At 48.7% G+C, this 60948-nt stretch overlaps 1 protein-coding gene across 1 annotated transcript; it reads right to left on the bottom strand.

Annotated features, from left to right (window-relative positions):
• Window positions 1–1042: 1042 nt before the first annotated feature.
• TMPRSS2 (transmembrane serine protease 2) lies at window positions 1043–41389 on the bottom strand. Its single transcript, XM_055279750.2, has 14 exons — window positions 41274–41389; window positions 31440–31510; window positions 27671–27893; window positions 22832–22918; window positions 21702–21821; window positions 13771–13897; window positions 12465–12575; window positions 9866–9909; window positions 8283–8454; window positions 6845–7020; window positions 5669–5764; window positions 3431–3573; window positions 2766–2918; window positions 1043–1183 (listed from the first exon to the last, which is right to left on the bottom strand). The coding sequence occupies exons 1-14, from the start codon at window positions 41326–41328 to the stop codon at window positions 1172–1174; spliced, it is 1590 nt and encodes a 529-aa protein (XP_055135725.1). The 5' UTR covers window positions 41329–41389; the 3' UTR covers window positions 1043–1171.
• Window positions 41390–60948: the final 19559 nt, after the last annotated feature.

The following is a 60948-nucleotide window of genomic DNA, read 5'->3' as shown; positions in this document are numbered from 1 at the left end:
GTTGGCAACCCACAGCATTGGAAGGGACCACAGAGAGTCCAAAACAAAACACATCTTTCTCTTCTTCACCACCACCATGGGCACTTTCCTTCAGCATGTTCATTTATAGAACGTTAAGTCAGGAGCCAGTCATTTTGTCAAAGCAGCTCAAATAGGCCACCACTCTTACTTGGCAAAAATGATACAGTTTCAAAGAGTTAAATGAAGGTGGACTACTTAGAGACTTCAAAAGCTAAGATTCCAGGAGCACTGAGGTAGCAATGTGTAGAAACATAACATGGAAACAGTGTACCTTAAACTGAGCATCCTTGATTTCCCCCACGGACCTCAATTTCCAGTGACTAGCAGGCCTGAAGAGGCCAACATGGTGCCAGACTTGGCGCCCTGCCAGGGCCAAGGGGCATGTGCAATCTCCAGGGTGCTGGGAGCAGGGTCGGGGAGGATGAGGAGGAAGGCTGAGTCTCCCTCCCAGGAGCCCCACTCGATGTGCAGGTGGAGACCTGCACCAGGAGTGCTCAGGGCAAGTTCCTTTGCAATTGCTTCCCTCGCACCAAGGGCACTGTCTACATTCTCACCCCATAAGAACAAAAATGTTTCTGTTCCCCTTACAAGTGACTACCACGTCACCACCCATGAAGGGCTGGCCCCTTTATTTCTGGCCACCATCCAGGGCTGCTAAGGCTCTAAGAACCAATCAGCAAAAACCCCTTGTGGAGAGCTAGGCTGGGGACATTACCAAGTGGCCCCAGAAGGCAGCCACTGCAGGTGCCACCTGCCTGTCTCCCTTCCATGTCTCTCCTTTTTCGTCTCAAGCCGTCCAGCAGCTGAGAGGCGACAGCTCCGTGCTCATCCAAAATTGGCCCCTGGAAAGGACTCAGAAGGAAGATCTCAATGGGTCAGCCTCCACCCCTCTCCTCCACACTTGACCGCCAGTGTCCATAACCAGCCGGCCATCACCCCTTGTGGACAAGGGGTTAGGGAGAGCAGGCTGGGCAGGGGAGCCACTGCAGCCCGCACAGAATGGCAGAGAGTGCCAAAGCCAGACAAGTTCACTGTTTAATAAAAATGAAGTGACCTCTGAATCATCTCTAAGAGTAAATCACGCACGGGGAAGCAAAACCAGCCCCTTTGTTTTCTTGTAGAATGACATCAAGGACAAAGACCATGCGGATTAGCCGTTTGCCTGTTCAAATAGGAAAAAAAAAAAAAGTGTGTTATTTTCTTAAGACAAACAAAGGTGGAAAATAGTTTTTTCCTCTAGGTTCGCATGAAGCACTTAGAAACCAAATAAGCAAGCTTAATAGCACAAAGGGATCATTTTTCTCTCCAACGTGTTGGTCAGAGTCAGGCTGAGCATGGCGGGGCAGGATATCCAGGAGGAGCGGGCAGCGGATGTGGAGGCCGGTGCGAGGGGCATCTCTTCAGCAGAGTCTGGGCCTCCCCCGGCTGCTCTCCTGCCACGCAGCCCTTCCCTCCCCGCACAGCCACGCGGACCCACCTGCAGCCGCCAAACACATCCGGCTCATTTGCTAGCTCCATCCTGGCGCGAGTCCACCCCTCAGCCTGGCTGACCGTCCCAGCCCTGCCAGCTTCCCTCCTGCCCTGCCTCCCCCTGGGGTCATCTGTTTCCAGCACTGGGCCTTGTGCCAGGCGAGGTCCAGCTGGGCCCCATGGTCATGGGAAGGCCCTGAGTCCCGCATGTCATTTGAAGGTGATACAGGTCGGGCCTTAGCGGGAAATGCCCCCTGGTTCTGCTGCTCCTTCAACAGACTGGGCATCTGGGAGACTCGAGAGAAGACAGAATAGAGTGCTTTCTTCCGCTAGCAGCCCAGCCCCAGAAAGCACAGAAATCTGAGAAAACTATAGGTCTGAGGTCCTGGAGATGAGAAGATCTGGTTCTCACCCCCTATCCGGTCAACGCCCAAAGCCAGGGCTCTGCTAAGCAGAGACGTCCATGAGGCTCACAGGGAACCCCTGAGACCTTCCCTCGTGCTTGAGTCTGGGGCATCAGAGGACCCCGGCTGCTCCTGCACTTCCTAACCCTGCGGGCTGCCCAGGGGCCACTCAATAGCCCCAGAAAAGGATGGGCACAGTCAGCTCTTCCCTCTGCTCTCTATAAGTCAAAAGTTTCATGTGAGGCCGGGCACCGTGGTTCACGCTTGTAATCCCAGCACTTTGGGAGGCTGAGGTGGGTGGATGCCCTGAGGTCAGGGCTTTGAGACCAGCCTGGCCAACATGGAGAAACCCCATCTCTACTAAAAATACAAAAAGTAGCCGGGCGCGGTGGCGCATGCCTGTAATCCCAGCTACTTGGGAGGCTGAGGCAGGAGAATCGCTTGAACCCGGGAGGCAAATGTTGCAGTGGGCCGAGATCGTGCCACTGCACTCCAGCCTGGGCGACAGAGTGAGACTCCATCTCAAAAAAGAAGAAAAAAAGGTTTGATGTGAAGTGGCCTGGGTGGAACAACTGAGTCAGCTGAGCCAGAACTAAGTGTGGTCAGCAGAGCACCAAGGAATTTCACACAAGCCGAGCCCCAGCGCTTTTCATCCAAGCACCAGGGGAAATATGCAAGTGAAGCCAGTGAGAGGCAATGGGCAATGGGTGGACACCAGGTGGATGGGGCTGTGGCTGGAGGAAGCAGGGTTTGCTTCATGTTGACCAGTGGTCAGCAGTGAGCTTCCAGCAGCAGAACCACGCTTAACAGATGTCTGGCTTTGGCTCGAGGAATCAGAGAACACGGTCAGAAGGAGGACAGGATAGTTACCCTCATTTGGCGATAAATCCAGTCCGTGAATACCGTCACATTCCCGTACACTCCTGGTCTGTAAGCTTTGGCACAGCCAGAACCCCAGCTTGTATCCCCGATCAGCCACCAGACATTGTCTTTCGAAGTGACCAGAGGCCCTCCACTGTCACCCTGTGGGACACAGCAAGGTACAGAGAGCAGAAAATCAAGTCACAATCTGCCAAACACCACTGACCGGGCCTAGAGGAGGTGGCGGCAGGGGGGTTGGGTGTCGCAGTGTGAGTTACAAGTGACTGTGTGGGCTTCGAATCTCCACCATCAAGGGGTGATGGTAACAGAGATGCAACCCCCAAAGAGACAGCCCCCATCCTGAATTTAATCTGTTCAAGCTAACAGTTACTAAATAAATTGCCATTCATAATTTAAAATAGTCTAAATACTTGTTTCTGTTCCACTGGCACTTTTACCAAATATCAGTTTTTCAGAGGCCGTGTGTGATTTGTTGATTGTACTTCTGCCACCAGAAGCATTCGCACTGTTTGTGACCATCACTTCCCATGACTGCCCCGAGCCGGCTCCGTGTCACTGAGGAGGCTCTGCTGACCCCAAGAATGCCCTCTCTCTCACGGGGGGTTCAGTAGGATCTGGTAAGGGCCAAAGGTAGAATAAAAGTGTTGAATTACCTGGCAAGAATCGACGGTCCCCTGCAGGAAGCCGGCACAGATCATGGCTGGTGTGATCAGATTGTCATAGACATATCTGCTGTTGCATCTCTGCGTCTCAATGAGACGCACCATGGCAGCGTTCAGCACGTCTGAGGTCTTCCCTAAGGACAGGGAGACTTGTTGAGCTCCCAGTGTTGCCAGCAGCTCTCGCAGAGAGAGCACGCTTCGCTCCCTGAGACCTCCACACACACTACACAGATGGTCACAGCCCTGTTCTCCAGCCCTGCCCCAGTCAGCTCATCCCAGCACCAAGCCCTCTACTTGGGAAACCTGGATTCTCCTTATAACTGGCAGTGCCTGTGCTGAATGCAGCTCTGGAGTTCAGCTTCAGGGAAAGAGCTTCCCAGCTCTGAAACTATAGGGCTCTATCAGTGCCATGGAATCCCTGTCTTATTCACCCAGTGGCTTGGTTCTGCTGAACCAATTTCCCACTCCTCACTGAACCCTACCCAGGACACACAGGCTCCTGTTTCCCTTCTGGCATAAACGCACGCTTCTGGAGCACACACGACCCTCCTAGGCCTCCCGTTTCTCGGCTCCCCTGCACATTAGAGCTTCTCAAGACAGGGCCTGCACTTGCTGTCTCTGCATTTGCCACTCTCGCTTTGCTGCCTCCCCTCGGGTATCTTCTGGGCACTGTGGGCTTAATGTGCAAAACCAGAACCCTCCATCACACCTTCTCCCACCCCAAATTCTCACCAACCAATATTTCCTGGCTTGAAAAATGGGACCACCTGCCACCCTGGGGCTTCAGTCACAGAGTGGAAAGCCATCGTCCCTGACTTCTCACTCCCTCTCCCACAGACATGCAACCCATCAGTAAGTCTGGTGGCTCTAGCCCAAATGTACCCTCATCTCTCCACATCCACGCCCGCACTCTGCTGTGAGCTGCCTTCCCGTCTCAGGGAACCACAGCAATGGACTCGTCACCATCATCCTCGTCTCCATCCATTCATCCCCACTCCCCACACAGCTGCCAGGTCATGGCACTCCCCGGCTCATGATCTCCCTACCTCGAGCAGATGAGAAGCTGATGTCTTCATCATAATCCACAAGGACCTATGCAATCTGGTCCCAGCCCACCTCCCTGGCTCCTTGACCGCATCTTAAGATATATGCGCTAGCCTTTTTGAGGTGTACACATTTCTGCCATTTGAGTCTCAGCTCAAATACCACCTCTTCCGAGAAGCCTTTCCTGGCCACCCTGTCAAAGTAGCTGGGACCTTGCAATCCCCACCCTCAGATATTTGGAATCAGTTGTTTGTCTCCCATCTGTCTGACCACACCTGCCCCACCCCCACCACCCAAATCCGCAAGAGAGGTAAAGCTCCTGACAGCAGAGACGTTTGTCTTACTCTGTTCACTTCTGCATTCCCGGCACTCAAGTAGCACCCAGCCTGATATAGGTGCAGGTGCGCACAAGTATTTGTTGATATTCCCTTCATCTTGGATTCCATGAGGTCTTTTGCCCAGCCTGTGGCTCCACTGTAGTAAGTTTCTGCTGATGAGGAGCCAGGATGCCCCCCACTACCTTCCCTGACGCTCCCCACAAATCACCCAACCTTTGTACTTTTCCCCTTGTTTGAAAGGATTTGTTGTCTGTATGGCCCAGATGCTTTTGAGAAGGATGTAAACAATATGTAAAATGAACCTTTCTGCCTGCCACTAAGCACTTCCAACCCTCCATAAAAATGAAGCAGCCAGGCTCCCTTCATTTGAAAGACTGTCAGAGAGAAATGCAGATTGCAACTGAAGGGGGAGGAGAGAGCCTCTCTCTGCGGTTATCAGGGCAGAGGACAGGCTTAGATGTGGCCACCACTGGTCCAGGACGCCCATCCTCACCAAGCCCCCTGTCACTCAGCCATGCAGGCCTTGGTGGGATCTCCAGGGCAGCTTTAAACTCACAATGAGTGCAACACAGGAGATCCTGCACCTCTAAACTCGTGTGGCCCAGATACTTCAAAAGCCATTCCACATGCTGCTCTGTGTGATCATAATAAGAACACGGTGTATTAGGTAGGCTGGGCAGGCTTTCCCCACTTAGCAGATGGAGAAACTGAGGCACAAGGACTGGGGGAATCAACCAAAGTCATCCAATCATTGAGTAGTAGAACTGGATTAAAACTTGGACCTCCCACTTCCGAACCCAATGCTCCATCTGTGGGCCCTGCAGTCCTGCGTGCCAAGGAGCCTCACCTTTCTCCTCGGTGGCCCCCCACCCGGAAATCCAGCAGTGCTGTTCTGGCTCCAGCATCAGGCCTGGGTTGGGCAGACACACTGGTTTCACAAAGTCTGTTTCAAGAAGAGAAAACACAGTAAGCCAGGCTGTTATCACCCAAGGTCTCGGGCTACATCTCCACCTGGCCTTCCCACATGCAGGCCACTGGGCCTGGCACCCCGGCCACCCTGCCCAGAGGACCCTGCATCCCAACAAGTCCCACATTCTCACTTTCTCCCCCTGCCAGACCCCTCCTTCTGGCAGGCAAGAAGTTATGCTACTTATAAGTAGAATTATTTGCTAGCTCTGCTTATAAAAGGAATTATTTGCTGGCTCTGCTTCTAAAATTACATATCTCCAGGTGACCAAGATGGGAAAGACACACAGGAGGCAATAGCCAAAAAGCCGATGGAATCAATGGAGTCAGCTTTCGCCCCAGAGGCACCACGCCGTTGCTCATGCGTTCACTCTTCTGTACGTGAACCATTTCCCAATGTGAATACAGACATGTTGTAGGGAGGGCTGAGGTTTTGCTTCTTCTGTATCCACATGGGGCTAGAACATTCCAGACCCTTGGATGGACCAGAGTGGGACCAAATAAGAGGCTAAGTGAAAGCATGTTTGTCCTGAATTAAGTAACTTGGTTTTAGAATGCATCTTTAAAAATCAAGGATCTTTACACATTTTAGGCCAGTAGTTCTCAACTGGAAGTGACTTTGCCTCAAAGGGGATGTTTGGCAATGTCGGCAAACAGACAACATTGGTTGTCACAGCTTGGTAGCTACTGGCCTCCAGTGGGTAGAGGCTGGGGACACTGCTAAACATCCTACAAGACACAAGAGAGCCCTACAACAGAGAACCACTCCAGATGTCAAGAGTGCTGCAGTGGGAAAGCCCTGTTCTAGCCTTTTCCATCCCTGGCTTGAATCACCACCACTCAGTACAGTACAGAACAGACGTGGCGGCTGCTGCCTCCCCCAAAATGCGGCAGGTGCTCTTAGCCTCTGTGAGCCTCTCCCATTGGCCACCCGCTGCACACCACCCTCGCTCAACGCAAATTCCTCCCTTCCATTTGGCATAGCACAAGTGTCATTTCCAATCAACATCTCCTTAAGATTCTGCCAACTTGCTTGCCAAGCCTGAGCCACGCGTACCATTGAAAGTCAGAGGCGTCTGCAGCTTCATCAGCGCAATGTCATTGTTCTTGGTCTTGGAGTCATAATTTGGATGAGAAATCACTTTTTCTACTTGGTGTGCGCTTTCATAGAACATGAAAGATTGTCTCAAAATCCCCGCAAACGCCGTCCAATGCCATGGATTGTTAAGAGGTCTGGGAAAGAAGAAAGACTCAGTATCTAAGAGTCGTAAACACAGAGCTCTTCTCAGTGGATGAACTTCCAACATCAGAAGCTGGAGGCAAGACACCCAGAGGCGGGATGGTTCACCAGAAACCACACAGGGAGATCGTGGAAGAGGGGCTCGGCCTCCCCTTCTCCCTCACACTCCCCCCACCCCGACTCCCTGCCTCAGCACCCCACATCGTCCCTCTTTCTGGCTCTTGCATCACCTTCAAGGAATCTGCAGCACCCACAACGGGCCGACATCCCTCCCTGGGGTTTCAAGGCCATTTCTAGCAGGACTGGCCGTTATTTTCCTTTGTACGCCAAAGCATTTCCTGGCACATGGTAGGTGCTTAATAAATAGATACTGATGAACAGACTTGAAGTCCAATATCAATCAAACCATTTCCTTTATCCAAGAGTTTCCCTCTTAAGAGAATCCCAGCTCCTAGTGGGCCCAGAGCACCCAGGGCAGTGAAGAGGGGGAGAGAAGGGAGCACACTTGGGTAACAGCCCTTGCTTCCTTGACCTTCATAACAGCCCGAGAGGAGAAGGGCATGCCCATCTTATAGTTGTACATGCCATGGATCAGAGACGTTGAGTGAATCGTCTAAGGCCACGCAGCCAGAGAGGGCTGGGCCAAGAGTCAGACCCAGCTCAGCCTCTCTCTAAGGCAGAAAAATACATCTGCCAAGTGAGGCCTCCTCCAAAGCAGCATGTGATCAAAAGCACTATGTGTTTAAGGAAAAGGGGAGGGGGTGCTAGCTTCCATAAATGCTAACACTGTCACAGCTAGCCTCACCCCTACCTAACCCTCTGGATGAGCAATGCTGTGGCCAAGAACACTTAACCCCAGGGACCTTCCAGCAGGGCAGTCTGAAGTCTGTCTGAGTGTGCCCTCTCCTGGGACTAGCATCCCAGAGACAGGGTACCTTAGGGGGCAGGGACTTTGCTCAAGGGCAGGACAGAGCTCAGAGGACAGTGACTGGAAGGAACGCTGGTCATGGTGACATCGTGGAGAATGTTCCACCTGCACCCTGTGCCCCTCGTGCAGGCGACACTCAGTGCATACAGCCATATGCTGCCTGGCATGAGCGCACTTGGTGCCTCACAACCCTAGGAAGCAGGTGCAATACTCTCCCCATTTAAACACAAGGATGCCGGGGCTGCAAGGGTTGTGACCTGCTCAAGGTCACAGGGTGGCTGTAGGCCAGCCCGGAGCCCCCACCCGGCCCGCGCCGCCCCGGCATACTTCTCCACGCAGTGGGCGGCTGTCACGATCCACTCGGGGGTGATGATGGAGCCTCCACACACATGGACGTTCTGGACATGCAGGCTGACCTGCCAGGGCCAGGCCCCCAGGCGCGCGCTCCCGCCGCCCACGATCCTGCTCTGGCGGCTTGAGTTCAAGTTGACCCCGCAGGCTGAGGACAACAAACAGGAGGCCAGTGGGGTGAGACCAGCAGAAGCTGCCCAGCCACCCAGCGCCCTCCCCTCCCAAGGGTCTCCCAGGCTGCAAGGACAGGGCAGGGGCACCACTGCTGGGGATGGACTCAGGGGGCTCCTGGGGGTCTCGGGGAAGGGAGGACGCCCCTCCAGCCCACCCAGACCCAGGAAGCACCACTTCCCTGAACACTCCTGTGATCCCATGGGGTCTCCCAGGACCCAGGTGGGGGTGTTCTTGACAACGAGGCCCTGGGGACTCCTTGAGTCTTGGAGGAACTGACACCACTCAGGGACCCCAGATTCTCACACAAAGAAAAGGAAGATGGGAGGGGCAGGGCTGGAAGTGAGTGAGGGGGTGAGGAGATGAGGAGGTGAGTGAGAGGGTAAAGGGGTGAGTGAGTGAGGGGGTGAGTGAATGGGTGAATGAGAGGTTGAGGGGGTGAGTAGGGGGTGAGTGAGGGGGTGAGGGGGTGAGTATGGGGTGAGTAGGGGGTGGGTGAGGGGGTGAGTAGGGGGTGAGTGAGGGGGTGAGGGGGTGAGTAGGGGGTGAGTGAGGGGGTGAGGGGTGAGTGAGGCCTGCTGCCTTCCCTGCTTCCTGTGTGTGAGCGTCTTCTCCACCAGGAGGTGAGTGCATGGGCAGAGGGCAGGATGGGTGCCACGCGCCCTTGGGGCTGTGCTGGACCCCCACTCAGGACCTAAAGAAGACCTGAGCCAGCCCTGCCGGGATGTGACCATGTCAGCGCCTTCCACCTCTTCAAATGAAAAGCTGAGCTCAGGACCAGGGCCCCACGATAGCACTGGGCCATCCCGGAGGAGAGGGACAGTGGCTTCCACATTTGCAAACAGTTTGGAAATTGTAAGCACTCCAAACACAGAGATGGGGACACCCAAGTCTAAGCCACCGTCCAAACTTCAGGAGAGAAGAGGCAAGAGCGCTGTTGTTCTCCAGGCTTGTCCCTCCTCCCGGGTCCCACTGGCTGATGAGTGCCTGGTGACCACACCGTGGTGCTGGACCACAGCCCTGCAGATGCTCCAAGTCCACGTTAGGTGGCTGCCAGGGCTCACTAACGCCACCCCCCTTTGCTTTCTGGAGAAAGAGACCTGCCGGACCTCCAGCTCCTGGGTGGCATAAAGCATAGGGCTTTGTCAGCTTCCTGAGCCTGCCTGATCTCAGGGGGTGTCCCTTGGACCTAAGGCTGAAGGTGTCTACAGACCACGGAAATCGAAACCAGGACTCCTTGGAAAGAGCGAGAGGCCACTGGGCACATCCCAACCCGTGACCCCACCTTCTTCCTTCCCACGCCCCCAGAGACACAGGGAGTAATGTTCTGAAAGCAGAGAGCTTTTCCTAGCTAGAAGTATCAAAAGGGGGACTCCAGATGAACTTACCTATACAGCGTAAAGAAACCACTGCTTTTGAAGAACAGGCATCACTACAAAAAGAACAGGGGAAATTCTGGTCACGACAGTGAGGAGTCACCTGCCTCTCACACGCTTAGAAATCAGTCGTTTCTTCCGATGTTCCCTCTCCTGTCTTCTGAGACATAGAAGGGTCTGCTACTTACAACTCCAGTAAGGTAAGTAAATCCATATAGGGACAGTGGCAAAGACCAGACACTGAGCCAAGGCACGCGGCTCACATCCCCATGGTGTGACCTTGGGCAAGTTACCTAACCTCTCTTAAAACTGTACCAGCTCCTAGGGTGGTTGTGAGGGTAGGCATACAATAACGCTAGCTTTTCTTTTTCCTCTTGGAATTTAAAATCATCTTCTAATTTTGTAAGGAAGCCGTTTGGAAACCTCTGGGCTCCTATGACTGCTTTACATCTGTAGTGTTGAAAGCAATATAACCAATAATTTCCCTAGGATTAGAAGAAACGTAAGAGTTACTCATTTGGGAGTCAAACATCCCAGGTTATGGATGAAGAGAAAGTAATTGACGCATTTTGTCCTGCAGTGAATCTCCCAGGCTATGCTGAGAAGGAAAGACGCAGCCCCTGGCATGCAGAGCTGGCCCGCCCTGACAGCTGGGCCATGTGCTCTGCAGAACCTGAATCATTTCACTGAATATCAATATTGGACTAGGCCCCTCCATGCCCGAGATGGGGCAAGACACAAGGAGCCTCCTCTGAAATGATGTCTGAACAGACAGAACAGGAACCTTGTGGTCGCAACCACAAAATCACGACCTGATGTCTCCTCCTGTCCTGGCTAACTTGAGCGACGGACATTTCTTTACCAATCATAGCTTTAGCCTAGCCTCATTCCAACCTCCTCCTAGAAAAAAAATAATAAACAGCCTCACAGAATTACCCCTGCTTCCTGACAGCATCCAATCCAGGGCAAATCTCTGCTTCCTCCAACCACCCCCAAACCACCTTGCAGGAGCCCAGGCCCTACAATAATAGGTCCTTCCTGACACCCTCTTACTGAGGCACACCCCCCAGGTTCCCAGTGGCTACAGGTGCATTCCAGGTGGACTCTGGCTCTGGGGCACTGACACGGCCAAGCAAAGACATGTCCCCTTTAAGAGAAGACATTTCCTAAGAATCCTAAGGTCGGTAGGGATAGCCCTGTGTGGTCACAGCGCCAGGGCACATGTGGTTATTCACAGAAGCCCGACAGAAAACAAGCCAAGAACTCAGGCATCAAAGGGCAACTGCTGCACAGAAAGAGGAAAAGAAGTGCGCTTCCCCCTACCGTCACCACCGAGACAGAATAGAGCCTACCAGACAATGGCCTTCTCTTCTTTCTTCCAAGCCCTCCAGCCTCCTTGTGAGTTCCCAAGGCTCTTGCCAAGGGAGGGCAGCACCTCCTCCCCTACCCCCACCCCGCCCGGCTGGACTTGGCTCCCCGATTCCGTGTGTAACCCAGGAAGACAAAGAACCACTCAGCATCTACAAAGCGCCCAGGCAGCTGTGTTTAGCTTCTCCACAGGGACAAACCGCAGCCCTGCTGTTTTGATGGGTGCACCTGGCCGTGTACAGCCCTCCCCACTGGGCTTGCCCTGCCACATTCCCCAGGACAGCAGGCTGCGGTGGAAGTCAGGCCCCCAGACACCTCCGCCAGCGGCCACCAGGAATGCAAACCTGCCCCAGGCTCCCGCTCAGAGGAAAGGTGGCGAGGGGTGATTAGTTCATCCTCCCCCGAAATGCAGCACCTGGCACCTGGCGGGCAGAGAGGTGATGCCTAGACACCAGGCATAAGCCCTGGGGACCTGGGAGGCAAGGAGAGCTCATGAGCAAAGGACACTGTGTATCTTTCACATCAGAAAACACTCACATAACAGCAACAATCATAGCAAGTCTGCAAACATCCTAAATATGTGCAAAGCAAAAGGAATAGCCCAAGTCCATCCCCTCTTCCGCCCTCCCAGCCAGGTCAGCCACTCATCACGTGACCTGTGGCTTGTGCCCACTTCTACCCCCTGGACACACCATGACTCATTCCCAGGCCGCCAGAATGCTGCCCATCCCTCACAGAGCACCCTCTGGCACTGCTGCCCCAAGGTTGGGGCTAAGGGGACCAGCCAGCCCAGCTGCCTGGAATGGAGCAGGACTTTCCTTGCTCAAGCCAGTGAAGTCCCTGGCAAACTGGGATGAGCCGGTCACCCCGGCTGGGACACTGAGATATTATCTTGGATTCCTAGAACCGTGCCCTGACAAAATAGGTACATCTCTAAATGTCTGAAGAGGAAAGAAAACTAAATAGAGTTGAATGTCAATGTTGCAGTGTGAGACGCTACCAACAAGGGCAGACGGTAGAGGCTGAAAATGAAATAGCAGAGAAACCTCAGCCACTTCCTATGAATAAACCAAGGGCTGCTTAGAGTAACCAGGCCTGGTCAGACTCTAATCTCCTCCCAATGCAAAACCCATCCAGACCGAGTACTGCAGCTCAGAGAAATCAGACTCAGGACAGCGATTCCCCGTGGTGTCTCCTAGTTGATTTCATTCCAAAATTTTTCAAAGAAGAAATTGCTGCATACCTGTGGTACAGTTTTTTATAGATATCGACATTGCGGGCACTTGTGTTCAGTTTCATAAAGCTGGTGGCTCCGCTGTCATCCACTATTCCTTGGCTAGAGTAAAAACTATTCCTAAAAAAGACAGAAAACCTTATTTATGATAATGGTTAAGGCATAAGCAAATACAAATCCTATGCTATGTCATAATACCTCTCATATGACGTTCAGAATAAGAGGGAAAAACCTTAGCATTTAGGAAAAAAAATCACACGTTCTAACCAAGTGCTATAATATTGTAACGAGTTTTCGTTTCAATAACCCTAAAGTGTCAGATAAAATTTCTTCATTGGTCATGTTTCTTATCCAGGTTAGGATCAAGAAACTATGAGAAGGACATAGGATTGCATAATCATACATACTTTTAATCTAATAAAAGGTACAGATGTTAAAATGGCCCCGGTTATCAATTCCACCAGGTTCCTGGACTGCGATGGGGGCTTTGCTGTGTAATTCACCCCTGCTGTTTAGGGATGTCATAGTGACTAGCTAAGATGCCAATTTTCTCATCAAGTGGTCATGCATTCTGAAAACTGGCATATTGAATATCCTAAAGTTGCATATAAATCACCTGGGGGCCCTCCCATGGAAAACAAAGTGGCAGTAGCATCCTACCACCCTCTCCTCCGATGCCTGAGGGCTGCCGCGTCTCCCCAGGCAGTGCTGATAAGTGGTAACCACCCCCCCGCCCCCATTAGGAATCACTGGCAGAGGACACACACCCCCTTAAGCCTTCCCACCTTCCCTCAGAGCTACAAGCAGGAATGACATTTTTTTAAGTATAAATCTGATTGATTGATTCTCTCCCCAGCTCAAAAGCCTTCCATGGCTCCCAAAAGCAGTGAAACTGGCACAGGATTTGTCTCTGCTGCTCTCTCCAGCCCAACCCTCCTCGCCGGCTGTTCTGGCCCAACCACTACCCAGGGAGGTAAATGGACCCTGGCTGAGAGGCACCTTGGAAAAAGAGGCACCTAATGCCCTCAGCCTGCCCCTTTGACCAGATGACCACAGCACTGGGCACTCCCGAGCAACAGGAGTCTATAGAGGCCAAGGAGGAGGCAGGGCAAGGTGGCAGTGAGCCGAGGTCTGTGTGCCGGGCACAGCCCTAGCAGGACAAGTCCCACCTGCTGGTTATAGGGCTCAGCTTTTGGAAGGTGACAATTGTCCCCAGCACTCATGTGCCGGTGCTTTCACAGGGAGACAGAGAGAGGGTCTTCTCGTGTTTCTGCTGTCTGTTCCCGTCACACGGTGGGTGCTGCCCCATACTCACTTATAGCCCATGTCCCTGCAGGCCGCCCGCCCATAGTTCTCGTTCCAGTCGTCTTGGCACACAGGGTGCCAGGACTTCCTCTGAGATGAGTACACCTGAAGGATGAAGTTTGGTCCGTAGAGGCGAACTGCATGAGAAGGAGGATTATCCATGAGTTTCTTTCTTTTTTTTTTTGAGAAGGAGTCTCGCTCTGTCACCTAGGCTGAAGTGCAGTGGTCTGATCTCCACTCACTGCAGCCTCCGCCTTCCAGGTTCAAGCAATTCTCCTGCCTTAGCCTCCCAAGTAGCTGGGATTACAGGCGTCCACCACCCCGTCCAGCTAATTTTTCTATTTTATTAGAGATGGGGTTTCACCATGTTGGCCAGGCTGGTCTCGAACTCCTGACCTCAGGTGATCCCCCCTGCCTCGGTCTCCCAAAGTGCCGGAATTACAGGCGTGAGCCATTGCACCCGGCCTTGTCCCAACTCGTATTGTCCTAGCTGCTACCCCCCCGCGCTCCCCGTGGCTCCGGAGGTGACAGCACAGAGTTTACTCTTCTCAAGGCACTGAGCACACACAAAGGGAGGCCACAAATCTATTCTTTTTCTGCTAAAAAGTGCTCTCTACACAAGAGAATTGAAAACAGGCATTGGGTCCAAAACTTGTACAAATGTTCACTGCAGCCCTCTTAAAACAGCCGAAAGGTGAAAACACTCCAAACACCCACCAACGGCTGGGTGAGCAGAATAGGATATGCCCAAGATACACAATCAAATACGATTCAGCCAGAAGAGGGAATGAAATTCAGACACAGGCTGCAACCTGGATGAGTGCTGAAGACCTTATGCTCAGTGAAAGGAGCCAGACATACTACATGAGCCCACTCACGTGGAATGCCGCTTATATTGCGTGAGCCCACATATTGCATGATCCCGCCCACATGGAATGCCTAGAGTAGGAAATCTATAGACACTAAGTAGATTAGTGGTGGCTTAGAAGTAGGAGGGATGGGCTGGGAGGAGGTGTATGGAGTGACAGCTCAAGGGCTTGGGGTTTCTTTATGAGCTGATGAAAATATGCTAAAATTGACTGTGGTGATAGTTGCACATATTCGTGAATATATAAAAGCCAGTGAATTATATATTTAAATTTTATGGTACATACATTACATATCAATAAGCTGTTTTATATAAAAAATTATATATCAATAAGCTATTACATATATATGTTTTATATATAAAAGCACTGAGTTATATGCTTGAATTTTATGGTACATAAATTAGATCTCAATAAGCTGTTTTTAAAAATAAATAAGATAGGCCAGGCATGGTGGCTCACACCTGTAATACCAGCACTTTGGGAGGCCAAGGCAGGCAGATCACCTGAGGTCAGGAGTTTGAGACCAGCCTGGCCAACATGGAGAAACCCCATCTCTACTAAAATGCAAAAATTAGCCAGGTGTGGTGGCACGCACCTGTAATCCCAGCTACTTGGGAGGCTGAGGCAGGGGAATTGCTTGAACCCAGGAGGTAAAGGTTGCAGTGAGCTGAGATCACACCACTCCACTCCAGCCTGGGTGACAGAGCAAAACTCTGTCTCAATAAATAAATAATAAAAGGTTTTTTTTTTAATTGCTCTTTAAGAGAGCACTTTGAGCAACAAATTGTCCAGGAGACTCTAAATCAACATTCTGCTGAAATGATCTCAGCTCTTTTATTTAAAGAAACAAAACATTATAAACACCATTGAAGTCGCTCTGTATTCCCAATCTCCTCTCCCTCCCTAGAGGTAACCACCATCCAGAGTTTTGGGGACTTTTCGCTGGGCAGGATAATACGTGGGGTGGGCATATTCACAGAACAGAATCCCATGCAGCTTAAGAGTTAAGCACAGCATCATGAACAGGAAGAAGCTTGAAAACAGCGCTGCGGGAAAGAGAGCAAGTGCTAAATGATGCGTTCAGTATCGCGTTATTCATGCAAAGCTGAAAGCATGGAAACAATGCCGTGTGGTTTGGGAGAAATATACATGGGCTTAAAGTATAAAGTGAGGACCTGGCTATGCTCTGGCCTCTCTTCTTACTTCCTATGACTCACTGGACAGTCTGGTACCTGTGGGCTTGTTCCCCCATGAAATGACTTGGGTCTGATTATTTTCTAATGCCTCTGTGGTGAGTGATTCCACATCCTACCTGTGAGGTGGTCACAGGTTACATGAATGGATAAACATTGTGCTACATCTGGACAACGGAATATTATTTGGTGCTAAAAAGAAATGAGCTATCAAGCCATGAAAAGACATGGAGGAAACTTGAATGCATATTACTAAGCGAAGGAAGCTGACAAAGTGAAGGAAGGTGTATGTGGTGAAGGCTACATACTCCATGATTCCAATGCTACAACATCCTAAAAAAGGCCAAAACTTTGGAGGCACTAAAAAGATCAGATAGCTGGGGTGAGTGGGGAGAGAGAAACAGGTGCAGCACAAGAGGTTTTAGGGCAGGAGAACTACTCTGGATGATACTATCGTTGTGGCTGTACAGCATTATGCATTTGTCAAATCCCACAGAACTATACAAGAGAAAGGGTGAAGTCCAGGACTTTAGTTCATCATAATGTATGCATCAGGTTCATCAGTGTTAATGAACGCACATCACTGATGTGGGATGTTCATAACAGGGCAACTGTGTGCTGGAGAGGAGTACAAGGAGCTCGCTGCACTGTCTGTTTCATTTTCTGTAAACCTAAAACCGTTCTAAAAAATAAAGTCTGTTCCCTTTTTAAAAAGTAACTGAAATGAAATACACTTCTTCTTCTTCTTTTTCTTTCTTTTTTTTTTTTTTTCTTGTTGCCCAGGCTGGAGTGCAATGGCACGATCTCAGCTCACTGCAACCTCCGCCTCCTGGGTTCAAGAGATTCTCCTGACTCAGCCTCCTGAGTAGCTGGGATTACAGGCGTGCACCACCACGCTGGCTAATTTTGTATTTTTAGTAGAGACGGGGTTTCTCCATGTTGGTCAGGCTGGTCTCGAACTCCTGACCTCAGGCGATCCCCGCCTCCCCCCGCCGCTGCCCCCCGCCTCGGCCTCCCAAAGTGTGGGGATTACAGGCGTGAGCCAGCACACCCGGCTCGAAATACACTTCTATGATTAAAAACAAAACTGCCACTGTGGCTCAAAGGGAGACACTTCATTCTTGGCTTATGGGTAATTTCAGGGATTTTCTTTCCCTTCCAGCTATCTGCATCCGGAAGAGACGGCAGCTGAGAAGCCTGAGAGCTGGAAAAGCTCTCAAGCTAGTCCTTTTGTTTTTTTTTAAATATTAGGATTTTTTTTCTCAGCTTTGTCAAAGTATAGTTGACAAATAAAAATTTTATATGTAGGCCCGGCGCTGTGGCTCATGCCTGTAATCTCAGCACTTTGGAAGGGCAAGGTGGGAGGATCACTTGAGCCCAGAGTTCCAGACCAGCCTGGGCAACATGGCAAGACCCCATCTCCACCAAAAAATATAAATATATATGCATTAGCCTGGCATGATGGTACATGCCTGTGGCCCCAGCTTTTCAGGAGGATGAGGGGGAAGGATGGATTGAGCCCAGGAGGTCGAGACTGCAGTGAGCCATGACTGAGCCACTGCACTCCAGACTGAGTGACAGAAGGAGACCTTGTCTCAAAGAAACACCAATTGTACATGGTTAACGTGTACAGCGTGATGACTGGATATCCGCTGTGAAATGCTCACCGTAATAAAGCTAGTGAACACGTCCACCACCTCACATAATTACCATTTTCTTTTCTCTTTTCTGTGGTGAGAATACTTAGAATCTGCCCTTTTAGCAAATTCCAGGTATAGAGTACAGCATTGTTAACTAGAGTGAACAATTTAGTTTCTTTTCTGAGATTCTGAGACTCACAGAAAGGATAGCAACAGAAGTAGAAAGTGAATTAATGTTAAAATATGCACACACACACCCTTGGGAAGAAAGCGCTACACACATTTTTTAATGTTTTCCATGGGACGGGTCGTATTCTTCAGCATCCTAAGTCGTGCATTTCAGCAAAAACAATTTCTACTCTATGAAATGGACAAATTAAAAGTGCACCCTATGCCTGTTCTGGTCTAAGAGAGAATACACACACAGCGTTATGTTTGTCTGTTTCGTTTTATATGAATAATCAATATGGAAACTGGATAAAACCAAACTGAAGCCGGTGTAGATCTGTCAGGTTACAGATCCACACACCCTCTGACCTAGCAATTCTACTCCTGGAAGGGTTTCCGACTGGTATGCTCACACACTTGGAGCAGTGTGTGTTGCAGCAAAAGGTGGAAAAAACCTTAAGGTCCACCAAGAAGAGACGGGCAATAATGGTGCATCCATGCAAAGGACCAACTGTGCCATGGTGGGAAAAAACAGGGGGCTCATTTCGCTAAGAAATGCTGTCCAGGATGGTATCCAGTGCAGGAGAGTCAACTGGCTAGGAACCACTGGGAAACAGGGTCATGGTAACGCAGAAATACATGTGCTTCTTTATGCAAAAACTCTCTGGAAAGAGAAGCAACTCAGATGAGTTGCCTCAAGAAATGTGATTGGCTGATAAACAGGTGGGCATGTATGTGAGTGATGTGTGTGTGTGTGTGTGTGTGTGTGTGTGTCTGGGGTGTATGGGGGGCATGGGCGGTAGGTAAGTAAGCAGAGCAAGGAAGAAGAGATTTTTCACAGCATACCCTTTTGTACTTCCTTGATTTTGACCTAATAATACTTTAACAGTTGTACACTATTATGTATTTTTACACTTTAGTGTACAACTATTAAAGTATTTAAATAAATGCGACTTAAATATTAAGAAGAGAGCAACTCTTCAGGTAACATAAGGACTTTGTTGGTGTTTATTCACCCACACGTGCACATAGGAGAACACCAAAAGCCATTCCAGGCCAGGCGCAGTGGTTCACGCCTGTAATCCCAGCAGTCTGGGATTCTGAGGCAGGAGAATTGCTTGAGGTCAGGAGTTCAAGACCAGTCTGGACAACATCGACGAAACCCCATTTCTACAAAAAATACAAAACTCAGCCGGGCACGGTGGCAAGCACCTGTAGTCTCAGCCACTTGGGGGGCTGAGGCTGGGGGATCGCTTAACCCCAGGAGGTCGAAGTTGCAGTGAGCCGTGATCACGCCTCTGCACTCCAGCCTGGGCAACAGAGTGAAACCCTGTCTCCTGGAAAAAAAAAAAAAAGAAAAGAAAAGAAAAGAAAAAGCCAATCCACGTGCTATCTTAACCTCACGCTACTCAATCTCAAAAACTCTCCACTTAATTTAAGAAACTAAATAAAGCAAAAGAACTATGTTCAATCAGCAAATGCATCACGCAAACCCTTTTCTGGGAAGCAAGGCTGTGCTGGAGGAAAGGTATCAAGAACACGGAACACTTGGGCCTGCTCAAGGCCGGCACAAGGGCCGAACTCCACGGGCCAGTGCCCCTCACCAGGAAATTCCACAGCCAGGACCGACGGTGAGGGCGTAACAGGAAACCAGTCCCCACCAAGGATGGCCCTTAGGAGAGGGGGGATTACTTTAGCACGGAAAACTCTTTGTCTAGAATTCTCGACCAGCTCTGAGGTTTATAGTTTCTACAGAAAACTCCAGGAGGTTAGGACAGCACTTGAGGGAGGGGAGGAGAACTACCTAAGAGATTGCTGGTAAGTCCTCTAACTCTACAATTCTGAAATTTCTATTTCTAGAAAAAAAAAAATGGTTCTAGTGTAAACTTGTCAGAGTGTGCTTAGCGGGAACTAAGATATGAGAGCACACACCACCACCAACGCTGATCCGCAAGCCTGGAATACATGGCTGTGCTTGGGAAAAACTTTTTTTTGAGATGGAGTCTCACTCTGTTGCCCAGGCTGGAGTGCAGTGGCGCAATCTCGGCTCACTGCAACCCCCTCCTCCCAGGTTCCAGTGATTATCCTGCCTCAGCCTCCCGAGTAGCTGGGACTACAGGCCTGCACCACCACGTCTGGCTAGTTTTTTTATTTTTAGTAGAGATGGGGTTTCACCACGTTGGGCAGGCTGGTCTGGAATTCCTGACCTTGTGATCCGCCCACCTCGGCCTCCCAAAGTGCTGGGATTACAGGCGTGAGCCACCGCGCCCGGCCGGGAAATAAGTTTTAAAGGAAGAGGAAGAAAAGTAAAAGGCAGCTCTTAAAGAGAAACGAGCCAGCTCCCTGCCAGCTGCACAGCCCCGTTCCGTACGCAGCGGGCAGGAGGGGGATGATTAGCACAAGCCTCATACCCAGGCTCGTTTCCCTGTTCCAGACACTAACTACCCTTGAAATCACCCTCAAAAATTCATGGAGAATACAAATAAAAATGCAAATGAAAACCCCAATGAGGTATCATCTCATACCTCTTCGAACGGCTACTATCAAAAAGATGGAATAACACGAGTTGGTGAGGATGTAGAAGGGAAATGGAGCCTTTGCACCCTGGGGGTGGGGGTGGAAGTTGCCACGGCCATTATGGAAAACAGCATGGAGTTTCCTCAAAAAGTTAGAAACAGAACTGCCATGTGATCCAGCAATCTCACTGCTGGGTTTATATCCAAAGGAAAAGAAATCCCTGTGTCAAAGAGGGACCTGCACGCCCACACTCACTGTGACATTTTTCACAATAGCCAAGATATGACATCAACCTAAGTGTCCATCAGTGAATGAAGGGATAAAGAAAATGTGGTGTATATGCACAATGCAATACTATTCAGCAACAAGAAAGAAGGAAATCCTGTCATCTCCAACAACATAGATGAAGCTGGAGGACATTACACTAAGTGAACAAGCCAGACACAGATACAAACACTGCATGAGGCCACTTACATGTGGAATGTAAAAACAAACTCACAGAAGCAGAGAGTAGAAACGCAGCTACCAGAGGCTGGGGACGGGGGGTGACAACACTGGGGAGATGTTGGTCAGAGGTCACAAAATCTTAGTTAGACAGGAGGAATAATTTCGAGAGATCTATTGTATATCATAGTGACTGCAGTTAATAAACTATATGTTGCATATTTGAAGATCACTACGAGAGTAGGTTTTATGTGTTCTTAATAAGACACATATGTGAGGTAAGGCCCATGTTCCAGCTTGACTTAGCCATGCCACAGGCATACACATATCCAAACATCATGTGGTATGCCATAAATAGGAGCAATGCTTCCTAGTTCATTAAAATAAATAAATAAACCACAGAAAATAAAATGAAACAAATGAGCCCACTCTGTGACAACAGATAGACCTTTAAAGGCAGCTTGTTTTGAAAATAACGTAGTGCATCTCCAATTTTGTTTTTAATTAATTAATTTATTTATTTATTTTTTGAGACAGCTCTGTCTCCCAGGCTGGAGTGTAGTGGCGTGATCTCAGCTCACTGCAACCTCTGCCTCCCAGGTTCAAGTGATTCTCCTGCCTCAGCCTCCTGAGTAGCTGGAATTACAGGCACCCGCCACCATTCCTGGCTAATTTTTGTATTTTTAGTGGAGACAGGGTTTCACCATATTGGTCAGGCTGGTCTCAAACTCCTGACCTCAGGGGATCCACCTGCCTCGGCCTCCCAAAGTGCTGGGATTACAGGTGTGAGCCACCGTTCCTGGCCTGCATCTCCAACTTTATAAACAGTTTGCTCATCTTAACTGACTTCCTGTGGCAGTTCAGAGCACGTGTGGTTCCAATGACCCAGTCCTCGGTGGCCCTGTCATCTCCCTCCCACCTGCTGGGTGTGGTTGGGCAGGAAACACAACCTCTCTGAGCCCCAGGGCTCAGCCTGGAGCAGGGATTCAATGACATCATGTGTCAGCGAACTGGACGCAGGCCAGGCCCAGTCACCCAAAGGCCCCTGGACCCAGCTGCTGTCTCTAAGGTGAGCAGAGCAGTCCCTTCCCAAGGCCAAGGCTGACTCACCACACCGGTTCTCGTCCTCCCCGCTGGGGCAGTGTGACACGCCATCGCACCAGTTAGAGGCGCTGATGCAGATACCTGAGGAGTCGCACTCTATCCCAGAGTCGGAGCACTTGCTGCCCACTTGGAGAGAAAACAGAAGAGAGGTGCCCATCAGGCTGAGAAAACAAAGGAGCCTCATGGAGTGAGGAACACGGTGGCATTACTGTAGCTCTCTGCAGCCTCCAACTCCTGGCCCCACTGTTTTTTTGTTTGTTTGTTTGTTTGTTTTGTTTCGTTTTGAGATGAAGTCTCATTCTGTCACCCAGGCTGGAGTGCAGGGGCACAATCTTGGCTCACTGCAACCTCCACCTCCTGGGTTCAAGTGATTCTCCTGCCCCAGCCTCCTAAGTAGCTGGGATCACAGGTGTGCGCCACTGCGCCTGGCTAATTTTTTGTATTTTTAGTAGAGATGGAGTTTCAACATGTTGGCCAGGCTGGTGGTCTCCAACTCCTGACCTCAGGTGGTCCACCTGCCTTGGCCTCTTAAAGTGCTGGGATAACAGGTGTGAGCCACCACACCCAGCCAATCCCCTACTTTAATAAGGAGGAGAAGTGTCCTTGCCACCAGCAAGTATAAGTGGAATTAGCACTGGGGCACCTCACTTCCGTGGAGGCAATGGGAAGGACCCTCTCAGTGTTTGGGTTTGGACGGCACTCACACGTCCTCTCTGCCACACAGGTAACTTCAAGGATCCACAATGGCGCATGGGTCTGCACCACTCCAGGCTGATGGGAAGGCTCAGGCTGCAGTTGCAGGAGGTGGGACAGGGAGGGGCGGGCCTGGCCCCCAACAGCCACTGCTGTGCAGTGAGATACAGGTAACTGGGTGTGGCCCCAAGGTAGAAGAACCTGTGCTCACAGTGCTGGGTGGCACCAAACACCCCAAAGCACTGGGTACGTTCTAAATTCTTTCCCCATGATGTGTCAATCTCATAGCTAAACAAGAGAAGGGAAGAGAGACAGCCTCGTTATGTAAGAGAGGAACCTCATGGAGGGCCTCCAGAGGTCTCAATAGCCCAGAGAGCAGGGTCTGGCTCAGAGCACTGGGGACTGCAGGAGCACATGGTGGGATCGAGGCTCCCTGCACTTACTGAACTTCCAGAGTAGGCCAGCGGCCAGCGCAGCTCCCACGAGGAAGGCCCCCAGGGTCAAGGTGATGCACACTGCTTTCTTAGTCTCTGGAAGAAGGAGGAGGGTGCAACGTTCAGACTAGAGTTGTTTAGAAGTCATGCTCTCAAATGTTATCTGTTATTTTTATAGTACACCATATTAAGAAATAATTATTTCATATACACTTAAAAATGTGACTTTTAATTTTAAGAAATATCATGGACGATCCTACTTCTTCCATAACACTAAAGCTTATGCAATTTGGAGACCAACAGGAGGAAGCTGTGATCTTCAGCAAAGTACACAGAGGTTAGGCTCTTTTAAAAAGTATAGTATGCCTCACTGGGCGTGGTGGCTCATGCCAGCAATCCTAACACTTTGAGAGGCTGAGGTGGGTGGATCACCTGAGGTCAAGAGTTCGAGACCAGCCTGGCCAACATGGCGAAACCTCGTCTCTACTAAAAATACAAAAATTAGCTGGGCGTGGTGGCAGGTGCCTGTAATCCTAGCTACTTGGGAGGCTGAGGCAGGAGAATCACTTGAACCCAGCAGGCAGAGGTTGCAGTGAGCCAAGATCACACCATTGCACTCCAGCCTGGGCGACAGAGCAAAAACTGTCTCAAAAAAACAAAAAAGTATGGTATGCTAAAAGAGGGTCTTAAAATAGGCAGATGATTAATGTTAAAAAAAAAAAGAACTAAGACCTCATCTTGGTAATTATAAGCATAAGCAAAATAATAATACTGTCCTAAAATCTATCATCACTCTGTTAGTGGTACTCAAAGCAGAATAAATTGTCTTACCCAAGGCTGCTTAGCGAATGGATGCTACTGTCCCATTCGGACGTCCGCCAAAGCCACATGTGGCTATTTAATTAATGTTCCATGGAATTAAGCAAAATGATGTAAATTCAAGTGCTTAGTCATCACATGTGGCCGGTGGCTACCATGTCACACAGTGCAACTGTAGAACCTTCCCGTGGCGTCCCTAAGTGCTGGACAGCACCAGCACAGGCCTTTGGGTCCAAGGGCAGAAATACCAAACTCAGAGGGAAGGCACATTTCAGAAAAAAATGAATTTGGAAAAGGTCACTGATTTTTCTCTAGTGAGACATAGCGTTATTGGTCAGAGGGTAAGCCAAAAGTCACACAGAGTTCAGAAGATAGTCACAGGCACCAGAGAGGCAAGGCAGAGTCAGACGCTGGGCTCAGCCAGCTCATGGGCCAGGAGAGAGGCCGTCCATCACCCCAGTGATGCCCAGCAGCCCCAGGTCCAGGAGCACCCGGGAGCTTTCCCTGAAGAAAGGTGCAGAGGTGGAGGAGAGGGGAGAAGAAGGCATTTGAACAGACCCTCCCAGGCTGGAGAGGTGGTGTGGCAGCCTGGAACTCCCCACCTGGCCACACCTGTGCCTCCACAGGTCTGCCAGGGCGAGAAGCTCAGAGCTGACCCATCTGCTGAGGGCTCAATGCCAGGCTTCTCTCTTTGTGACAACATTCTGATAATTCTACCATCACTCTCATACAGGCTTAAGAATTACCTGGGGAACATGGTGATTCCCATCACCAGAGATTCTATTTCAGTTGGGGGTCGGGCAGGAATCTGCATTGCGTATTTTTTTTTTTTTTTTTTTTTTTGCGACAAGGTCTTGCTTGTCACCCAGGCTGGAATGCAGTGGCACAATCATGGCTCACTGCAGCCTCCACCTCTTGGGCTCAAGCCATCCTTCCACTTCAACCTCTCGAGTAGCTGGGACCACACATGTGCACCACCATACCTGGCTCATTTTTGGTAGATGAGGTTTCACCATGTTTCCCAGGCTGGTCTCGAACTCCTGGGCCCAAGTGATCCACTCACCTCGGCCTCTCAAAGTGCTGGGATTACAGGTGTGAGCCACTGCGCCTGACCTGAATCTGAATTTCTAACAGGCTCACAGATGAGGCCAGCACCACTGGTCTGAGGGCCATGCCCAGGCATACAATGTTCTCATAACTCGGCTGCAATGATTATATATGACGGAGGCAAGATGGGGCCAAGGTAGTTCATGAGAGAAATTCCAGATGGCCTCTCTGGCCCATTACCAAGGACACTTTCCTCCGTCGATGGCTTCCCGAGTGCCATTTTATCCAAGATAAAATAACTGGTCTGCTGCGATGAGGGCTATTCAGTTAGGTATCCTGAACCTCACACTGAACATGTGCCGATCTGCACAGTTCTCACCAGGAGCATGTGTAAAGCGGGACGCCCTCAAGTTTACTTTGCTGGACAGGCATCTGTAGTCAGCGCGTGGTCAGTGCAGACACCACTGGGTCTTGGCTTGTCACGGCGGCTGTTGCACAGTTTAATTACAACTCAGTGGCCCGGCACGGTGGCTCATGCCACCCATGCACTTTGGGAGTGGATCCCAGCACTTGGGAGGCCAAGGCAGGCAGATCACCTGATGTCAGGAGTTCGAGACCAGCCTGGCCAACATGGCAAAACCCCGTCTCTACTAAAAATACAAAAATTAGCCAGGCGCAGTGGCACATGTGTAGTTCTAGCTACTTGGGAGGCTGAGGCAGGATAATTGCTTGAACCTGAGAGGCAGAGGTTGCAGTGAGCCGAGATCGTGCCACTGCACTCCAGCCTGGGCAACAGAGCGAGACTCCATCTCAAAAAACAAACAAACAAACAAACAACAAAAAACGACGCACACACAACCCACTATCCATTTCCCTCAGTCATGACCAATTTAAGGTTGTCAACTCAGCCTTATGGTTTCTCGTGTTTAACTGCTTGTTTCACGAGCACATTTGGAGGACTATGGACCTTCGATTCTCCAAAGCCTAAGCTTTAAGCTGTGTATTCACTCCTATTCAATCATCAACCTTCTACGGCTCTTGCTAAAGCAAATAAATACATTAAGTCTGGAAAAACCTCCTTATACTCCTGATGGGTGCTTCTGAATTGGTGCTACTCAATAACTGGGAGAAGAGTTTCAAAGCCAAACATTACACTTTTGAAATATATACATTTCTATATATTAGATGCCAACAGTGTTTTCTTAAAAATAGCACCAGGGTAAGTTCAATTAAATTACTAAATTATTTTTGAGTTTATGAATTTGACAATGCAAAAATCACACATGTAGGTTTATATTCTTCCCTTATAAAAGCAACTGATAAGGGACTGATATATCCCAGTCCAACTCTGTCATCATCTAGTCTTTCCTGGGAAACGTGGAAATGTGTCCATCAAGTGGGCCAGGGGTTCGTTTGCCTTCCTGGGTTTGGCCGTCACTGGTGGGAAAACCACCGTCTGGAGGTGCTGACTTCAGGAGAGGACCTTCACTGCCATTTCTTAGGGGGGTAGCTCACACAGACAGTTCCTTAACCCTTTCACCCTGGCTTCCTTCCCTCCCCACAATGGACAAAGACCAGGAGTTCCCAACCTCCACACTAAGCGATATTTTGCCTGAAGGATTCTTTGCCGTCAGGGGGCTGTCTTGTGCCCTGCAGGAGGTTGAGCAGCATCCCCGGTGCCTACCTAGGAGCAGCACCCCCTCCCCACTTGTAACCACCCACACTGTCTCCCGACACTGCCAATTGTCTCTGGGGGTCCAAATTGTCCTGGCTGAGAACCACTGGCCTTGACCTACCCAAACACCCCCAGAAGAACGTCAGGGCAAACACAAGGATCTGCTTGGTGGGGAGCATCGGAAGAAGGGAAAGAGAGAAAGAGAGAAGGAGAGAAAGGAAGGAAGGCTCATGAAGGGGTAGAAAACTCAGAGACAGGAGGTGGCTGGAGAGGAACAGGGCGGAAGAGCCATTTGTGAAGGGTGAGGGGGTGAGAGGAGGGGTAGAAACACAGGAGCGACAGCACTTGTCCTGAGTGGGGGAGAGGCGGGGACAGACAGGGCTTCACAGAGCACTGGCATTAATCACGTTGATGACTGATTATGTGATGTGGACACATGGTAATTCACATTCTGACAAATCTCTAACTGTACAAGTTGTAGAGACAGGACGCACATTTCACAAAATAAAATACAAACACTATCAATTAACAGATCAATGTAAAAGATCTTTGGCGCAGCCACTGCTGGCGGGTTCCGCCTGGGCAATTCTTAGCACTGAAACTAGCCTGAATTAACAGCTGGGAGGCAGTGCAAGAGGGGGCGGACTGGAAAGACATGAGACCAAATGAAATGGCAAAGAAAGGAGATGAATGGGAGCGTGAGGAAGAGGAGGGACTGAAGTGACAGCAAATGAAATTTAACCTCCAGTCCTCCCACGCTCACTCTGGCCTGCTCCGGCCACCCGCAGGACCCTGAACCCCACTGAGACAGCTCAGACACTTCTGTGCGACAACCGCACCAGCCAAGCCAGGTCATCCACTAAACACAAAGTAACAGGGAGCATCTTAAACATGACCTGTCATATCCAGGGGACTGTCTGACAAAGAAAGGTAAGATAGGTGATTTCTGCTCTTGGAAGCTTACCATTTATTCAAGAGCAGCCATCAATAAACCACACAGCCAAGAAACCCAGAGAAGGTGATCTCGAAAGCCCACGCTGAGTAGAACAGGCAAAGCTGTACAGGAGAGTTAACGGAAGACGGAGGTCTCTGCAGGCCCTGGGCAAGAGGCTAGGCCTGGTGGCGACAGCTTTGACCCAGCAGGAAGAGAGTGGAAAGGCATGAAGACAGGCTGGCTCTGGCAGATGGAGGAGAAGGGTCAGACCAGGAGAGCTGGCGACAGTGGTGGTGGGAGCAGAGAGCCCACTGGGGAGGCAAATCCAGGACCCCGGGTTTATTATAGGAAATAAACACAAAGAGAATCCTACTTGAGGTGCACACTGTCCCCGAAGGGGATTTGGGCTGCGTGCGGACGACGGGGTTGGAAGCCTGCGTCAGGACCCTCGGGGCGTACTGGGGCACGGGGGACGGGTAGTACTGAGCCGGATGCACCTCGTAGACACTGGGGGCCACAGTGGGCTGTGCGGGATAGGGGTTTTCCGGTTGGTATCCATGGTTTTCATAGTAAGGTCCAAAACCTGGCGGTGACCCCTAAACAATTGAAAAGAAGATGAGTAATATAAAACTCTTATTTGCACTAAAGGGTTAAATATAAACTATCACATCATATCACAGCTATATCAATAATCTTCTAAATTGATAATGTTTTTATTTTGTGAAATATGCATCCTGTCTATACAACTTGTACAGTTAGAGATTAATAAGAAAGTGACAAGATATTAAAAAGGTACCACAAGGCTGGGTGCGGTGGCTCATGCCTGTAATCCCAGCACTTTGGGAGGCCGAGGCGGGCGGATCATGAGGTCAGGAGATCGAGACTATCCTAGCCAACATGGTGAATCCCTGTCTCTACTAAAAATACAAAAATTAGCTGGGTATGGTGGTGGGTGCCTATAATCCCAGCTACTCGGGAGGCTGAGGCAGGAGAATGGCTCGAACCCGGGAGGTGGAGATGGCAGAGAGCCGAGATCGCACCGCTGCACTCCAGCCTGGCGACAGAGCAAGACTTTGTCTCAAAAAAACAAAACAAAACAAACAAACAAAAAACAGTAAAAGAAAAGAAAAGGTACTACAGATTCTCCCTAGGTATCTACAACTATGTCAAACATTGAACTTATTTAGAATAAAAACTAGCCAGAACTTTCAATTACCAAGGTTTTTTGTTTGGTTTTGTTTTTTACTATTCGTTCTTTTTTTCTTACATGTCCATTTATTAAACAGGAGTTCCTTCATGACAATTTAATACAATATTTATTCACGATTACAGTTGAGAAAATTATTTCCCTCTACATACAAAAATACAGATTTGGCTGGGCACGGTGGCTCACGCCTGTAATCCCAGCACTTTGGGTGGCTGAGGCAGGTGGATCACCTGAGGTCAGGAGTTTAAGACCAGCCTGGCCAACATGGTGAAACCCCATCTCTACTAAAAATACAAAAAATTAGCCGGATATGGTGGTGCACACCTATAGTTCCAGCTACCTGGGAGGCCGAGGCGGGAGAATTGCTTGAACCCAGGAGGCGGAGGTTGCAGTGAATGGAGATTGCGCCACTACACTCCAGCCTGGGCGACAAGAGTGAAACTCCCGTCTCAAAAAAAAAAAAAAAAAAACCACTATGAAAACAGTCAAGACAAGTACCATGAAAAATGGGTCCTTCAAAAGAAAGAAAGACGGAAAATTGAGGTCATTGTGAGGCTTCGTCTGCTGTTGGGGAGAAATCAATGGCAGCAAAGCTCTGGGGCCCCCTGAGCCACTTGAGACGTACAGACTCAAACTTGAGAACCACACAAGCCAGGGCAAAACCACCCCAGGGCTTCTGCATCTGCTGAAATCCAAGCATGCAAGTCCAGGTTTGCCCAATGGGCTATATATTCTTTAAAATTACAAAAAAAGTGGCAGACATTGGGATTTAGTAAAATATAGTAATAATTTTAAAAAGTTGTGTAGAGGTCTGGAGTTAGAATCCATTAAGCCAAAATCCTATACTTTTAGTTCCTCCAGTCTTTTCCTTGAATATTGATATACAAAATTGTAAACTAGCAATACCATAATTATAATGAGAAGAATAATAGCTAACATTGGAGAATTCAGCTGCCGCCAGGCTCCTGTACTCATAACCTCCTTGATGACTCACCATAATCCCTCCTGCTGCCAGCAAGACTGGCGCAGGCACGAATTAATACAATCATTTTGCAGAGAAAACAACTGAGTGAAGAAATGTGCCTAAAGGAGCACAGTCTCTGTGTTAACCTGCAAATACCTCTTCTGTATCCTCTTCTCTCATGTAAGGAATGTATCATCATTCACTCACCATCTGTTATTAATGGAAACTTGAGTGGTTCACAACATGGGCTGTTAGCAGCTCTGCTGCAATAAACGTTCTTACACATTACATGCATTTTTGTGCAGAAGGTGGAAATGTGTAGCTACATCCCTTTAAATGAAATTTCTGGGTCAGAGTGTGGCCATACATAAATGTGAAAGGAACTGCCTAGAAGTAGTATTTTATTCTCAGCTCCATCCTTCAGCTGGTGCCTATCTTCTTAGAATGCCCACCTCCCCTTCCTCAGCCTACTTAAAAACTGCCTTCCCAAGGCCTACCCTGTCAAGACTCGCCCCGAACAGGCCACTCTGGGCCCCACCAGCCCGCATCTTCCCCGTCTTTCAGCTCTCCCCAGTTACCTGTTGGCTGGGCCACTCTGGGAGGCCACGTTTTTCCTCTTATCTGTATCTAAGGGCCCCCATGCAAAACTTTTTCCCGTTCATTAATTTCTGCCCGTTGTCTCTCTCTCTCTCTCTTTTTTTTTTTTTTGTTGAGATAGCGTTTCCCTCTTGTTGCCCAGGCTGGAGTGCAATGGCGCAATCTTGGCTCACCGCAACCTCTGCCTCCCAGGTTCAAGTGATTCTCTTGCCTCAGCCACCCGAGTATCTGGGATTACAGGCATGCACCACCACACCTGGCTAATTTTTGTATTTTTAGTAGAGACAGGGTTTCTCTATGTTGGTCAGGCTGGTCTCGAACTCCCAACCTCAGGTGATCCACCCACCTCAGCCTCCCAAAGTGCTGGATGACAGGCATGAGCCACTGCGCCCGGCCTGCCCCTTGTCTCTTGTTGACCTCAGAGAATGGCAGCAAGTTTGTACTCTACGGACAGGTGTCCTGAGCAGAGGCAGCATAGTTCTTAGAACTTTAAATGAGGCCTCCAGGGGAGTTGATTATAATGGAATGAGCCAAACAAGGCCCTCAGAGTTCACCTCCACTTAATAACTCACTAATGCTATCCTTCAAAAGTCCGAAGATTACAACTCTGAACCAGAGCAGCACACAGAGGGAAAACACAAGGTAATCTCTCATCTAAATGAGGAAGCCAGAGGCTGCAATCTCAGCCATCTAAGAACTTGCCATCCACTAGCAAGGAGGTTTGTCCCTGAAAATTCCTGAGCAGTGGACTTGAAATTAAACACAGACCAGTAAAAAATGAGTATCAGTAACAAATAAAGGGGAAAACAAGGTCTATTTTCCAGATATACAATCTAGGAAGTGTTTAAAACTCTTTACTAAATGCACTTATTTTAGGTATAAGGCAAATGGGTCAGTTACAAAGGGGAGCAGAGATTAGCCACATTTGTCGCCAAAGGGAGTGGGCTCCAGGGAGAGGGAGGGCCTGCCCATGCCTCATGCAGTTATGACTTTTCCTAGTCCTTCAGTTGGGCATCGATGGGATCCCACGTGGGTCTCTTCCCTGGGACATACCCCTGTTATCGCCATCCTGCCTCATCTGTCCCCACTCCTTGTCCCTGCCCCCTGCCCCGCAAAGCAGGAAGGGATGAGGTCAAGGTGAGAATGTGTATCACCCACATCTACCCAACAGCCATGGCTTTTGCGACTCACCTGGGCAGCTGTGTGGCTGCGCACCTGACTCACTCTTTCTAGAGGGTGCCTTGAACAGCATCAGCATGGCCCAGCATTGCCTACAAATAATCCTTGCAATTGCTGACCCCAAACAATGTTGGGAATAACAGAAGGGACAAAGGAACAAAGAAAAGGCCAGGAAGGTAATGATTAACCACTTACTGAGTTCAAAGCCATCTTGCTTTTATCAACAGCATCGAGTAATGATAGGTATCTGGAATGTTCAATATGACCTGGAAGAAAGAATTACAGGACTGTAATATTTCCATACCAGTTAGTTTTTAGAAGATAAATCTGGAAAGAACTAGAAGAATCTCTAGATGAAGGTTACCTAGAACAAAGACCAGTGTTGCCTGCTGACCTTTGGCCTGCATCTTCACCACTGCTTCCCCATATCCCTCCATATTTAAGGACTTTGGGACCCATTTGTACCTTAGAGGTTACAGCAGAAGCACTCTCCTCTGGGATCAGAGTGGGTAGGAGGATGGGGTGCAATTGTAAGTGCTGCGACCAGGACAGCCTGACCAGAAAGAAGAAAGAACACACTCAGTGACTCAGACATCCATCGGGAAGGGCTCTCAGGGGACTGCCTGGGGCTCAAAGCCACCCACAGCTCCACTGCCACTAAGCCCAGGCATCCTGCTGGACTTAACCCAGTTCTCACCAGGCAGCTGTGATATCCCCTATACAGAACATCTACTCAAGGGAGACTGCATGGGATAAAACACTGAAGAAACACGACAAGGTAACTAAACCCATCAAGGTCGGCAGAGGTTAAAGACAAGATAGGCCCAGGAGGGAAAGACCTGGGCAAGTTCCTGGCAACACAGCTCCCTGGAAGTGTCTATGGGTGAGTTACTGAACCTTGTTGACATCTCAGGGTCCTCATGGGAAAACAGACAAAGCAATCACCACCGTTGTGTGAAGCTGAGAGTTCCGGGAGAGTGGGGAAGGAGTGCCTCACGGTACCAGGAACTGAGGAAGAGCAGGTGCAAGCGGACCGTCTTTCCCCGAGAACGTCCACAGGCACTGCCGGTAGCCACCCACCGCCCAGCAGGTGGTCCAGGGCTCAGCACCAGATACAGCTTATGGCTGACTTTTTAAAGCAGGCCATGTGGGCCCTCTTAATTTTTAATAGATACATACATTTAAAATAATCCATAAAACATGTCCACAGTCACTCCATTTACTACCCCAAACCCAAAAAAGAAAGAAATTCAGAGCCAACCATTTTCACCATTGCTAAGATTAGCAGTAATGAAAAGAAAGCTGTGGGTCATTTTGTTTGTTGTCCTTTGTGTACAGTTAACAATAATAGCTAGAGATGCCGTCAACATGAAATGCTTTATAGTAAAGCCGCATTCTGACATCACTCTCCATGGACAAAGATTCTTTGCTTGATCAAACTTATATCAAGCCCCTGAACCTTCTAGGCCACCTGTGCATTTCCTTGTAAAATCCAGTTTTAGCAAAAAACCTTGCTCAGTCAGTTTAGCCGGAACCTCCCACCCTCAGTATCTGATCACTCTGGATATCTGATTGGGTTCCTGACTCCACCGTGCCACAGGTGATGTCTGATCACCCAGCCTGTCTTCAACAAGAATCCTGTTTGGTTGGTTTAGCCAGAATCCCCCTCACCCTTGATGTTTTCTCTTAGTGATTTTTCCACCCACCAACCCCACCCTGATCCTTGGTTATAAATTAACAAATTAACTCCCACTTGCCCATACTGTACTCAGGTGGATCCCAGTCTCTTTTTCCCACTGCAAAATCTGCTGGCTGTGGTCCCTGTACCTGTCTCTGTGGTCCTGAATAAAGTTCACCTCACCATCTTTAACAAGTGTCATTGAACGATTTTTTTTCTTTAACATGCACTTCTTGAGCAAATAAAGGGCTTTTTTCCACCCCTTCCCACTTGGCTTTAAATGACTAAAGAATATTTTAAGAAATGGGGTTCAAGATTATCCGTCCACAAGACCATGTTCCCAATGAGGGAACAAGAGCCTGGAGGAGGCTCTGGGCTTTGGAGCTGGCCAGACCAGGGTCCACTGTCTGTGACATGCCCATAGAAGAATATTTCCCACCTGCTGGCACAAAGCAGGTGCTCAAACAGCAGCAGGCAGCACTGGGCAGTGGTTCAGCCCCTGACCTCTGAGACTAGACTCTAGATCCAAACTCAAGCTCAGCCACTCACTATCCATGACCTGGAGGAAGCTATCGAAGGTTCTGTGCCTCAGTTTCTGCATCTGCAAATGCAGATAATAGTAACACCTACCTCCAGGGCATTCAATGAGTTAATACTAATGAAGTATTAACTTCCTGCTTAGCATAAAATGAGTGCTATTTAACTTTCCGTTAAATAAGAGGGATTATAAAACTGATAAACATTTAACAACCTGCTGAAGGAAAAGAGGGCTGTCTTGATTTGCAGGTTTGCATTCAGTAAGTACTCCCAGGCTACCAACATGAAGCCCACCACAGAATCAAGAAGAGTGGGGCCGGCTTCAGCACACCATTGCTTTCCTGTGTCCTAAGCAGAACTAGTTGCTGAATCATTAAACTATAAAATCCCAACAGCCTCCCATGAATGAAAATGAGTATATGGCTTTTTAGTCTCGAGAAACCTCACCAAACAGGTTACGACAAACAGGCACCGATCATTTATTTACTCTTCACGTACAGATAAAAATATAAGAACCAGGTCATGTCGTAGCTTTGGGATTTTTTCTAGGATTAAAACTAAAGTTCACACCTTCCTGGGTATGAGGAAAGGAAAGTGACTAATATACAGGTGGGAAGGATCACCATTTAAAATGTATCGAAAACGTGTAAGCCTTTTAGTCACATCTTAACAGACCTTGCCTATGTCTGCTTTGTGAAGAGAGAGGACCCTCAGGCCTGACAACACAATAAATCCCGCATTCTCATCTCATAAGCAGGAAAGAACTCAGTACCGTGCTAAGATTGCTTTCAAAGAGTCCTGCCTAACCAAACACATTCTCACGCCTCTGGTTTCTCGGCTCTCCTATCTCCCGAGTTACAGGTTTGGTTGAAGTTTCAGGAAGTGAAAATTCGATGCCATTGGCGGCTCTCCCAGCTCAGAAGCCCTCTGAAAGGAGTGAAGAATCAATACTCAAAACCCACACTTGCTATTCATTCACGATCCCTAACAAGGAAGCCAGGGAAGGAAGGAACACCGGGAGCCACCACCATTAATTGTCAAATAAAAGCCACGGGACCCAGAGGCAGTCAGTCGCAGGATAATCCTATCTCTTCCAGCAATCAGAACATGATAAACAAAAATATTCAGTGTGCCCAAATCAGCTACCACGGGCCTTGGAATGGAAGACCAGAGTGATGCTGCCAATAACATTCTCCAGCTGGGCTGGGCGCGGCGGCTCACGCCTATAATCCCAGCACTTTGGGAAGCCAAGGCGGGCAGATCACCTGAGGTCAGGAGTTCAAGACCAGCCTGGCCAACATGGTGAAATGCCATCTCTACTAAAAATACAAAAATTAGCTGGGTGTGGTGGCGGGTGCCTGTAGTCCCAGCTACTTGGGAGGCTGAGGCAGGAGAATCACTTGAACCTGGGAGGCAGAGGTTGCAGTCAGCCAAGATTAGGCCACTGCACTCCAGCCTGAGTGACAGAGAGAGACTCTGTCTCAAAAAACAACAACAAAAAAACAAAAACAAACAACAACGACAACAAATACATTCTCCAGCTGGAAAGAAAACAAGGGGGGGCATGTCCCGCTCTGAGATTAGATCTGCAAGGGGAGGCACTGCTGTCCCGAAAAGGCCAGGAAATCGCACTCGGTCCTGTTCACCTTCAAAACAGGCATTTCCTCATTCACACAAGCTTGTACATCTCATTAACTCGTTTCTGAAAGGAGCAAGATGTAACGTAGATGGCGAGAGACAATGCTGTTTAGCGAATGCTTGCTCCTGTCATTTAAAGGACCGGGATGATGGCTCTCAATTCTGGAAAGCCAGCCACCATGAGCACTTGGGGAAATTTTCCTTTAAGTGTGAAAGAGCAACAGTGGGTGGCCCTCAGGCTCCATTCCTGGCTGGCAGGGAGCTCCTCGTTCAATACAGACAGTGTCAGCCACTTGAATCTCACAATGGCACACAGCTGTCCTCGCACTGTTTTGGTCCATCCTGGGCTGAGAGCTGAGTCAGCCCATGAGTCACCTGCCTGGCCGCCATGCGGCAGGACGACGCTGTGGCATCGTATCCGCATCCCATGACATGAGGAAGTTACTGCCCAAACAAGAATCTTTTATCCTAGTTTCTCTCCTCTGGAGATCTCAGGACCTGTTTACCGGAGACGCACTTCCCAAACAACCAAGCCAACGCGAATGAAGTCAGGCTCGTAGACACCGACTGCCACCCAAGAGCCAGGGATATTCTCTGCAATGAAGTCTCCACTGACCTCACCATGCACCACTGTGCACGCACCTCCTCCTTCTTGAAGCCCCCACATGTGACTGGTACGGTTTCAGTTGCTGGAGGTGTGAGAGGGAACAGACAGCCTCAGACTCAGTGCCCCTTCTTCAAACTCCAGACAGCACTACCACCATCCACGGACATGTTCCAGCCAATGACCAAATCATCAAAAAGAGCCCTTTATGCCAAAATAACCGCACTAACATCACATTATACAACGAGATGTTCTATCCTCTTAAGGATAGAATGCACGACTAAATGAAAGTTAGCCAACGGTGGATTTCAGTGGCTGTTCAGCAGAAACTTGTTTATGTATAATCAGGTAAATTGAATACACAATGATTGGCACAAGAGTTCTACTGAGAGAGAAAGGTTGAGCGAGAAACAGAAAGATCACCTCAGGAGAGGTATTGCCTGCATCATCCAAGTTTCTTTTCCTGTGAATGACTCATTGTCCCAAAGAGATTACAAACTTTTTAGGGCAGAAATCAGGTCTGGTTCTCTCTCTTTCTCTTTGTTTCTTAAATCTAGCTTTGCAGCTTACAAAGACAGTATTTAAATATTTTTATGGAGTTCCTACCACCTGTACCCCAAAAACTATTGGGGAAAAAGTTAATAAGCACGTTTGGCAAAGTTGAGGGATCCAAGATCAATATACAAATCTATGTGTTTTCATATACCAACAACAGATGATCGGAAATGTAAATTTGAAAGACAATGCAATTTGCAGGAGGAAAAATATTTTTTGAGTTCCAAAGGCCAAATGAGTAAGATGAAATTTAGCAGAGGGAGATGAGATGCCCGCACCCAGACAACGCCAGCATCCCAAGTCAGGACAGTGGGTGACCTCCCAGGAGTCCAGGTGCCCCAAGCTGAGTGCAACCTGGCATGACAGGCAGGCAGGCGGCAGAGGCCCTGAGGTCACTCCAGGCGGAGACTTCAACACCACACACAAGCCGCTGGCTAAGGTGTAAAGAATTTTGTCCAAGTCAATCTGTAAAATGGGGATGATACAGAAATAGGGTTGCTGCAGGGATTCAGTGAGAAAGCAAGGCCGTAGCTCAGCGCCCAACCCATGCTGAGCACTCAATAATAACACGATGATGGCAGATAAGGTTTATCTTCCAACACCTAAGAGACGGCTACATGGAAAAGGAATTCAATGTATTCTGCGTACATCCAAAGGACAATACCAGAATCATGATCAGAATTTCCAGAAGAGCAGGCTTGGATTCTATCTGGAGAAATCAAGGTTCCAACAATTAGAAAGTACACATATGGCCTGGAGCTACCTTAGAATGTACCAAATTCCTCAAACCTAAAAATGTATGTTTCAAGACTGGAGGATCATTTCTCCAACATATTCCAGAACAGAATTAGGCTTGAGCATTGAGACCAGACATGGTGATCTTTCAATATTACTCCCAACTCCTTATAAATGCATCATCACCAGTGAACTTGAAAATGTCAGCAAATTCTCTGTTATCAGAATTTTGCACAAAGAAATCCAAGCCCATCATCCCTAGAAAGCATGCTCTCCCATGACCCTTGGACTATACTGCAGTGGGGTCAGGCTGAGTGCCCTGCCAGGACAGCCCCTTGGAAAGCAATGGCCTTAAAGGGAATTTGACACTGCATTGTGCACCTCGTACAAACAAGCAATAATAAAAAGCCTCAGCTTAGTTCCATCTGCCAAGTCAGACCTCGCTTGAAAATATTTTTCTAACAAATCCAATCATCACAGCCTCTCATTCTGAGTCCCACTTGACAGCCCCGATTTTTTCACCTAGTCTGCCCTTGAGTGAACTTCCAGACTTCTGCTGCCACAACCACAAGCCAAGGTGCCCTTCAAACACTTCCTGCTTTCTTACCACAACTCTGCGCCCTAAACTCCTCTTGCCCTCCTGCCATGGATGCCCAATGGCTCAGCGCCGTCCACACATAGATGTCAGAGTCCTCACCTCCCTCTCCTGGACTCACCTCCAGGAAGATGAAAAGCCTGTCTTTGAGTTTCCTGCCCTCTCAAACTTCACTCTGTTTACAACAAAAGTAACTACCCACACCCCTGCCAGAAAACCAGCCTCGACTCCCAATCAGCGCATTTCCACTCATTCAGTTCCTCTCTCCTGACCATTGCCCAGCGACCAGGAATAACCAAGTCCCAGGTCAGGCTCTGCCTCCTCCTGGAGCCCAGCCTCTGTTCTAGGTCATCCTGAAGAGCTGCCTGTGTGCTCAACCAAGCTGCTACCCTGTCACAGATCCCCCTTTTGCTCCTCCTTGGGTGTCCACAGACTAGGTGGGGCCAGGGTGGTCATCATAAACCCCCTCCTTCACACCCAGGCCCATACCCCTGGTACTTGCAAGTCAGTGCTTCCCAAGTCATCCTTAGGGCCAGGAGGGGCCCCACAAAGGCTGACTCCATACAGGCCTCAGATCTCAACATAATGGTCCTGCACCCCAATCCTGAGGTCACGCAGTTCATCCCATATTGGAGGATCCCCTGGCAGGTGTCCTGGAAAGTAAGGAGGAGCGGGGTAGAGTAGCAAAGGCCTGGTGACTGTGGGATGAGGGACACTCAGGGAGTGCAGAGCAGGAGGGACCAGAGAGCAGTAATGCCCCTGGGCCTTCAATGCTCCTGGGCTCTCTTGCTTCTGGCAGGGAGCTCTCCCTGGCCTCACTCTCCCCACCAGCAAGGCCACTTTCCAAGTCTTCAGCAACCAAAACTGAGCAGCCACTCCGTTGACCATTCACCTTTCCTTTCTACCTCAATGTCCAAGGTTTAGATCTGATCAGTGCTCCCCAAACCCAGAATTTTCGAGAGGGCTTAGAAAAAAAAAAATAAATAAGTTGCCTGGGCCCCATTCTCGGAGTCTGATGCAAAAATTGGGACCAAGGCAATGATCCCATATTATTAGGAAGATCCCCTAGGGAATCTTGCCACAGATTCAGGTGGAAAAGAATAAGAGTTATCAGCTAGACTTCTGGTTTACATTTCCTGGTAGGGGGACAACACACTCCCATGACGATGATCATGGTGGTGGTTGTGGTTACTGGCATAAGGTACTGCATGCATCTACCTTTTCACCTACAGGACATTTGCACCAATGTCTTGTCACTCAATGTCCCCATGGCCTGGGAGGTCAGCCCTCCGCAGGCCCCTTTTCAGAGTTCCAGGCACTCTGGCCATGTCATACTGCTAGAGGGGGCGGCACGGAGCCTAGGTGGGACTGTGGGCAGGGGCTGGGCTCTTTCAGGTCAGGGAGAACCAGAGCCCGGCCCAGGAACAAGCCCTTTTCAATCAGGATTCTGGGCGCCTTGTTTCCAGCTTCCTTCTCTCCTTTCCTCCACTTGCTGGTAACATTCCAACATCCTGGAGGGAAAATCCAGGGAAGGAGCAAAAGAAATCGATACTGTGCCGATTGTCACTAAAGCCGCTTCTAAGCATCCTGTGTCTCCAACTCAGAGCCCGACACTGGAAGCACTGACCTAGGGAGCCAGACAGGCCAAGTTTATCCCCAGTTCTGCCCCTTACAGGTTACAAGACCTCGGACAAGCTACCCAGCCTCTCTTCCCCAGTTTCCTCACAATTGAGTTAAGTATATTATAAACGGTTTGCAATGATGCCTGGCTGAAAAAAGTGCCACATCAATGTCTGTGGTTATTATTATAATGCCAGTGCAGCCAAATATACTCCTACAATTAAGGTGACTTGAGTTCAAGATACAGTGGCCAACGGTGCCAGGCAGGCCAGCACCCAGCAACCTGGGAGGCCCTCCCTGAGGCTCCAGCGACAGCACAAGTTTGTTGTTAGAAGTTTGTCCTTGGCTGGTGGGAATAAGGGAAGCTGCTGGGGACCAAACAAATGTCCACGCAGAGAACAAAAGCCCAGCCAGCTCACCAGCTGATAATTAAAAATAACCAGAGGCCAAGGTGTAGATGGCGGTCTCCAGGCAGAGGTCTCAGCCGGTAGGATGCACCCCGAACTCTCCAGCCTAGTGTGTCCTTACCCGAGGGTGTTGCTAGGTTTCATTCTAACCTCATCTGTCCAGTAGTTCTGCAGCGGAGCAGGGCAGGTCCCACTTTTTCAAAAGCACTCATTAAAGGTGGGGAAGTCCTGAGCAACCTCCAGTGACTTTCTAGGGGAGCTCCTGGTTACCTGGCCCGCCAGGCCCTCCCTTCACAGCAGCAGCTAAGGAGCCAGGACAGACTTAGCTACTTGCGTCCCCAAGGCCCTTTGCGCTGGTAAACTCTCCCTGCCACACTCCCAACCCCCATCCTTCCTGCAGGGGAGGCTGGCTCCATCCCCACTTCCTGGAGTACCTTCCCAGATCTCCTGGGACAGGTCAACAATCTTAGTCTCACTTCAGGTTTTCCTAACGCCCTGTAACTGGGCTGCGTAGCCTTTGTAATTTTCCATGATTCGGGAGGTTCTCGCGGCTGGAAGCTCCGTGAGGTCAGGCATTACCTTGGGCGCAATGCGCTCATCTTTCCCACGGGACCACTGCACAGGTTCCCACGGAGGGGAGGGCTGCGCAGCCTCGAAGCCGAGCCCTGGGTGCTCCCTGCCCACAGGGCTTACCTCGGGCCACCGTGCTATCCTTTCCTTCCCAAACAAGCCACCAGGATTCCTCGTGACCAGGCCTGCCACCAGGGCGTTCTGAACAGGATTCAGGGCTACCGCTCTGTGCCCTACGGCGGAGCGGGCGAAGGCCCTCCTCTGCCACAAGCGCTCAGGGCTCTCGGCGCACAAACTTTCTGGACATGGAGCAGTTTTTCAGCTGGACCCGTGCTCAAGCACAGCGCCCACTGCCAGACTGGAGCACTTGGCCACTCAGGGTGCCACTGTGCCGAGCCGGGCAGGACAGGACGAGGTGGACCGAAGCGCCCAGGTGACCCGCCTTCCCCCCAACCCGGCACGGAGCGCAAGCGGAGGAGCTAGACCGGCTCCTCCCGAGCGGGTTCCTGCCGGTGCCGGGTGTCCAGGAGGCACCGGCCCTGATCGCCGCCAGCGGGTCGCCGCAACGGGGCCTGAGTCGCGAGCAGTCCCTCCCCGGAACTGACGGGCCGTTCGCACCTCGCCCGGGGGCCCTCCAGGAACCTGGCCCAGCGGTCCCCGCCGCGCCGGCCGTATCGTTCCCGGCATCTAAGCGAGTTTCCAGTTTCTCCCTACCTCAGTAGGGAACCAAGAAGCAGAAGGAGTTCAGGTAACACTGCGGGACTGCAGAGATTTCCCCCAAACAAAGAAGCCAGCCGACAGCACTCCCAGACCTCGTCCCCAAAGAGAAAAGGCGCACCGGCGCTCCCAGGCGGGGGCAGTGGACGGCAGGCGGACTAGGAGCCAGCTTCGGGGACCCGGGGGGACTGTCTTCCACCAACTGGCTAGGGACTCGCAGGACCACCTGCCCCAACCTCGCGACGCCAAGCCAACATGGGCCGCCAGGGTTCTCGGCCGTGCGCGAGGGGTCCCAGGCGTCCAGCACTCTCCCAGCACCCCCGGAGGCGCCCTGCCCGGCTGGCCCCAGCGCTCGACCTTCGGGCGCACTCACCTGCTGCGCCGCGCTCCTCACACCCGCTTTCACCCCTGGGCGGGGCAGGGGGCATCGGCCGGTCCCAGGCGCCCAGGTTCCCCTCCCCAGCCCGGACCCCGATCCCGGCCCCTGGTACCGGCGCCGCTCACCTGCCGCGCTCCAGGCGGCGCTCCCCGCCCCTTGCCCTCCTCCTCCGCCGCCTGCTTAGCTCGCGCCTACTCGGCCCGGCCCGCCCTGGCTCTCGCTTTAATCTCAGGAGGCGGTGTCCCAGGGCCCAGGGCGACACCCCCAAGCGGGTCGCCGGTCACCCTGGGCGGGCGGGGGCGGGGGCGGCGGGAGGAGGCGTTTCCCAAGGGAAGCCCGGGACGGGTTCTCAGCCTGGCTCAACCCCGGCTGCTGCGGGACCCAGGAGGGACTCTGGGGCGCTTCCCGGGCCCGGCCCCAGCGGCCAGCCTGCCCCTCTCCGGTCCGTGGCGCCGCGCTGCCCGAGGGCTCGAGTTTGGGTTAAGTAAGGGGATTCTGGGGAGCGCCCCTCGAGTCCTGGGTGAGCCCCCGGTGCTGCTACCTCACGAGCTCCTGCAGGCGGCCGGCCCCGTCTTGGCCTCCGGGGAACCCACTGTGGCCTCTGTGCAAGGACCCAGGAGTCGGCCTTGGGGAACCGCTGGCCCAAGCACGAGTGAGGGGGACACAGCGCCGGGCGCCCAAGACCCTCCCCAGTCCGCCTAGGCTGGCCTTTCTTGGCCCCCACCAGCGTACGGTGGAAAGGGCTCCCCAGGAGAGTCCCAGGTCTCTCTGCACCACCGGCCAGGGCGGGAGTGAGGAAGCGGTGGGACACACCTCAGCCAGGAAGACGTGGCTGCTCCCGGGCACTTCAGAGGTTCTTTCTGTTTGCAATTGTGGGGGCTCACAATTCACCAGAATTTAACAGGACTGTAGGAGACCAGAATTCGTCACCCCAAGTAGGACTGGAGGAGACCAGAATCTGCTACCCCAAAATAGTCCTCTTAGGCACATTGATGATTTGGAACTGGTTATGTTAAGAAACTGCAGACACTGGAGTACCTCTGAGAAACTGCCCTTTTGTGAAGGAAATGTGCACCTATAAAGGAAATGTTCGTTGGTCAACAGATCTGTACCAGGAAGAGAGCTGTTCCCGGGCAACTTTTATCACCTGGGAAACTTTTATCTGCCTCACACGGCAAACTGCGTTCCCCAGACACCTCCTCTCCTCACGCTCCCCTCACTCCTCCACCTCTCCCCAGAAGCCTCAAACCCCCATTTCTTTCTGTTACTCAGAGTGACAGATAAGCCTCAATCATCGGGCTGCTACACCTTTTTTTTCTTCCCCACCCCGCCCCCCACCAGAAGGGGTCTCACTCTGTTGCCCAGGTTGGAGTGCAGTGGCTCAGTCATGGCTCATGGCAGCTTCAACCTGCCAGGGCACAAGTAATCCTCCCACCTCAGCCTCCCCAGTAGCTGGGACTAGAGGCGTGTGCCACCACGCCCAGCTAATTTAATTTTTTGTAGAGATGGGGGTCTCCCTATGTTGCCCAGACTGGTCTCCAATCTGGGCTCAAGCGATCCACCTGCCTTGGCCTCCCAAAATGCTGGGATTACAAGTGTGAGGCCCCGCACTGGACCCCTCAGTCACCCGGCCTGTTCTTTAAGTCTCATATTCTTGTGGGATTCCCATCTGTGAGTACATACATACATTAAAACAGCTTTTCTCCTGTTCATCTATTTGATGTCAATTTAATTTGTAGACTAGCTGAAGAAACTAGAAGGGTAGAGGGGAAGCTTGTTTTCTCCTCCCCTGCATAATATACAAATCAATATGATTTGCTTTAAAATGAAGTGAAAGCAGAAAAAAGCCCCATTCGGTCCCATCCCAGGCTGCCTTGGCTTACTGCTCCCTTCCTGGGAAGCTCTCCCGGAAGTCTCCTGTCAGGCAGGTCTTTCCCAGTAAACCCTTCCCTCTCACTCCCTCCTTTGGCACCTTTTGTGGTCTGCTGGTGGCACCCACAACAGGGATTGTCCCCAATATGCCCCAGCCTCCCCATCCCCCACACTGCCCTGCGCTCCAGGCTGCCCCAGTGGGAGACCCTCAAAGACCCTCTCCAGCACACAGGTCAGGTCCAGTTGTCTTTCGGTGGCAACTCACTTAGTTCTGTCTTGACAGTGTGTTTGGTGCCTGCTAATTCCACCCAGAAACCAGGGAGTAAGTGCTGCCGCAGACTCAGGCCCCTTGTAGCGGTTGTTCATTCACCGTTTATTTTTCCTTTTATATTAATAATCAGGGTTCTCCAGAGAAACAGAAACAATAGGAGATACACAAATATATACACATATATATTCACACACATGTATATTTCTATGTATTATTTATAAATATAAATATCTCATATATTATAAATAAATACATATAAATATATACATAAACATGCATATTTATATGCATAATATACAAATATGATACATATTATGCATAGCTTATATGTGATAAATATCATTTATAATATATATAAAGATTTATTATAAGAAATTGACTTATACAATTATGGAGAGTGAGAAGCTCAACAATCTGCCATCTACAGACTGGAGACCCAGGAAAGCTGGTGTTGTAGCTTTCAAAGTCCTGAGAGCCAGAGAACTACAGAGCAGATGGAACAGATTCCAGTCCAGGTCTGAAGGCCTGAGAACCAGGAGTGCTGAGGGCAGGAGAGGATCAAAGTCCAGCTCACACAGTCAGGCAGAGAGCAAATTCAACCTTCCTGCCCTTTTCTGTTCTATTCAGTCTCTCAATAGATTGCCCAAATTGAAGGCAATCAGCATTACACAGTCTTTTCAAACATTAATCTCTTCCAAAAACACCCTCACACGTAGACACCCAGAAATAATGTTTAACCCGTTACCTGGGCATCCCATGACCAAGTCAGCTTGACACATAAAAGTAACCATGGCTGGATGCAGTGGCTCCCACCTGTAATCCCACCACTTAGAAGGCTGAGGTGGGAGGATCTCTTGAGCCCAGGAGTTTGAGACTAGCCTGGACACCATAGCAAGATCCTGCCTCTACAAAAACTTTATTAAAAATTAGCGAAGTGTGGTGGTGCGCACCTGTAGCCCAAGCTACTTGGGAGGCTGAAGTGAGAGGATCAGTTGAGCCCAGGAGTTTGAGGCTGCAGTGAGCTTTGATTGTGCCACCGCACTCCAGCTTGTATGACAGAATGTGACCTTAGTTTTATCTAAGCATAAATATATACATATTTTTATATACATATATACACATATATATACACATATATACACATATATATACATATATACACATATATACATATATACACATATATACACATATACACATATATACATATATACACATATATACATATATACACATATATACATATATACACACATATATGCATATATATACACACATATATATACATATATACACATATATATGCATATATATACACACATATATATACATATATACACATATATATGCATATATATACACACATATATATATACATATATATATATACACTGCCATAAGTTGACCCCTTGTCAACTTCGCACCCACACATCTCCTTACACCATACTTTATCTCTAAAGATAATAGCAAAGTAATAATTTTGCCTAATGTGATAAAACTCTTCTGCATACAACCAAAAAATGCACTAAGCCCTTCCCCAGAAGTGGATGTAAAATTCTCAAGTGTTTATGCTTCTCCTTGGTATTCCATAACTTAAATACCATAATGTAAAATTAACAATACTTAATACAATGATATAAAGTCAATACGCCTTAAGTTATGTAATAAGTGAATATGAGAGAAAAGAAAACAGAGATATATACTGTATATACAAACATGTGCATAAATGTATTAGAAAAAAATAATGAGAAAATACTCGTGACAATCTAAGGCTTTATAACAGGTTGCATGGGCAATAGCTGGTGTTTGTAACTGTCTTCTTCCACTACCCACTCTGCGTTCCCTCTGCCTTCGGGAAGCATGGCAGCTGGTCATGGTTCTTAACCTGATGGAGTGATACAAACCTTCATTCCTCAAGGGTCTGGGCCATTAATAGCCTTGCCTGGATTGTGTTGTAGTTTTCCATTGACCTTAATCACAAGCATGGTAAAACTAAAAGGTGCCCTAAGGAATCGTTGTATTCCAGACACACTCTTCCTTACCTTCCTGGTGGAGTAGTAGTAGTCTATCGCTTCTCCTTGGTAGTCCAGATCAGTCTCCCCAGCCAATGCGTAACTCTCTCTTTGCCTGTTGATTCAGAGGCCTGTGGAGCTCAGCGTGGCCAGGTGGCAGTCGTAAATTCTAGTTTAATGGAATCATTGTTGTGTCTCCTGGTGGCAGCATTCCTCCCTCTGGAACTAAGACCTCTAGGTCAGCAGAGCATAAAGTCACAGAAACAGCAAGCGAAAATTTTGCTAGTGGGCCACTTGGAGTAATAGTGCGTGGTGCCACTCCCATTTCCACCCCTTGATTCCTGGACCCGTGAATCCTGGCTATGCGAGAAACAGCACCGCATATTGGATGCTGATTTGGAGCATACACAGCTTTCTGGAGAACCTTGCCCCAGCCTGCAGAACATTGTCCCCTAGCCAGCACTGTAACTGTGTCTTCAAAAGGTGATTCCACTATTCTATCAAGTCAGCTGCTTCATGGGGGTGTGGAATATGGGAAGATCCGTCGATTCCATGAGCATAAGCCCATTGCCATGCTTCTTTGAGAAGTCACTTCCTTGGTCAAAAGCAATGCTGTGTGGAATACCATGATTGGTGGATGAGGCATTCTGTGAGTTCTACCAGAAGCACTGTGTGCAGGGAAGACAAATCTGTATCCAGACTGTCTATTCCAGTAAGGACAAAATGCTGCCCCTTCCATACTGAAAGCGGTCCAATGTAATCCACCTGACACCAGGTTGCTGCCTGATCATCCTGGGGAACTGTACCATATCAGAGCCTTGGTGCCAGTCTCTGCTGCTGGCAGATGGGCACTCAGTTGTGGCTGTAGTCAGTTTGGCCTTGTTCAGTAGAAGTCCATGTTGCTGAGCCCATGCATAATCTCCATCCCTGCCGCCGAGGCCACTTTGTCCATGAGCCCAATGGGTGATGACAGGAGTGGCTGGGGAAAGGCTGACTGGTATCTACAGAATGGGTCATCCCATCCACTTGATTTTTTTGTTTTGTTTTTGGAGACAGAGTCTCACTCTGTCACCCAGGCTGGAGTGCAGTGGCACAATCTCGGCTCACTGCAACCTCCACCTCCCGGGTTCAAGCGATTCTCCTGTCTCAGCCTCCTGAGTAGCTGGGATTACAGGCATCCGCCGCCATGCTCAGCTAATTTTTTGTATTATAGTAGAGACAGGGTTTCACTGTGTTGCCGAGGCTGGTCTCAAACTCTTGAGCTCAGGCAATCCACCCATCTTGGCCTCCCGAAGTGCTAGGATTACAGTTGTGAGCCTCCACGCCTGGCCCCACTTAATGACTAAAGTCCTCTCCTGGCCAGGTGCGGTGGCTCACACCTGTAATCCCAGCACTTTGGGAGTCTGAGGCAGGTGGATCACAAGGTCAGGAGTTCAAGACCAGCCTGACTAACATGGTGAAACCCCGTCTCTCCTAAAAATACAAAAATTAGCCAGGCATGGTGGCATGCGCCTGTAATCCCAGCTACTCGGGAGGCTGAGCCAGGAGAATCACTTGAATCTGCGAGGTGGTTGTTGCAGTGAGCTAAGATCATGCCACTGCACTCCAGCCTGGGTGACAGAGCGAGACTCCATCTCAAAAAAAAAAAAGTCCTCTCCTGCTGAGGTCATCCTTTGGTGGCCATTCACATGGGACAGAAATATCCTCACCTCCTTTGCCCACTCAGAGAGGGCTATCTACATACCTCTGTCCCAACTTTATCACCAATTTTCCTATCATGTTGCTTCCAAGTCCCTGACTATCCAGCCACAACATTGATTACAGTCCATGAATGTATATATAATTGCATGTCTGGCCATTTCTCCTTCAAAGCAAAGTGCACAAGCAGGTGCACTGCCCTACGTTCTACCCCCTGGGAAGATTTTCCTTCACCACGATCCTTCCGGAGTGTCCCAGAAAAGGGCTGTTCTGCTGCAGCTGGGCACTTCCGGGTGGTGCCAGCACATGGTGCTGAACCATCTGTAAACCAGACCTGGGTCTTCTCTTTCTCTGTCACTTGATCATAGGGAACTTCCCATGTGACCATGGGTGCAGGCAGTGGGAGAGAAGGCAGTGTAGCAGGAGTGGAGACCATGAACATCGGGTCACTTCTTTATATAATCTACTTAAGCTTTCAGGACCTGATCAGGCCTGACCACGTGTAGACACTTCCATTTGATGATGGAGTGCTGCAGTGCATCCTCAGCTTTATGACGTGGTGGGGCAGGTAACATCTAGTCCATGGCGGGAGCTCAGGTCACATGGTAACTTGTTGGCCCATGGTCAAGTCTTCCATCTCTACTAAGGCCTGGTAGCTGGCCAAGAGTTATTTCTCAAAAGGAAAGTATTTATCTGTGGAGGATGACAGGGCTTTGCTTCAAATCCTAAGGGCCTGTGCTACGATTTACCTCCAGGGCCTGTCAACAGCTCCATATCACATCTCTCTCTCTCACTGAAACTTCAAGCACCATTAGATCTGCTGGGTCCTATGGCCCAGGTGTCAGAGCAGCTTGCACAGCAGCCTGGCCTGTTGTAGAGCCCTCTCCCGTTCTGGGGCCCACTCAAACTAGCATCTTTTCAGGTCACTCAGTAAGTGGCCCAGAGTAACAAACATCCAACTGTGTTGCTTCCAAAATCCAAAGACGCCCTCTAAGCATTGTGCCTCTGTTTGGTTGTAGGAGGGGCCAGATGCAGCAACTTATCCTTCACCTTAGAAAAGGCAACTCAATAGGCCCCACACCACTGGACCCCTAGAATTTCACTAAGGTAGAAGGCCCCTGAAATTTCTCAGATTTATTTCCCACCCTCTGACATGCAAACATGTTACCAATAAATCTAGAGTAGTTGCTACTTCTCACTCACTAGGGCCAATCACCATAATGTCATCAGGGTAATACACCATTGCAATACCTTGTGGAAAAGAAATGCAATGAAATTCCCTGCAAACAAAATCATGGCATAGGACTGGAGAGACGACAGACCCTTGAGGTAGGACAGTGAAGGCGTATGGCCAGCCTTGCCAGCTGAAAGCCAACTGCTTCTGGTGGGTCTCATGGACAGGAAAATGGTGTTTGCCAGGTGAATAGCTGCATGCCAGGTAACAGGAGATGTGTTAATTGGCTCAAACTGATACAGCAGCTGCAATTGGAGTCACCAGCTGGTTAAGCCTACAATAATCCACTGACATTTTCCAAGATCCATCTGTCTTCTGCACAGGCCAAACAAGAGGGTTGAATGGGGATGTGGTGGGAATCACCACAGCTGTGTCTTTCAGGTTCTTGTTGGTGGCACTAATCTCTGCAAACCCTGCAGGGATGTAATATTGTTTTTGATTTACTATTTTCATAGGTAGAGGCCGTTCTGGTGACTTCCACTTGGTGTTTCCAACTATGATGGCCCTCATTCCATGAGTCAAGGACCCAAGTGGGGATTCTGCCAGCTGCTGTGGATATCTATTCCAATTATGCATCTGGAACCAGGAAATAACCATAAGATGGGTTTGAGAACCAACGGACACACTGTAAGTTGGACATGAGCTAAAACTCCATTCATCACCTGTCCTCCATAAGCCCCTACTGTGATTGGAGGGCCACACTGACATTTTTAGTCTCCTGGAATCAATGCCAGTTCAGAGGCAGTGTCCAGTCATCCCCAAAAGGTCTGATTCTTTCCTTTCCCACAGTGCACAGTCGCTCTGGTAAAAGGCCAGAGGTCCCTTTCCTTTGGGAAAGGATGGGAGAAAGACTAACAGGATCCATTTTCAGTAGTGTCCTGGGATCCTTCCTCAAGGGGACCCAGTCTCCCTTTCACTCAAAGGGTTCTGGGTTGTAAACTGGCTCAAGCCTGGGAATTGATTGAGGGGCATGAGTCTCCGTTTTGATGATTCAGGTTAGGTCTGCTCATTTGCCCTAGGACTTTTCTGCTCATACAAATCAAGTAAGGGTTTAGTAGGCTTCCCATCTAGTTCATGTCTCAGAACACCATGAATAGTTGATGCCATAGATCCACAAGAGTCGGACTATTCTGATTTTTTAGAGTGACATGCCCACCTTGCCTTTGGCAGTAGAGTGCTTCCACTTGGCCCCTGCCACCTTGGGATCCAACTACTCTTATTGCATTGAGATTTCCCAATTCAGTGATTGCATTTCTCACTGTAAAGTGTGGCCTAGTCCAAAGAGTAATCACAGAGCTCTTTAATGATGCTGAGGCTCCTCTTACAAACTTATTTATCAAAGTACTAGTGAAAAGTAAGATACACTGGCCCCTCCCAGTGTGGGTAAGTAGGTCCTAAATAACAACTCCACCCTCACATTTCAATCTTCCTAAGTATTTGAATCCTTTTCTCTATGTTAAACCAAGGCAAGTCCAGCATTTCCAATTCACTGGCTGTGGGTCCCCTTTTGATCCATGTTTCAGCCAACCTACCAAACGGTTAGAGCCCTCTCTAACTCCCTGAGCTGCAACATTCAATGCAGAGTCCCTGCTTAGCAAACCCATTTCAATGAATTCAGTTTGATCCAAAGTTGTGTTCCTTCCACCATTATCCATACCTTTAATATTCATTTCCACACGTGTTCCCTGGATTCCTGTTTGTATAAATTAGAAAACTCAAGTAGTTCTTTTGGAATGCAGCACATTTCTTTATGGGTCACGCTTTGGACCTCACCTTTAGGAGCCTGTTATAACTTGAGTTTAGTAACAGGTCTAGAGCAAAGGGTGGTAGGATGGGCCTCAGGGGAATCAGGATTGTTTAAAATTACCTGGCAGAATTGCAGAGAAAAAAACTAAAGAGGACTTCTAGAAGTAAAAAGCTGAAAGTTTTCGATAGCTGAAGATGGAATCAGTGACATGGAATATAGACCAGAAGAAATTATTCAAAATTCACCTAGGAAGACAAAGTTTTTTTTTTTTAATGTGAGAAAAAGCTAAGTGGTATAGAAAATAGAGTAAAAAAATCTAAAATGTGTCTGATTAGTTTTTTGGAAAGTGATCATTGACATAATAGGGCAGAATCAATATTTAAAATAATAAATAATCAGGAATTTTCCAAAATTGATAAAAGTCAGAAAGTCTTAGATTATTGAAGCACAACAAATCCCAAGCAGAAAAAAAGAGGAACCTGTAGAAACACATCCTAGTGAAATTTCAGAATCCCTGAAGTGAAGAGAAGACCTAAAAAGCATTATGGGCCTGGCATGATGGTGCACACCTGTAATCCCAGCTACTCAGAAGGCTGAGGCACAAGAATCACTTGAACCCAGGAGGCGGAGGCTGCAATGAGCTGAGATCATGCCACTGCACTCCATCCTGGGCAACAAGGCGAGACTCCATCTTAAATAAATAAGTAGAAATAAAAAGCATTATAAAACAAAAGACGACATCCAGATTGAAGCTAGAATATAGTGGAATAAAATACTTAAAGTCTTGGGGAAAAGTGACTGTCAACATAGAATTTTTTTTTTTTTTTTTTGAGACAGAGTCTCGCTCTGTCATCCAAGCTCAAGTGCAGTGGCTCGATCTCAGCTCACTGCAGCCTCTGTCTCCTGGGTTCAAGGGGTTCTCCTGCCTCAGCCTCCTTAGTAGCTGAGATTACAGGTGTCTGCCACCACTCCCGGCTTATTTTTGTATTTTTAGTGGAGACAGGGTATCACCATATTGGCCAGGCTGGTCTCGAACTCCTGACCTCCATGATCTGCCCACCTCAGCCTCCCAAATGTTTGGATTACAGGAGTGAGCCACCACACCAGGCTATGTAGAATTTTATATCCTGCAAAATATCCTTTGAGAGAGGGAAAATACATTTATAGACAAAATAAAACAGTATTGACCACAACAAAAAAACTTCTAAAAGATATTGCTCAGGAAGTAGGAAAATAATCCCAGGAAAAAGTCTGACATGCAAGAGAAAATGGTGAACCAATAAAATCCTGACAATGTGAGTAAATCTAAGCTAATATTTACAACATAGAGCAACTCCAGTAGTAACGTTTAACTTGTTAAAGAGCAACAACAACAAAAACAACACAAAGATAGAACTGAAGTATTGGAAAACCATACCATGAAAGCCAGTAGTGCGATGAACACAATTAAAGCGAACACAACTAAAGCCTTTTAATCATTGTATTTTTCTGGTGGAAAAAAGACTTACTATTAACTTTAGGCTTTGTTGAGTATGCATACTAAAAGTGTAATTACAAAAGAACAAAAATAGCCAGGCATGGTGACTCTCACCAGTAATGCCAGCTACTTGGGAGGCTGAGGTAGGATCACTTGAGGCCAGGAGTTTGAGTTGGATGTGTCACTCTGGGCCACTTACTGAGTGACCTGAAAAGATGCTAGTTTTGAGTGGGCTCCAGAACAGGAGAAGGCTCTACAACAGGCCAGGCTGCTGTGCAAGCTGCTCTGACACCTGGGCCATAGGACCCAGCAGATCCAATGGTGCTCGAAGTTTCAGTGACAGAGAGAGATGTGATATGGAGCTGTTTGCAGGCCTTGGAGATGAATTGTAGCACAGGCCCTTAGGATTTGAAGCATATATATATTATATATATAATATATATATAATATATAATATTTATATAATATATAATATATATATAATATATAATATTTATATAATATATAATATATATAATAATAAGCATATATTATATATATAATAATAGTAATAATATGATTAGCATCTATACCCAAATAATTAAAAAATGGGATGAGAGGAGCGAGGAGGAGATGACTCAATGAAACCAAGCAAAATAAAGCAAAGAAGAATGCCTAAATCTGCAACTGCTCTGCCTTCCCCTGGATCTTCCATTGGCTCGTCTGATTCCAGGACCAGGTGTGTATGTTCAAGATGATGAGTCCACGCCCCAGCCCCAGCTTGACCCTCTTGTCACTGTCATAGGCAATGGTCTGGCCTTGTGGGCTCCAGCTCATGCTCGTTGGTTCCAGTTTGTCCTTGTTCTTACTCATTTTATAACCTCCTTCCCTTCCCAAATGCTTGCCTTGTGGACTTCAAGTCCCAGCATCAGATGCAAAGACAAGAGCCATTGAGAGACCACTTAGTCAGATCCCACAGTTTGACCCAGAAGGCCAAATCCTCTAAGCAATCCCTTTTAAACACACACACACACACACCACATCATTACAGCAAGCGGAACACAAAACCAAATGAGTGCTCAGCATGGAGGAACCTTGAGGACACCATGCTCAGTGAAATATGCCAGTCACAAAAAGACAAGTGCCGTATGATTCCACTGATAGGAGGTCCCTACAGAAGTCCAAAGTGGTCATAAAGACAGCAAGTAGAATGGCGGGTGCCGGGGGCTAAGAGGAGAAGGTGGAGGGTTGGGAGTTAGTGTTTAATGGGTAGAGAATTTCAGTTTGGGAAGGTGAGAACATTCTGAAAATAGATGGTGGTGATGATTGCATGACAGTGTGAATGTACTTAATGCCACTCACCTGTACACTGAAAAATGGTAAAAGCATAAATTTTTTGTTATATATATTTTACCAAAATTTTAGAAATGAGTTACCATTTTATACACACCAGACTGGCAAAAATTTAAATTGCTCAATATTAAGTATGGCCAAAATTGGGGATCTGCTGGGGGCAGAGGGAATAAGATGAGCATATAAATTGGTACAACCTCTTTGAAAACCTTTTCAGCATCATGCTGTAATGTTGAAGACATGAAAATCTTCCACCCGGAAATCCTGCTGCTAAGTATGAGCCCTAAAGAAACTCTTGCGACATGCCAAAAACCTTCACACGTTCAGAGAAGCACTATCTCTACTGCAAAACGTGGAGAAAAAGAAAACAAATACTGATAGGAAATTCTGTCAGTTCCTACTGATAGGAGGAAAGATAAACATGCAGTGGTGTGTGCATGTGATGCAATGCCCTCCAACAATGAATGATGGTGAACTACCGTTGTATCCATCACGGATAACTCTCAGAAGCAAAGTACTAGGCAAGAAAGCCAGTTGCAGATCTCATTTGCATAAAACTCATAAACAACCAAAGCTAAATTATGTATAGTTAGAAATATATGCCTAGATACTAAATCTATGAAAAAGGGAAAGAAATTGATAAACACAAAATTCAGTAGGGTGATTTCCCCTAGTGGGAATGAATGGAGATTCAATGGGCGTGGGGGTACAAACTGGGGAACTGGGCAAAATAGTATCGGCAATAATCTGTTTCTTAACCTAGGTGAGAACCTAGGTAAACATACGGGTGTTCGCTTCATTTTTTTCTTCATTCCTTTTTTGTGTTTTTATATACATGTTCTTGTATGTATAAATATTTCCTAATTTGAAAAGTGACATTTGGCTGGGCGCGGTGGCTCACGCCTGTAATCCCAGCACTTTGGGAGGCCAAGGCGGGTGGATTGTCTGAGGCCAGGAGTTCGAGACTAGCCTGGCCAACATAGTGAAACCCCGTCTCTACTAAAAATACAAAAAATTAGCTGGGCATGGTGATGGGTGCCTGTAATCCCAGCTACTTGGGAGGCTGAGGCTGGAGAATCGCTTGAACCCAGGAGGCAGGAGGTTGCAGTGAGCCGAGATCGAGGCATTGCACTCCAACCTGGGCAATAAGAGTGAAACTCTGTCTCAAAAAAAAAGAAAAATGACATTTGATTCATCATTACTGGATTTTAAAATGTGTGTGCCTGAAAAGGAATAATGCAGCTATTCATGATGTCAGCAATAAAACAATATTTGTCCCAGCGTTTGTCCCAGTGTCTGTACTTTAGTTTTGATGTGAACCAGCTCTAAGAATCCCACAAGTACTGGTAGTCAGAAGGCAAGACAGAGAATTCACGAGTTCCTTGTAAAGACAGGATGTGTAGAATCCTATAGATGGGATGATCAGCTCTTTTAAGAACCAGGTGAAGCAAATCTCTTGTGTGCTGAGAACCTTTGGCCATGTCCTCAAGGGATGAATGAGGTCCCTTGTTTAGAAAAAAATAAAGACTGTCTTAGTCTGTTTTGTGCTACTGTTAAAGAATACCACAGACTGGGTAATTTATTAGCAATAGAAGTTTATTTGGCTCATGGTTCTAGAGGCTGGGAAGTCCAAGATCGACGGGCTGCATCTGGTGAGGGTCTTCTTGCTGCATCATAACATGGCAGAAGGCATCACATGGCAAGACAGCAAGAGCTGGAACACATAGCATCAAACCCTCAAGCCCTCTAATCATCATTAATCCATTCATAAGAGTTAAGCCTCATGACCTAAACACCTCCCATTAGGCCCCATCTCCCAATATTGTTCCATCAGGGATTAAGTTTCCAATACATGCTTTTGTGGGGACACATTCATACCATAGCAAAGACTTTCATGGCTCTCTTCATACAACCACCAAGCTTTCAGCAAATTCTTCAGATGAATTCCAGATGCCAGTTGTTCAAACAAGGAAAAGGTTGTTTAACATTTGTTGTTTTCCATGGTTGAAGCAAGTTATAAGGCTCAGCCCCAAGGCTCACTGTATATGCTGTAAAAACAATTACCTTTTACTGAATATTTGCTTTGCCAGTCACCACACTTGAGTTTACATTACCTCAGTGCAAGATGGACATGCTGATTTCCCCATTTTAAAGCTGAGAATGCTGGGGTTCAGAGAGGGCACTTGACTTGGCTGCACCACACAGCCCCTAGGAGATGGGCAGCTGAGTTGGAATCAGGAGCTGGGGTTCCTGGGGACAGGATTTGGGAAGGGAACCCTGTTGGTGGGGCTGTTCTGCTCCCATTCTTTCCCCAGGGGCCCCAAGTCCTTCAGGCTCTCTTAGCTCCAGAACCCAGAGGGAGGAAGTTGCAGTGGGAAGGGTGTTTGGGAGAGCATGGGGAGTGTAGCAGCAGCTGAGGGTTGAGAAGACACCTGGTCTGCTTCATCTCCTGCTTCTCTCTCTGTGGGCCCTCTTCTCGTCCCACCTCACTGCTGTCACCTCCATGGGGAAACCCCTGTGTCTAGGATGGGTCACCAGCTGCTGAGAAGTCCTCTCACTGGGTAGGCAGGTCTTTGGGAGGTGGCTCTGGGGCCTCTCTCATAACTCTAACTGGTCCCAACACAGCCCATTCACAATGATGGGGGGACACAGGATCATTGCAATAAGAACTTCCCCTGTGAAAAAGGTGGGGAGGAGGCTTATATGTCACTCTGAGTGACAGAAAGGAATGGGGGTTTGAGGCCTCTGGGGAGCCCATTCTGGTGTCCTCCGGTCCTATTAAATCCTGGAGAATTCTGGTCTCCTCCAGCCCTATTAAATCCTAGTGAATTTGGTCTCCTCCAGTCCCGTTAAATCCTGGCGAATTCTGAGCCCCCACAATTGCAAACATTGAAAAGAGCCTCTGAAGTGCCTGGGGAAAACCACATCTTCTGGGCTGAGGTGTGGCCCACCACTTCCTCACCCCTGCCCTAGTCAGTGGTGCAGGGAGACCTGGGCCCACAATGGAGTGCACTGTCCTCTACCTTGCTGTGTGGGAAAACTTTTTTTATCATCCAGGACCAACATTTTCATTACATTGTTGAATGTCAATATTTTTAGACAACAAATGGCCATCTGGTGAAGTGCAGATGCTAATAAGATATGAGTACCTGCCGTACCCTTTAAAGCTTTTAATAGATGCAGCACTAGCTCCAACAATAAGAGTTTATGGTTAAACAAACTTCATTAAAGGTCAGCTTCCAGAATTACATTTCAAGCTCACATCTTGGGCTTTATGAAAAAGCACCATTTTGAATGAAAGGATATATATGTCAAAGATGGATGAAGTATCACAAGGCTTTTTTAAAAAAGGCCTACGAGGTAAGATCACTGCCCCAAATCCTTCCCAGAAAGGCAGCACCTGCTTTCCATGGTTGAAAAATTTATTCAAAGACCCTTGTTAAAGATGGAAAGGCAGACTATTCAGGACCATCGCAATAGGTACAGGCACCATGGCAATGGGACTTTCCGGGGTGGGAGAGATTGGGCTCCCTCTAACTACAGCACAGGCAAGTGGGAACTGATAGCCCAGGAGCAGAGTGGGGCCCGTGGATAGAAAATCACTAAGGGGAAACATCAGGGTGAGGGGGATTCTGGCTAAACTGCCCTTGCTGAGGACAGGCTGGGGTGATCAAACATCATCCGGGGGATCGTGGAGGGTGAGGAACCCCATCAGATATCGAGGGTGGAGTTCTCATCAAACTGACTTAGCAGGGTTCTTTGCTGGAGCTGGATTTTAGAAGGAAGTGCACATATGGGCCCTAAAAAAAGCTCAGGAGCTTGACTGAAGTTCCATCAAGCAGAGAATCTTTTTTTTTTATTTTTATTTTTATTTTAAGTTCTGGGGTACCTGTGCAGGATGTGCAGGTTTGTTACATAGGTAAATGTGTCATGGTGGTTTGCTGCACCTGTCAACCTACCACCTAGGTATTAAGCCCAGCATGCATTAGTTATTTATCCTGATGCTCTCCCTCCCCACCTCCCACCTCACAACAGGCCCCAGTGTATATTATTCCCCTCCCTGTGTCCATATGTTCTCATTGTTCAGCTCCCACTTATAAGTGAGAACATGTGGTGTTTGGTTTTCTGTTCCTGCATTAGTTTGCTGAGGATAATGGCTTCCAGCTCCATCCATGTCCCTGCAAAGGACATGATCTTGTTCCTTTTTATGGCTGCATAGTATTCCATGGTGTATATGTGTCACATTTTCTTTACCCAGTCTGTCATTGATAGGCATTTGGGTTGATTTCATGTCTTTGCTATTGTGAATACTGCTGCAGTGAATGTACAAGTGCATGTATCTTTGTAATAGAATGACTGATATTCCTTTGGGTATATACCCAGTAATGGGATTGCTGGGTCAAATCAAGCAGAGTGTCTTTGTCATCATCTCATCCCTTGGGAGTTCTCCACGGCCTGAGAGTTCCCTGCACTAGGAAGGGATGAGGAAATGTAGCCAGGGGCTCCAGCGTGGGGCAGAGGGAGCTTGGAGGAGCCACTTCTCCCTCCCCAGGACAGGAGCCCTGGTACCTAGCTCTGCCCATGGCGTGAGGCCAGGAAGTCCCACAGCAGTGGGGAGGGGATGGCCAGGGTGGAGGCCAAGGGAGGGCAGGCACCAGCAGTCTGAACACCCTCTGTTATCCACCTCAGCTGGGGCCCAATTTGAAGAGGGTGTGCAAGATTTCATCTGCAAAATGGAGGCTGCTGCTTTCAAAGCTTTGAAAGTCCCTGCTGTTTGAGGAGGAGGCAGGGATCGATGAGACCCTGGAGGCATCGCAGACTCATCCAAAGAGCTTAGTCTGACCTCAGGGCAAGGGCATCCTGCAAGGGTTCAAGAGGGGAGTGACTTCCTTCCTCAATGTATGGAGGTTGAACGTGCACCTCTGATTTCTCCTGCCCCCTCCCATCTTCTGCCCACCCCAGCCAGGTCCAGAGTAGGAAGGGACACATGCCTGTGTTCTGGGGGATCGGACATCAGCATGGCTGGAAGCCCAGGAAACTAGTTTTAAAGCTTCATTTGCATAGAAAATAATCTACCTCTCCTGTATTTTTAACATTTTACTAAAATTTGTTTCTAAATGAGTAGTACAGTTTTTATTATGTGGTTCAGAACACATTACCTACTGCCTGTCAAGAGAAAATAAAGTATATCTGTTGCCAAATGCAATTTTATTTCCAGAAAGGTGGCTCTGATAGAATGCACCTCACTGAAGCCCTCCGCTAAGGCTGGGCCTTTGCCCTCCTCCACTCCCACCCAACAAACAGGAGTCTCTTCAGGGATGAAGATAATCTGGATCATATTTTTTTTTTTTCATTGCTTTGAAAAGGAGAAAAGTGAGAAACATTATTCCACTTAGAATAAGTTTTTAAAGATCTAAAATTCAAGGTTTTGTTCACAAGTCTTTTTTTTTTTTTTTTTTTTTTGAGATGGAGTCTTGCTCTGTTGTCCAGGCTGGACTGCAGTGGTGTGATCTCGGCTCACTGCAACCTCTGCCTCCCGGGTTCACGCCATTCTCCTGCCTCAGCCTCCCGAGTAGCTGGGACTACAGGCGCCACCACCACCCCCGGCTAATTTTTTGTATTTTTAGTATAGACGGGGTTTCACTGTGTTAGCCAGGATGATCTCGATCTCCTTGTGATCCGCCCGCCTCGGCCTCCCAAAGTGCTGGGATTACAGGCGTGAGCCACCGCGCCCGGGCGTTCACAGGTCTTTATAATCATAAAATATGCTTTTTGATCCTTGTACATTTCTTTTTTCTAGCTAAAATACATGCAAGTAACTTTTTAAAAATAGGTTAAGCCGGCCGGGTGTGGTGGCTCAAGCCCGTAATCCTAGCACTTTGGGAGGCCGAGGCAGGAGGATCACGAGGTCAGGAGATCCAGACCATCCTGGCTAACGTGGTGAAACCCCATCTGTACTAAAAATACAAAAAATTAGCCAAGCGTGGTGGCGGCGCCTGTAGTCCCAGCTACTCGGGAGGCTGAGGCAGGAAAATGACGTGAACCCGGGAGGCAGAGCTTGCAATGAGCCGAGATCACGCCACTGCACTCCAGCCTGGGTGACAGAGCAAGACTCCATCTCAAAAAAAAAAAAAAAAAAATAGGTTAAGCCAATCGGGCAATCCCGCGGATACTCCCCCGCTGCTCACGCTTAAACGCCTGTGAGGCTCTGGGTTACTCTGCGGGTCCCAAAGCCTTGACGGCCAGGCACTGCTTCTGCTGCTGCACTTACCCGCCCCCTGCCCTTTCCATCGCCTCCCAGTCCCAAAACCCCGCTGCCCAGTCAGAGAGTCCACCTAGGGAACTGCACCTGTTTTCTGTTTGTTTTTTTCCTGAAAATGGCTGGCCCAAAGGAAGGTTCATAAAACCCTTGAATCTGTGTTTGCAGAGAAAGAAACACTAAGTGTAGCTAAAGAGGGACTGAGCAAAGGGTCCGTGAAACACGCAGATCCATAGGGATGGGGGCGACAGGCTTCCACGCTGAACAGGAGCGACCCTGGGGTGGCTGCGCATCGCAGATGGCTAGGTCACTCCTCTTTCATTTCTTCAGGGACAAAGAAGCACTACACTGTGAGCCTGCTGTTATCACTCCCAACATCCGGTCAGGAAGCAAGCCAACTGATCAAGGGGCAACATGGTTCATCCTACTTGAGCACCTCTACTTCCAGATTTTAGGATATATAACATGCTGAGCACAACTTAATTATCTATGCACATATATGTATATGTGTGTATGCATGTGTATACATATGTGTGTATGCATGTGTATACACATATGTGTACAAACAGGCATATATACAGTATGTATACATAAATATAAATATAGTTAAATATATATTTATATTTATAAATATATAGTTAAAGATTCAAATACACAAATGCCCATTTTTCCCACTGGTTTTTGGAAACTGTAGCTGCTTTAGTGAATCTGTCCTTTAAGAAACAAGAACTTTGGCCAGGTGCAGTGGCTCACGCCTGTAATCCTAACACTTGGGGGGGCCAAAGTGGGTTGATCACTTGAGGTCAGGAGCTTGAGACCAGCCTGGCCAACATGGTGACACTCTGTCTACTAAAAATACAAAAATTAGCCAAGCGTGGTGGTACACACCTGTAATCCCAGCTACTCGGGAGGCTGAGGGAGGAGAACCCTTAAACCTTGCAGGCAGAGGTTGCAGTGAGCAGAGATCGCGCCACTACACGCCAGCCTGGGTGACCGAGTGAGACTCTGTCTCAAAAAAAGAAAAAAAAAAAAGAAAACAGAAATGATAACTTAAACCACCTGTGCCCCACACCCCAAACAGCTCCCTGTGTAATTAAGGAGAGACTTTGCTCTTCCACTGTTTCCATTCACGTGACTGGCAAAGTCATTCCAGGAGACTCCAGCCCCAGTAAATGGAATGGAGCAAATTTCTCGTGGAAACCTCCGGGAAGACCCATCAGCTCTTCAACGGAAAGCAGCAACTTTGTGCTCTAAGATTCTTTGAATCTCTCACTTAAACCCCTTGCCTGGCTGTTTCCACCAAGCTTGGGCTGGCGTAACCTGGTCCACACCCACTCCTCACCAACCCGTCGACCCCTCAACCCCTCGACAGGGAATGTTCCACCTTATCCCAACTCCAATCTTCAGGGGGTTCCCAATCTTGCCCTCCTGCCTCCCAGGCGCTGCGTGGCTTCGCTTGTCACTGTGACTAATAAGTTCGCTTTGTGTTGGTGTGTTAGGGATCTGGAGAGTCTACGCCTGCCAATAGCCAATGTCATATGTAAATATGCAGTAACAAACTACTCAATAAAACTAACAAAGAAAAGAAAACTGGCTATGTTCCTGGTTATAAAAGTCTTCCAATCATGGGAACAAAATGTCTGCTGTAAAACAGTAAAGAGTTCTATTAAAAGAAAGCGGGGTGTGGGGAAGCTACTTCCTTCTTTACCTACCCTGTCCTTCAAAAATCACCTGCAACCCCTTAGGCTAATGGCAGTTTGAAAATTG

The sequence above is a fragment of the Symphalangus syndactylus genome, chromosome 5 (genome assembly GCF_028878055.3).
Source record: "Symphalangus syndactylus isolate Jambi chromosome 5, NHGRI_mSymSyn1-v2.1_pri, whole genome shotgun sequence".
NCBI lineage: Eukaryota > Metazoa > Chordata > Mammalia > Primates > Hylobatidae > Symphalangus > Symphalangus syndactylus.
The sequence above is the reverse complement of the archived record's forward strand: the minus strand, read 5'-3'. Positions and strand labels throughout refer to the sequence as shown.

Excerpts from the sequence above, each read along its gene's own strand:
- TMPRSS2 (XM_055279750.2), bottom strand. The coding sequence starts at position 41,328 with ATGCCCCCTGCCCCGCCCAGGGGTGAAAGCGGGTGTGAGGAGCGCGGC. Across the intron at positions 31,511-41,273 it reads TGAGGAGCGCGGCGCAGCAG|GTCATATTGAACATTCCAGA; the intron begins GTGAGTGCGCCC and ends TCTTTCTTCCAG. Across the intron at positions 3,574-5,668 it reads GGGGGCCACCGAGGAGAAAG|GGAAGACCTCAGACGTGCTG; the intron begins GTGAGGCTCCTT and ends CCCTGTCCTTAG.